The following is a 72,089-nucleotide window of genomic DNA, read 5'->3' as shown; positions in this document are numbered from 1 at the left end:
GAAGACATACAAGACCACTGATAATCTCCCTCGATCTGGGGCTCCACACAAGATCTCACCCCGTGGGGTCAAAATGATCACAAGAGCGGTGAGCAAAAATCCCAGAACCACACGGGGGGACCTAGTGAATGACCTGCAGAGAGCTGGGACCAAAGTAACAAAGCCTACCATCAGTAACACACTACGCCGCCAGGGACTCAAATCCTGCAGTGCCAGACGTGTCCCCCTGCTTAAGCCAGTACATGTCCAGGCCCGTCTGAAGTTTGCTAGAGTGCATTTGGATGATCCAGAAGAGGATTGGGAGAATGTCATATGGTCAGATGAAACCAATTTTTTTTGGTAAAAACTCAACTCGTCGTGTTTGGAGGACAAAGAATGCTGAGTTGCATCCAAAGAACACCATACCTACTGTGAAGCATGGGGGTGGAAACATCATGCTTTGGGGCTGTTTTTCTGCAAAGGGACCAGGACGACTGATCCGTGTAAAGGAAAGAATGAATGGGGCCATGTATTGTGAGATTTTGAGTGAAAACCTCCTTCCATCAGCAAGGGCATTGAAGATGAAACGTGGCTGGGTCTTTCAGCATGACAATGATCCCAAACACACCGCCCAGGCAACGAAGGAGTGGCTTCGTAAGTAGCATTTCAAGGTCCTGGAGTAGCCTAGCCAGTCTCCAGATCTCAACCCCATAGACAATCTTTGGAGGGAGTTGAAAGTCCGTGTTGCCCAGCGACAGCCCCAAAACATCACTGCTCTAGAGGAGATCTGCATGGAGGAATGGGCCAAAATACCAGCAACAGTGTGTGAAAACCTTGTGAAGACTTACAGAAAACGTTTGACCTGTGTCATTGCCAACAAAGGGTATATAACAAAGTATTGAGAAACTTTTGTTATTGACCAAATACTTATTTTCCACCATAATTTGCAAATAAATTCATAAAAAATCCTACAATGTGATTTTCTGGATTTTTTTATCTCATTTTGTCTGTCATAGTTGGGAGAACATGCACAATTGGTGGCTGACTAAATACTTTTTTCCCCCACTGTAGATCTCTTCAGTGAGGCAAAGCTATTTCAGAAATGCAGCTCAAGAAGCTCTTGATCCAGGCGTCCTTGAGCAGCGACAGGTCGCCATGGCGGGACATCGTGAGTGAGTGCAAGAGGGCGAACGGCGGCTGGCTGACCTGCATTTCAAATACAAACGGTGAGTGGTGGTAAGTAACCACGCAAGTCACCGAATTATTCAGCCATGGGTCAAGGGTAAAGTGAGTGACTCATAAACTATCCATCTTTATATCTCGTCTCTGGACTCCAGACAGGTGTTCGGATGTGATATTCACAGTTCTGACAGAGAGATAAAGAATGGAGAACGCTTCTAAAAGTGACTGTTTTTCAGCAGGCGTCTATTCTGATATAACCTCAATTTCCTGAGAAAGGATCCTGGCCTCTTGTTTCCTGGAATCACTAAGCTGTCACTGCAGTCTTCCATGTGAGTCTTCTAAAAAGGGAAGAATCTCTGAATCATTTGCAGTCATAGTGGCAGTGGTAGTCGTAATAGTTGTGGATACATTAGTGGTAGTAGAAGTAATAGTGGTGGCAGTAGTAGGAGTAATTGTCACTGGGGTCCCTGGTTGAAGCACCACTCTGATTGTAGAGAGAAAGTACTGCTCGTGTCCCTTGTGTTTGAATATACTTCTATTCTGCGTACAGCATCTATGAGCCAGCCCTAAACTCATTTCCCCCTCTTCAAAATGGAAGGTTGAGAACAACGCCTCCTTATGCCTTTCACTCAGGAACAATCTCCGGACTCTCAATGGCAGAGATGTTGTCACGGAAACCAGTCTGGCAGCCACTTTAGAACAGTCAACATGCGTGACAGCTAATTTCCTACCCTGAATTAGAAGTTAAAGCTACAGTCTTTGGTTGGTACATCCATTTCTGGATTTTTAAATTAATTAAATAGCCATTCATTCTCAAAGAATATGACTTATAAATGTCTAACAAGCTTAGTTGAACTGTCTTACTCCATCAGAACCCCAACTACATGCTTGCTTTAGCCAATTGTTTGCAAACAATATAATTGTAAACAAACAATCTATAGCTTCAAAACATGATTAAAACTATCAATTTGATCTCATGTATAGTCAGTCCCTGCATCCATAGCTCCATCTATGAATTTGAGAGTGTTTACATTTCTCCAGCCCCATCACTCAGTTCTTTAGCAAATAAAGTGTTGGGGCAGCCGTTTTGTTGTTGTTTGCATCCCGGATTGCCTCTTTAATAGAACTGCTAGCATTGACATGTGAATGGAGAAAGAGCAAGGCCATAACAGGCCGCTGACAAAGTGCTGGGACAGTCACATACATATCACTATATACCAGAGACAGAGAAAAATATTCAACACTGTAAATGTCTGGGCGGCAAAAACCTTACATGTCCATGTCTAACGTGATGGATATGTTTCCAGTAATTCAGCCTTAGCAATTATTATTTGAATCAAAGCTGGCCCACTACAGTCCCTGGGTACGTATTGGTTTAATGTCAAAAATTAAATGTAAACCATGTTCAGTCCTTAATGTCACAGAGATTCAAAAGGTTAACATCAAACACCAGGTCAGGAGGATTTCACAAGAGGAATATAGAATTCCCACTATATGGTTATTGGCAGGTATAGTCCTCTATTATGTAACAGACAGCTCTGGTAGTAGGCCTAAAGATAGGTTACAATGCACATATTCAAAAATATTCAAGAGGGATTCACTGACACAGAGGTATATAATTTATATGTTTATAGGTTACTCTCATGTGGAACATGACATTTAGCTGAACATGTAGCACATCATCTGGCCAGAAGCAGAAACAGCTCTAGCTGGATTACGGCTGTGGCTGATCTATTAAGGTATATGGTATGATTATCCATCCATGGCCAGTAACACAGAAATAAATGAGAGAGAGCGAGAGAGAGAGCTGGCGGAGTACCACATGCTCCCAGGCAGCCTGGGGACAATGATCGGACAGAGAGGGGACCGTGTGCTGTGACACCATTCCTGTGCATATTGTTAAATTCACTTCTTGATCTATTCCACTTATGAGTAGCCTAGTAGCGTTGGGACAGTAACAGAAAGGTCGCTGGTTTGAATCCCCGAGCCGACTAGGTGAAAAAGCTATCGATGTGCCCTTGAGCAAGGCACTGAACCCTAATTGCTCCTATAAGTCGCTCTGGATAAGACTGCCTTCTAAAATGTATATGTAATTTTGCGTGAGGTTATGTAGCACATTCAGAGAACAAGTCACCATGCAATACTCTCTCTCCCTCGCTCTCCCTTTTCCTCTGACCAGCCAACTCTTGTAGAGACACTCTCAATAGCAAATATCTCTCCCCTGACCCCGTTCTCTCTCTGTGTGTTGCATCTCAACCTGGATGTCTCCACATCAAACTGAAGAATGTGTGACCAGGTTTATAGTTTCAGTGAGGATAGATGGCAAACAGAATTTTACTCTCTGTATGTCTCTCCTCACCCGCTCTGTGTTTCTTCTTGTGTCTAGTCTAATTCATTAGTCCTCTCTATGTTTCTTCTTGTGTCTAGTCTAATTCATTAGTCCTCTCTATGTTTCTTCTTGTGTCTAGTCTAATTCATTAGTCCTCTCTGTGTCTCTTCTTGTGTCTGGTCTAATTCACTAGTCCTCTCTGTGTCTCTTTTGTGTCTAGATTAATTCATCAGTCCTCTCTGTGTTTCTTCTTGTGTCTGGTCTAATTAATTAGTCCTCTCTGTGTCTCTTCTTGTGTCTGGTCTAATCCATTAGTAACAACAGCTTATGCTGCTTTGACTATACATTATCTCACACACACCTGCTCTTTCCATGACATAGACTGACAAGGTGAATCCAGGTGAAAGCTATTATCCCTTATTGATGTCACTTGTTAAATTCACTTCAATCAGTGTAGATGAACGGGAGGAGACAGGTTAAAGAAGGAATTTTAAGCCTTGAGACAACTGAGACATGGATTGTGTATGTGTGCCATTCAGAGGGTGAATGTGCAAGACAAAATATTTAAGTGCCTTCGAACAGGGTATGGTAGTAGGTGCCAGGCACACAGGTTTGTTTCAAGAACTGCAACGCTGCTGGGTTTTTCACGTTCAGCAGTTTCCCGTGTGTATCAAGAATGGTCCACCACCCAAAGGACATCCACCCAACTTGACACAACTGTGGGAAGCATTGCAGTCAACATGGGCTAGCATCCCTGTGGAACTGTCACGATCGTCAGGGAGAGACCAAGGCGCAGCGTTGAATGCGAACATTATATTTATTATTATACTGATCACACGATCAAAACAACAGACGAAAAACGTGATGTCTACGGTTTGAACACAAACCAAATAAGAACAAGAAACCACAAACACAAAGTGAAAGACAGACAGTTAAATATGGCTCCCAATCAGAGACAAGCAGCTGACACTCGTTGCCTCTGATTGGGAGTCACTCAGGCCAACATAGAAATACAAACATAGAATTACACACCCTGGCTCAACATAACAGTGTCCGCAGAGCCAGGGCGTGACAGTACCCCCCCTTAAAGGCGCGGACTCCGACCGCGCCAACTAAATACCACAGGGGAGGGACCGGGTGGGCACTCCGCCTTGGCGGCGGATCCGGCTCCGGGCCTGATCCCCACTCCCTCTCCAACCCCCCAAAGTACCCCTGGTCCGGTCTGGCCCCGCTGGCCGGAGCTGGACTGCACACTGATGGAGCGGATTGCTCTAGCTCCGGCGTAACGCATCTGACCGGTGCCGGACCAGGCACCAGTGGAACAGGCACGGGCCGTGCCGGACCGACGACGCACACCACTGGCTTGGTGCGGGGAGCTTGGATGGGCCGGACTGGGCTGGCGACGCGCACCACAGACTTGGTGCGGAGAGCAGGAACGGGCTGGACAGGGCTGACGAAACGCACCACAGACTTGGTGCGGGGAGCAGGAATGGGCCGGACTGGGCTGGCGACGCGCACCACAGACTTGGTGCGGAGAGCAGGACCGGGCCGGACAGGGCTGACGAAACGCACCACTGACTTGGTGCGGGGAGCAGGAATGGACCGGACCGTACTGGGGACACACCACTGGCCCTACACCGGGATCTGGAACGGGCCGGACCGGACTGGCAACACACGCCAGTACCTCTCGCCGTGCCTCTACATCCTCCATCCCCTCTTCGACCAGTGGCCCCCGTAACCTGGCGGCCTCCTCTGGCAACCCGCTGGACCGCTCTATCGCGGCCTCCTGCTGGTCCGACGTCGTGAGCCCCCCCCTAAAAAATTTCTGGGAGTCTCTCTTCCCCGTGGGCCAGGCCTCGATAATTCTCGCCCAACTCTCGCTCTTCTGCTTCCAATCTCCGCCATTCAGCTCCTCATTCGGCTTGACCCAGTCGAAGCTCTGCCTCCACTGTTGCCAAGTCCACCCACTCTGCTCCTCACTAGGCTGCTTGGTCCAGTTCTGGTGGTTTCTTCTGTCACGATCGTCAGGGAGAGACCAAGGCGCAGCGTTGAATGCGAACATTATATTTATTATTATACTGATCACACGATCAAAACAACAGACGAAAAACGTGATGTCTACGGTTTGAACACAAACCAAATAAGAACAAGAAACCACAAATACAAAGTGAAAGACAGACAGTTAAATATGGCTCCGAATCAGAGACAACCAGCTGACACTCGTTGCCTCTGATTGGGAGTCACTCAGGCCAACATAGAAATACAAACATAGAATTACACACCCTGGCTCAACATAACAGTGTCCCCAGAGCCAGGGCGTGACAGGAACGCTTTCAACACCTTGTAGAGTCCATTCCCCGACAAATTGAGGCTGTTCTGAGGGAAAACTCAATATTAGGAAGGTGTTCCTAATATTTTGTATACTCAGTGTACACACACGTACTTCACAGTGGAATCAGGTAAGACATGCACCACACACAGATCATTGATACATCCATTTCATAATGTCCAGCCTTTGACTCGTCCCCTCCTCGTTGTTTGGTGTTAGCTGCCCCCCCCCGATGAGGGGCCTGCCCAGCTTCCAGTGGTCTCACCCCTCTGCTCCCTCTCTGTGCAGCACTTCAAATGGCGTGCAGCATTCAATTAGCTATGTCCCAGCTGACAGCCTTATCAAGGCTGACTCTTATCAGTCGGCATTTGCATGTATTTCTTAACAATGGGTAGAGAGCCTCTCCCCAGGGAGCTGGGCAGGCCCCCGTCGACTCACTCTTTGAACGTTCCAAGCCTATTGTCTTGGCTTGTTGGGTTTCAGCTGTGGTGCACAGCTGCCCCCTCAGGCAAAGTGGTGTAATGCACGCAGCATTTTAATGGGATTTCAACTCACAACGTGGTCTCAGGGCATTTTGTATTATTCTCTACATAAAACCAAGACACTCAACAATCAACATGATCAAGAAAATGGAGATGATTGTGGACTACAGGAAGAAGAGGACCGAGCACACCCCCATTCTCATCGACGGGGCTGTAGTGGAGCAGGTTGAGAGCTTCAAATTCCTTGGTGTCCACATCACCAACAAACTATCATGGTCCAAACACACCAAGACAGTCGTGAAGAGGGCACGGCAAAGCCTATTCCCCTCAGGAGACTGAAAAGATTTGGCATGGGTCCTCAGATCCTCAAAAAGTTATACAGCTGCACCATCGAGAGCATCCTGACTGGTTGCATCACTGCCTGGTATGGCAGCTGCTCGGCCTCCAACCACAAGGCACTACAGAGGGTAGTGCGTACGGCCCAGTACATCACTGGGGCCAAGCTTCCTGCCATCAAGGACCTCTATACCAGGCAGTGTCAGAGGAAGGCCCTAAAAATTGTCAAAGACTCCAGCCACCCTAGTCATAGACTGTTCTCTCTGCTACCGCACTGCAAGCGGTACCGGAGCGCCAAGTGTAGGTCCAAAAGGCTTCTTAACAGCTTCTACCCCCAAGCCATAAGACTCCTGAACAGCTAATCCTGGCTACCCGGACTATTTGCATTGCCCCACCCCCTTTTACGTTGCTGCTACTCTGTTTATTATCTATGCATAGTCACTTTAACTCTACCCACATGTACATATTACCTCAATTACCTCGACTAACCGGTCCCCCTTGCACATTGACTCTGTACCGGTACCCCGTGTATATAGCCTCCCTACTGTTATTTTATCTGTTTATTTGTTACTTATCTATTTTTTACTTAAAACTGCATTGTTGGTTAGGGCTTGTAAGTAAGCATTTCACTGTAAGGTCTACACCTGTTTTATTCGGCACATGTGGCAAATACAATTTTATATCATACTAAATGGAGTGTTGTTCATTTACATGCACAATAATATGAAATGCTCTGAGACCAGGTTGCATATTTGTCTTTATTTATTTTCCCTTTTGTTCTTCAACTATTTGCACATTACAACACTGTACATAGCCATATGACAAACTTTTGTTAGTGTAACGTTTACTGTTAATTTTATATTGTTTATTTCACTAGTTTATCTATTTCACTTGCTTTGGCATTGTAATCATGTTTCTCATGCCAATAAAGCCCTTTGCATTGAGAGAGACTGGGTGCCTGCAAGGGGTGGGCCCTGCGCACCTCCACAACAATACATTGGTAGGAAACATTTAAAAATACAGCGTCTCTGCCATCTAGTGGCAGAAAATAATAATTCACACAAAGACTGACTTGACATCGACCCACACACAGATCGAATCGCACTGAACTAAAATATAAACGCAACATGTAAAGTGTTGATCCCATGTTTCATGTGCTGAAATACAAAACGTTCCATATGCACAAAATGCTTATTTCTCTTAAATGTTGTGCACAAATTTGTTTACATTCCTGTTAGTGAGCATTTCTCCTTTGCCAAGATAATCCATCTACCTGACAGGTGTGGCATATCAAGAAGGTGATTAAAAAGCGTGATCATTTCACAGGTGCACATTGTGCTGGGGTCAATGAAAGGTCACTCTAAAATGTGCAGTTTTGTCACAACACAATGCCACAGATGTCTCAAGTCTTGAGGGAGCGTGCAATTGGCATGCTGACTGCAGGCATGTCCACCAGAGCTGTTGCCAGATAATTTAATGTTCATTTCTCTACCATAAGCTGCCTCCAACGAGTATTTGTCTGTAATAAAGCCCTTTTGTGGGGAAAAACTCACTCTGACTGGCTGGGGCTGGCTTATGGTAGAGAAATGAACGTTCAATTATCTGGCAACAGCTCTGGTGGACATTCCTGCAGTCAGCATGCCAATTGCACGCTGTCGTAGCCGGCCGCAACCGGGAGACCCATGGGGCGGCGCACAATTGGCCGTGCGTCGTCCAGGGTAGGGGAGGGAATGGCCGGCAGGGATGTAGCTCAGTTGGTAGAGCATGGCGTTTGCAACGCCAGGGTTGTGGGTTCGATTCCCACGGGGGGCCAGTATGAAAATAATGTTTAAAAAATAATGTATGCACTCACTAACTGTAAGTCGCTCTGGATAAGAGCTTCTGCTAAATGACTAAAATGTAAAAATGTAAATTTGGAAAGGCACACAACTGTCTATATAAGGTCCCACAGTTGACAGTGCATGTCAGAGCAAAAACCAAGCCATGAGGTCGAAGGAATTGTCCATAGAGCTTCGAGACAGGATTGTGTCGAGGTACAGATGTGGGGAACGGTACCAAAACATTTCTGCAGCATTGAAGGTCCCCAAGAACACAGTGGCCTCCATCATTCTTAAATGGAAGAAGTTTGGAACCACCAAGATTCTTCCTAGAGCTGGCCGCCTGGACAAACTGAGCAATCGGGAAAGAAGAGCCTTGGTCAGGGAGGTGATCAAGAACCTGAAGGTCACTCTGACAGAGCTCCAGAGTTCCTCTGTGGAGATGGGAGAACCTTGCAGAAGGACAACCATCTCTGCAGAACTCCACCAATCAGGCCTTTATGGTAGAGTGGCCAGGCGGAAGCCACTTCTCAGTAAAAGTCATGTGACAGCCCGCTTGGAGTTTGCCAAAAGGCACCTAAAGGACTCTCAGACCATGAGAAACAAGATTCTCTAGTCTGATGAAACCAAGATTGAACTCTTTGGCCTGAATGCCAAGCGTCACGTCTGGAGGAAATCTGGCATCATCCCTACGGTGAAGCATGGTGGTGGCAGCATTATGGTGTCGGGATGTTTTTCAGCGGCAGGGACTGAGAGACTAGTGAAGGTCTAGGGAAAGATGAATGGAGCAAAGTACAGAGAGATCCTTGATGAAAATCTGCTCTAGAGCGCTCAGGAACTCAGACTGGGGCGAATGTTCACGTACCAACAGGACAACGACCCTAAGCTCACACACAAGACAACACAGGAGTGGCTTCGGGACAAGTCTCTGAATGTCCTTGAGTAACCCAGCCAGAGCCCAGACTTGAACCCACTCAAACATCTCTGGAGAGACCTGAAAATAGATGTGCAGCGACGCTCCCCATTTAACCTGACAGAGCTTGAGAGGATCTGCAGAGAAGAATGGGAGAAACTCCCCAAATTCAGGTGTGCCAAGCTTGTAGCGTCATACCCAAGAAGACTCAAGGCTGTAATTGCTGCCAAAGGTGCTTCAACAAATTACTGAGTAAAGGGTCTGAATACTTATGTAAATTAAGCAAAATTGCTAACATTTCAAAAAACTGTATTTGCTTCGTCATTATGGGTATTGTGTGTAGATGAGGGGAAAAAACGATTTAATAGATTTTAGAATAAGGCTGTAACGTAACTGAATACGGTCTGAATACTTTACGAATGTACTGTACATTAACTACAGTGAGGGGAAAAAAGTATTTGATCCCCTGCTGATTTTGTACGTTTGCCCACTGACAAAGACATGATCAGTCTATAATTTTAATGGTAGGTTTATTTGAACAGTGAGAGACAGAATAACAACAAAAACATCCAGAAAAACGCATGTAAAAAATGTTCTAAATTGATTTGCATTTTAATGAGGGAAATAAGTATTTGACCCCTCTGCAAAACATGACTTAGTACTTGGTGGCAAAACCCTTGTTGACAATCACAGAGGTCAGACGTTTCTTGTAGTTGGAAACCAGGTTTGCACACATCTCAGGAGGGATTTTGTCCCACTCCTCTTTGCAGATCTTCTCCAAGTCATTAAGGTTTCGAGGCTGACGTTTGGCAACTCAAACCTTCAGCTCCCTCCACAGATTTTCTATGGGATTAAGGTCTGGAGACTGGCTAGGCCATTCTAGGACCTTAATGTGCTTATTTTTGAGCCGCTCCTTTGTCGCCTTGGCCGTGTGTTTTGGGTCGTTGTCATGCTGGAATACCCATCCACGACCCATTTTCAATGCCCTGGCTGAGGGAAGGAGGTTCTCACCCAAGATTTGACGGTACATGGCCCCGTCCATCGTCCCTTTGATGCAGTGAAGTTGTCCTGTCCCCTTAGCAGAAAAACACCCCCAAAGCATAATGTTTCCACCTCCATGTTTGACGGTGGGGATGGTGTTCTTGGGGTCATAGGCAGCATTCCTCCTCCTCCAAACACCGCGAGTTGAGTTGATGCCAAAGAGCTCGATTTTGGTCTCATCTGACCACAACACTTTCACCCAGTTCTCCTCTGAATCATTCAGATGTTCATTGGCAAACTTAGACGGGCATGTATATGTGCTTTCTTGAGCAGGGGGACCTTGCGGGCGCTGCAGGATTTAAGTCCTTCACGGCATAGTGTGTTACCAATTGTTTTCTTGGTGACTATGGTCCCAGCTGCCTTGAGATCATTGACAAGATCCTCCCGTGTAGTTCTGGGCTGATTCCTCACCGTTCTCATGATCATTGCAACTCCACGAGGTGAGATTTTGCATGGATCCCCAGGCCGAGGGAGATTGACAGTTATTTTGTATTTCTTCCATTTGCGAATAATCGCACCAACTGTTGTCACCTTCTCACTAAGCTGCTTGGCGATGGTCTTGTAGCCCATTCCAGCCTTGTGTAGGTCTACAATCTTGTCCCTGACATCCTTGGAGAGCTCTTTGGTCTTGGCCATGGTGGAGAGTTTGGAGTCTGTTTGATTGAGTGTGTGGACAGGTGTCTTTTATACAGAGAAACAAGTTCAAACAGGTGCAGTTAATACAGGTATTGAGTGGAGATCAGAGGGGCTTCTTAAAGAAAAACTAACAGGTCTGTGAGAGCCTGAATTCTTACTGGTTGGTAGGTGATCAAATACTTATGTCGTGCAATAAAATGCAAATTAATTACTTAAAAATCATACAATGTGATTTTCTGGATTTTTGTTTTAGATTCCGTCTCTCACAGTTGAAGTGTACCTATGATAAAAATTACAGACCTCTCCATGCTTTGTGAGTAGGAAAACCTGCAAAATCGGCAGTGTATCAAATACTTGTTCTCCCCACTGTGTATATATATATATATATATATATATATATATATATATACTCTACCTGTCAAAGGTTTGGAGACACCTACTCATTCAAGGATTTTTCTTTATTTTTACTATTTTTTACATCGTAGAATAATAGTGAATACATCAAAACTATGAAATAATACATATGCCAAGAGTGTGCAAAGCTGTCATCAAGGCAAAGGGTGGCTAATTGAAGAATCTCAAATATAAAATATATTTTGATTTGTTTAACCATTTTTTGTTTACTACATGATTCCATATGTGTTATTTCATAGTTTTGATATCTTCACTATTATTCTACAATGTAGAAAAAGCAAAAAAGAAAGAAAAACCCTTGAATGAGTAAGTGTGTCCAAACTTTTGACTGGTACTGTATATATATATATATATATGTATATATGATACAAATGTATGTGGACACCCCTTGAAATTAGTGGATTCTGCTATTTCAGCCACAACCGTTGCTGACAGGTGTATAAAATCGAGCATATATATATAGAGAGAGAGAGAGCGACAGAGAGAGACAGAGAGACAGGTGTGTGTTCTGTTCACATAATATAATTTAGAATATAGAATATACTTATCAAACATGACATTAAGACATTAAATATATCTATTTCTAAAGATTCCAAAATGGAGAAGTACAAAAACAGCTTCACAGTGGCTTCAATACAGCGCCCTCTGTCAGTCATCCAGGGTTCATACACATCATTGTCTAAGAAGGGCCTTCTATGGCGTCAAACTAAACATAAAATTCAACATCCCAATTAGGATCTGGCAAAAAATACTTGAATCAGTTATAGAACCCATTGCCTTTTATTGTTGTGAGGTCTCGGGTCTGCTCACCAACCAAGAATTCACAAAATTAGACAAAAATCAAATTGAGACTGCATGTAGAATTCTGAAAAAACATCCTCCGGGTACAACGTAAAACACCAAATAATGCATGCAGAGCAGAATTAGGACAATACCCGCTAATGATCAAAATACAGAAAAGAGCCGTTAAATTCTACAACCACCTAAAAGGAAGCGATTCCCAAACCTTCCATAACAATGCCATGACTTACAGAGAGCTTAACCTAGAGAAGAGACCCTTAAGTAAGCTGGTCCTGGGGCTCTGTTCAGAAACACAAACAAACCCAACAGAGCCCCAGGACAGCAACACAATCATGAGAAAACAAAAAGATAATTACTTGAAACACCAGAAAGAACTAACCAAAAAAAACAGAGCAAACTGGAATGCTATTTGGCTCTAAACAGAGAGTACACAGTGGCAGAGTACCTGACCACTGTGACTGACCCAAAATTAAGGAAAGCATTAACTGTGTACAGACTCAGTGAGCATAGCCTTGCTATTGAGAAAGGCAGCCAAAGGCAGACCTGGCTCTCAAGAGAAGACAGGCTATGTGCACACTGCCCACAAAATGAGGTGGAAACTGAGCTGTACTTCCTAACCTCCTGCCACTTCGTCATTATGGGGCATTGTGTGTAGATTGATGAGAATAAAACAATATTTAATGAATTTTGGAATAAGGCTGTAACGCAACAAAATGTGGAAAAAGTCAAGGGGTCTGAATACTTTCCGAATGCACTGTTGTACGTTTTGCAAAGTCGTAACATATTGTATGTTTTGCAAATTCGTAACATTATATGAATTGTAATTCATAACAAATCACACGAAATGGGTGATGTACAGCCACAATTTAATACATACTATACGAAAAAATGTCAACGACTCCAGCCACCCTAGTCATAGACTGTTCTCTCTGCTACCACACGGCAAGCAGTACTGGCGCGCCAAGTCTTGGTCCAAAAGGCTTCTTAACAGCTTCTACCCACAAGCCATAAGACTCCTGAACAGCTAATCCTGGCTACCCGGACTATTTGCATTGTACCCCCCACCCCACCCCCCACCCCACCCCCTTTTACGTTGATGCTACTCTGTTTATTATCTATGCATAGTCACTTTAACTCTACCCACATGTACATATTACCTCAATTACCTCGACTAACCGGTCCCCCTTGCACATTGACTCTGTACCGGTACCCCATGTATATAGCCTCCCTACTGTTATTTTATCTGTTTATTTGTTACTTATCTATTTTTTACTTAAGACTTTTTTTCTTTACTTAAAACTGCATTGTTGGTTAGGGCTTGTAAGGTCTACCTACAGCTGTTGTATTCGGCCCATGTGGCAAATAAAATTTGATATCATACTAAAAATGGAGTGTTGTGGATTTACATACACAATAATACGACATGCTCTGAGACCAGGTTGCATATTTATCTTTATTTAGTTTCCCTTTTGTACTTCAACTATTTGCACATTACAACACTGTACATAGGCATTTGACAAACTTTTGTGAGTGTAACGTTTACTGTTCATTTGATATTGTTTATTTCACTAGTTTATCTATTTCACTTGCTTTGGCATTGTAATCATGTTTCCCATGCCAATAAAGCACTTTGCATTGAGAGAGACTGGGTGCCTGCAAGGGGTGGGCCCTGCGCACCTCCACAACAATACATTGGTAGGATACATTTAAAAATACAGCGTCTCTGCCATCTAGTGGCAGAAAAAGATCATTCACACAAAGACTGACATAGACATCGACCCACACAGAACGACTCGCATGTACACTGAACAAAAATATAAACGCAACACGTAAAGTGTTGTTCCCATGTTTCATGAGCTGAAATACAAAACGTTCCATATACACAAAATGCTTATTTGTGTACAAATTTGTTTACATTCCTGTTAGTGAGCATTTCTCCTTTGCCAAGATAATCCATCCACCTACAGGTGTGGCATATCAAGGTGATTAAACAGCATGATCATTTCACAGGTGCACATTGAAAGGTCACTCTAAAACGTGCAGTTTTGTCACAACACAACGCCACAGATGTCTCAAGTCTTGAGCGTGCAATTGGCATGCTGACTGCAAGAATGTCCACCAGAGGTGTTGCCAAATAATTGAATGTTCATTTCTCTACCATAAACTGCCTCCAAATATTTGTCTGTAATAAAGCCCTTTTGTGGGGAAAAACTCACAAACTGGCTGGGGCTGGCTTCCCAGTGGGTGGGCCTATGGCTGCACCCCCATGTGAAATCCATAGATTAGGGCCTCATTTATTTTGACTGATTTCCGTATATGAACTGTAACTCTGACATTTTAGAAATTGTTGCATTCATATTTTTCTTCAGTATAGGCCTGTCTCAGACACCTTTCAAATCAAAGCTATTTACTTTTTAAATGATTATACATTTTACGAGGCAGTATTATAAACATTGTAAATTACATTTCACTTAAATGTAAATGCACAAAGGTGATCAGGCAAGTGAGGTCAATACACCACATCCTCAGTTACTCCTAGTTTTCCAAAGCCTTTAGTAGTTTAGAGAATGTCATTGTTTACGATTATCACACTATGAAAGATCACATCATCCGCGCCCACCTGGTTGAAAAAACCTTGTGACATACCAATTCTCTTTCCTCCCAGTGTGCACTTGTTCAATCCCTTCACTAATTTGAAAAGAAATATGGTGCTTTTAGAGGAAAGTAGTGAATGCTTATAGTTTACAAGTGTACACTTCAGGTGATATTAACACCACTCAATGTGTGAGCGGGCACCATGAATGTAATTTGCTACCAACCAGGATCAATTACACTCAGAAAGGTTTTACAACTGCACTCAGCATGTTTGTTTTGTTTTTCAAACCGGAAATTGACAAAGCACGCTGCGTTAACACAGGCAGCCAACTTCGCTTTTCGCTATTTGGTATTTTGACCAATCAGGTTAGCTCTGAAAAATCTGTGATTGATCAAAAGACCAATTAGTAGAAAAATAAATGTCAGAATTGGGCTGCCTGTGTAAACATCCATATATATCTAACAAATCTGTCAAATTACTTAAACCTCAAGTACTGGTACACAACAGGAGTGATCACTTGCAGCCGCCCTCGAGTTTATCCAGAGAGGTTTCAAAGCTCTACCACAATACTAGCAAGAAAACAATACTTTCAGCCAAACAATGTTTGAATTAGTTAACCATGGTATCAGCTTAATACAAGTGGCCATAACCTAAGAATTGGAACTCTAGATTGTACGGTCCACACTTTACGTAAACCCATGTGTGACATTGTGACTCAGGATAGACCGGTTGAATAACAATCTAACTCATTCCCGTGTCTGAGGGTTTAGTTTTTCCTTTCAATTAAAGACCTAGACAACCAGGTGAGGGGAGTTCCTTACTAATTAGTGACCTTAATTCATTAATGAAGTACAAGGGTGGCGTGAAAACCTCATTCCACTCACTCAGTGGAATGAGTGAGTGTAGATCAACAAAAAACAAGACAACTATGTAGGACTAAAGAAAACATTTATTTGCAATACTGCAACATCCCATGTTGGTTTCGCATCCCATGGGGAACCTTCAGCATCCAATGTAGTTAGTCCAGCTGTGTACATAAAAGAGGGTTAAGATTAATGTACTACAAAATGTTACTGTTAAATTGTTATTGTGGAAAACAATTAAATGTGGTAGCCTATGAATTATGAAATAAATAAAGTATTTAGCCAACTAATGTAACCCATCTTTGTTAAATCCCTTGTAGTGTGCATCTTTCCAAAGGATGAATGTGTTACATTCTTGTCACCCCTTATATTAGCATAAAGCATCGTTAGAATCAACAACTAGCCAACGGTGACTAACAGTTACATTTGCTAGAGTACAGTGCAAACAAATACTTGCCTTGACAAAGCCGATGTCATTCGCGTACTGCCTGAAGCACTGGCGGCACATGTTGAGCCCGTATTTACGGATCAGGCCGTGTCTGTTGGAGCATACCCGGCTGAAAAACATGACGAAAGTATTGGATAAACATGGCGAAGACGATTTAATAAAATTGTCCAGGATGTTCAAGCTCTTAAAAACTCACCCAGATATCTGGTTAGCCGCCATCAGTTTTCCCCATAGCCAATGTTAACTTCAAGCCGACTAAACTGGCTACTGTAGCTACTAACTAGTTGCTAATTATATAGGACAATAAGTTGTAGCAGTGGATAACCCGGCAACATTCAGATTGAGGGGTATATTGATGGCTCAAATAAATACATTTTTACTATAAATATATTACTAGAAATTGCTAACTTTAACGTGCGAGAAGAATGTGAGGGCCCTGCGTTAATGCACATCAGCCGCCATATTAGGTCGAGCGAAGCCTCCATGTGGTTCGAATTGTACAATAAGCATTTGGGGTCTGTGAAAACCTACCGAACTCTGAAATGGAATAAGAAATACTAAACAATATATTGAACAACACTGACCAGGATCGGGATCCCTGACCGAATTTTCTGGGGTGACTCCAGTAGAGGCTCTGATGTCCCATCTTGTCTCGTTCGAGTAGAATGTCGAAAAGGAAGGGAGACGGGTGCGCATGCGTAAATAAAACTCTGCTTCTTTCCGCCCACAATGCATAGCGGGAAACATCGCGTTGCGTGCATTGTTGTAGTACACCGCTAGAAGACGCTAACAACCTGCAGCAGCAACATCAACACATCAATCGCGCCATCTGGAGCGAATGCGGATTTAACCTGTACGTTCAGCATCTATTTTTCAATACTCAGACCCTTTGCTCAGTACTTTGTTGAAGCACCTTTGGCAGCGATTACAGCCTCGATTCTTCTTGGGTATGATGCTACAAGCTTGGCACACCTGTATTTGGGGAATTTCTCCCATTGTTCTCTGCAGATCCTCTCAAGCGCTGTCAGGTTGCTGCACAGCGATTTTACATTTTCAGGTGTCTCCAGAGATGTCCGATCAGGCTCTGGCTGGGCCACTCAAGGACATTCAAATCAAATAAAATAAAATGTTATTGGCCACATGCGCCGAATACAACAGGTGCAGACATTACAGTACATTTATTTTTAATAAAAAAGTAAAATAAAACAACAACAAAAAAGTGTTGAGAAAAAAAGAGCAGAAGTAAAATAAAATAACAGTAGGGAGGCTATATATACAGGGGGGTACCGGTGCAGAGTCAATGTGCGGGGGCACCGGCTAGTTGAGGTAGTTGAAGTAATATGTACATGTGGGTAGAGTTAAAGTGACTATGCATAAATCATTAACAGAGTAGCAGCAGCGTAAAAAGATGGGGTGGGGGGGCAGTGCAAATAGTCTGGGTAGCCATGATTAGCTGTTCAGGAGTCTTATGGATTGGGGGTAGAAGCTGTTGAGAAGTATTTTGGACCTAGACTTGGCACTCCGGTACCGCTTGCCGTGCGGTAGCAGAGAGAACAGTCTATGACTAGGGTGGCTGGAGTCTTTGACAATTTTGAGGGCCTTCCTCTGACACCGCCTGGTATAGTGGTCATGGATGACAGGAAGCTTGGCCCCAGTGATGTACTGGGCCGTACGCACTACCCTCTGTAGTGCCTTGCGGTCGGAGGCCGAATCTTTTCAGTCTCCTGAGGGGGAATAGGCTTTGTCGTGCCCTCTTCACGACTGTCTTAGTGTGTTTGGACCACGATAGTTCGTTGGTGATGTGGACAAGGAACTTGAAGCTCTCAACCTGTTCCACTACAGCCCCGTCGATGAGAATGGGGGCGTGCTCAGTCCTCTTTTTTTTCCTGCAGTCCACAATCATCTCCTTTGTCTTGGTCACGTTGAGGGAGAGGTTGTTATCCTGGCACCACACGGCCAGGTCTCTGACCTCCTCCCTATAGGCTGTCTCATCGTTGTCGGTGATCAGGCCTACCACTGTTGTGTCGTCGGCAAACTTAATAATGGTGTTGGAGTCGTGCCTGGCCATGCAGTCATGGGTGAACAGGGAGTACAGGAGGGGACTGAGCACGCACCCCTGAGGGGCCCCCGTGTTGAGGATCAGTGTGGCAGATGTGTTGTTACCTACCCTTACCACCTGGGGGCGGCCCGTCAGGAAGTCCAGGATCCAGTTACAGAGGGAGGTGTTTAGTCCCAGGATCCTTAGCTTAGTGATGAGCTTTGAGGGCACTATGGTGTTGAATGCTGAGCTGTAGTCAATGAATAGCATTCTCACGTAGGTGTTCCTCTTGTCCAGGTGGGAAAGGGCAGTGTGGAGTGCAATAGAGATTGCATCATCTGTGGACCTGTTGGAGCGGTATGCAAATTGGAGTGGGTCTACGGTTTCTGGGATAATGCTGTTAATGTGAGCCATGACCAGCCTTTCAAAGCACTTCATGGCTACAGACGTCAGTGCTACGGGTCGGTAGTCATTTAGGCAGGTTATCTTAGTGTCCTTGGGCACGGGGACTATGGTGGTCTGCTTGAAAAATGTTGGTATTACAGACTCAGTCAGGGACATGTTGAAAATGTCAGTGAAGACACTTGCCAGTTGGTCAGCACATGCTCGGAGTACACGTCCTGGTAATCCGTCTGGCCCTGCGGCCTTGTGAATGTTGACCTGCTTAAAAGTCTTACTCACATCGGCTACGGAGAGCGTGATCACATAGTCATCCGGAACAGCTGGTGCTCTCATGCATGCTTCAGTGTTGCTTGCCTCGAAGCGAGCATAGAAGTGGTTTAGCTCGTCTGGTAGGCTTGTGTCACTGGGAAGCTCGCGGCTGTGCTTCCCTTTGTAGTCTGTAATCGTTTTCAAGCCCTGCCACATCCGACGAGCGTCAGAGCCGGTGTAGTACGATTCAATCTTAGTCCTGTATTGACTCTTTGCCTGTTTGATGGTTCGTCGGAGGGCATAGGGGGATTTCTTATAAGCGTCCGGGTTAGAGTCCCGCTCCTTGAAAGCGGCAGCTCTACCCTTTAGCTCAGTGCGGATGTTTCCTGTAATCCATGGCTTCTGGTTGGGGTATGTACGTACCGTCACTGTGGGGACGACATCATCGATGCACTTATTGATGAAGCCAGTGACTGATGTGGTGTACTCCTCAATGCTATCTGAAGAATCCCGGAACATGTTCCAGTCTGTGCTAGCAAAACAGTCCTGTAGCTTAGCATCTGCGTCATCTGACCACTTTTTCATTAACCGAGTCACTGGTGCTTCCTGCTTTAGTTTTTGCTTATAAGCAGGAATCAGGAGGATAGAGTTATGGTCAGATTTGCCAAATGGAGGGCGAGGGAGAGCTTTGTATGCGTCTCTGTGTGTGGAGTAAAGGTGGTCTAGAGTTTTTTTTCCTCTGGTTGCACATTTAACATGCTGGTAGAAATTAGGTAGAACGGATTTTAGTTTCCCTGCATTAAAGTCCCCGGCCACTAGGAGCGCTGCCTCTGGATGAGCGTTTTCCTGTTGACTTATGGCCTTATACAGCTCATTCAGTGCAATCTTAATGCCAGCATTGGTTTGTGGTGGTAAATAGACAGCTATGAAAAATATAGATGAAAACTCAATTGGTAAATAGTGTGGTCTACAGCTTATCATAATATACTCTACCTCAGGCGAGCAAAACCCCGAGACTTCCTTAGTATTTGATTTTGTGCACCAGCTGTTGTTTACAAATATACACAGACCGCCACCCCTTGTCTTACCGGAGTCAGCCATTCTATCCTGCCGATGTAGCGTATAGCCCGCTAGCTGTATGTTATCCATGTCGTCGTTCAGCCACGACTCAGTGAAACATAAGATATTACAGTTTTTAATGTCCCGTTGGTAGGATAACCGTAGTCTTAGGTCATCCAATTTATTTTCCAATGATTGAAGATTGGCTAATAGGATTGATGGGAGCGGCAGTTTACTCGCTCGCCGTCGGATCCTTACAAGGCACCCCGACCTACGTCCACGATATCTCTGTCTCTTCCTAATGCGAATGACGGGGATTTGGGCCTTGTCGGGTGTCTGTAGGATATCATTCGCGGCCGCCTCGTTAAAGAAAAATGATTAGTCCAATACGAGGTGAGTAATCGCTGTCCTGATATCCAGAAGCTCATTTTGGTTATAAGAGGCGATGGCAGAAACATTATGTACAAAATAAATTACAAATAACGCGGAAAAACACACATAATAATACAATTGGTTAGACGGCTGTAAAACGGCAGCCATCTTCTCTGGCGCCATTTCGTTCCAAATGATTGAAGATTGGCTAATTCAGAGACGTCCCGAAGCCACTTCTGTGTCGTTTTGGCTGTGTGCTTAGGGTCGTTGTCCTGTTGGAAGGTAAACCGTCGACCAAGTCTGACATCCTGAGCGCTCTGGAGCAGGTTTTAATCAAGAATCTCTGTACTTTGCTCCGTTCATCTTTGCCTCGATCCTGATTAGTCTCCCAGTCCCTGCCGCTTGGTTTCATCAGACCAGAGAATATTGTTTCTCATGGTCTGAGAGACTAGAGCTCTGTTAGAGTGACCATTGTGTTCTTGGTCACCTCCCTGACCAAGGCCCTTCTCCCCAGATTGCTCAGTTTGGCCGGGCGGCCAGCTCTAGGAAGTCTTATTGGTTCCAAACTTCTTCCATTTAAGAATGATGGAGACCACTGTGTTCTTGAGGACCTTCAAGGCTGCAGAAATGTTTTGGTACCCTTCCCCAGATCTGTGCCTCAACACAATCCTGTCTCGGCGCTCTACGGACAATTCCTTCGACCTCATGGCTTGGTTTTGGCACTGACATGTACTGTCCACTGTGGGACCTTATATAGACAGGTGTGTGCCTTTCCAAATCATGTCCAATCAATTGTATTTACCACAGGTGGACTCCAATCAAGTTGTTGAAACATCTCAAGGATGATAAATGGAAACAGGATGCACCTGAGCTCAATTTCGAGTCTCATACCAAAGGATCTGAATATTTATGTAAATAAGGTATTTCTGTTTTTGATTTTTAATACATTTGCAAATATTTCTAGAAACCTGTTTGTCATTATGGGGTATTGTGTGTAGATTGCTGATGATAAAAAAAAAAATCCATTTTAGAATAAGGCTGTAAATAAATTCATTAGGCCTTAATCTATGGATTTCACATGACTTGGCAGGGGTGCTGCCGTGGGTGCCCACCCACTTGGGAGACTGGCCCACCCACTGGGGAGCGAGGCACAGCCAATCAGAATGACTTTTTCCCCACAAAATGGCTTTATTACAGACATAAATACTCCTCAGTTTCATCAGCTGTCTGGGTGGCTGGTCTCAGACGATCACTCAGGTAAAGAAGCTGGATGTGGAGGTCCTGGGCTGGCGTGGTTACACGTGGTCTGTGGTTGTGAGGCCGGTTGGACGTATTACCAAATTCTCTAAAATGACATTGGAGGCAGCTTCTGGTAGAGAAATGAACATTCAATTATCTGGCAACAGCTCTGGTGTACATTCCTGCAGTCAGCATGCCAATTGCACAGCTCCTTCAACTTGAGACATCTGTGGCATTGTGTTGTGTGACAAAACTGCACATTTTAGAGTGACCTTTTATTGACCCCAGCACAAGGTGCACCTGTGTAATGATCATGCTGTTTAATCACCTTCTTGATATACCACACCTGTCAGGTGGATGGATTATCTTGGCAAAGGAGAAACGCTCACTAACAGGGATGTAAACAAATTTGTGCACAAAATTTGAGACAAATAAGCTTTTTGTGCGTATGGAACATTTATTGGATCTTTTATTTCAGCTCATGAAACATGGGACCAACACGTTTATATTTTTTCAGTATAAGTGGTAAATTTGAAAAACTCTTCGTAAAAAAACTAAGCTGAAAACAGTAATGCCCCCTATCTTACTTTCATAACCTTTGATTGTGCAATAATTGGGCTTTCACACATCTTTCACCCCTGAGTCATTAATGCAAAATAGGTTCAGCATTTTGTCATTTTAACTACCATTTAATCCAGTAGCAAAAAATACAAGATGCACATTTCAAAACTGTTTTTTTAAAAGTGCTGAATAGAAAGAATAGTATATGGTAAACATCATTTTCCATACAGTATTTGACTATAACTTGACATGCAGAATTGTTTAAATAATTTGTATCCAATGGCAGGTTGTGAGCATGTTGACAAATATGTCAGTCTTACATTTCATTATCCTTATACAGTAAATATGTAGGACAAATCATCAGAAATAGGGGTGTTGTAAAGGAGTTGGCTACTGTAAAAAAGTAGCACGGTGTTGTACGGCATTTCTGCCCCATGCAACATTATACAAGATCAACTTTTCTACGTGACTTGTCAACTGATACAGTATCGGCTGTCTCGCTTGAAACTCATCAGATTGCAGTGTATCAATACATTTCAGATAATTAGTGGAATGTATTGTTATATACACTCACTGGTCAGTTTATTAGGTACACCAAGTACCGGGTCGGACCCCCCATTGCCTCCAGAACAGCCTGAATTCTTCGGGGTATTCTACAAGGTGTCGAAAACGTTCCACAGGGATGTTGGTCCATGCTGACGCATCACGCAGTTGCTGCAGATTGGACGGCGGTACATTCATGTTGCGAACAGCCCGTGCCATTGCATCCTAAAGATGCTCTATTAGGTTTAGGTCTGTGGACTGCGCAGGCCACTCAAGTAAACGGAACTCGCTGTCATGTTCAAGGCAATGCTTTTCCACTCCTTAACTGTCCAGTGTTGGTGATCGCATTTTTTTATTTTATTATTTATTTAACCTTTATTTACCCAGGTAAGCCAGTTGGGAACAAGTTCTCATTTACAACTGCGACCTGGCTAAGATAAAGCAAAGCAGTGTGATAAAAACAACAACACAGAGTTACATATGGGGTAAAACAAAACATAAAGTCAAAAATACAACAGAAAATATATATACAGTGTGTGCGAATGTAGTAAGTTATGGAGGTAAGGCAATAAATAGGCCATAGTGCAAAATAGTTACAATTTCATATTAACACTGGAATGATAGATGTGCAAAAGATGCTGTGCAAATAGAGATACTGGGGTGCAAATTAGCAAAATAAATAACAATATGGGGATGAGGTAGTTGGGTGGGCTAATTTCTGAATGGCTGTGTACAGGTGCAGTGATCGGTAAGCTGCTCTGACAACTGACGCTTAAAGTTAGTGAGGGAGATAAGAGTCTCCAGCTTCAGAGATTTTTGCAGTTCGTTCCAGTCATTGGCAGCAGAGAACTGGAAGGAATGGCGGCCAAAGGAGGTGTTGGCTTTGGGGATGACCAGTGAGATATACCTGCTGGAGCGCAGACTACGGGTGGGTGTTGCTATGGTGACCAGTGAGCTAAGATAAGACAGGGATTTGCCTAGCAGTGATTTATAGATGACCTGGAGCCAGTGGGTTTGGCGACGAATATGTAGTGAGGGCCAGCCAACAAGAGCGTACAGGTCACAATGGTGGGTAGTATATGGGGCATTGGTGACAAAACGTAAGGCACTGTGATAGACTACATCCAATTTGCTGAGTAGAGTGTTGGAGGCTATTTTGTAAATGACATCGCCGAAGTCAAGGATCGGTAGGATAGTCAGTTTTACGAGGGCATGTTTGGCAGCATGAGTGAAGTAGGCTTTGTTGTGAAATAGGAAGCCGATTCTAGATCTAAATTTTGATTGGAGATGCTTAATGTGAGTCTGGAAGGAGAGTTTACAGTCTAACCAGACACCTAGGTATTTGTAGTTGTCCACATACTCTAGATCAGACCCGCCGAGAGTAGTGATTCTAGTCGGGTGGGCGGGTGCCAGCAGCGTTCGGTTGAAGAGCATGCATTTCGTTTTACTAGTGTTTAAGAGCAGTTGGAGCCTACGGAAGGAGTGTTGAATGCCGTTGAAGCTCGTTTGGAGGTTTGTTAAGAAGAAGGGCCAGATGTATACATAATGGTGTTGTCCGCATAGAGGTGGATCTGAGCGTCACCAGCAGCAAGAGCGACATCATTGATATACACAGAGAATAGAGTCGGCCCGAGAATTGAACCCTGTGTCACCCCCATAGAGACTGACAGAGGTCCAGACAACAGGCCCTCCGATTTGACACATTGAACTCTATCTGAGAAGTAGTTGGTGAACCAGGCGAGGCAGTCATTTGAGAAACCAATGCTATTTAGTCTGCCAATAAGAATGCGGTGGTTGACAGAGTCGAAAGCCTTGGCCAGGTCGATGAAGACGGCTGCACAGTACTGTCTATTATCGATCGCGGTTATAATATCGTTTAAGACCTTGAGCGTGGCTGAGGTGCACCCATGACCAGCTCGGAAACCGGATTGCATAGCGGAGAAGGTATGGTGGGATTCGAAATGGTCGGTGATCTGTTTGTTTACTTGGCTTTCAAATACTTTCGAAAGGCAGGGTAGGATGGATATAGGTCTGTAACAGTTTGGATCTAGAGTGTCACCCCCTTTGAAGAGGGGGATGACCGCGGCAGCTTTTCAATCTCTAGGGATCTCAGACGTTACGAAAGAGAGGTTGAACAGGCTAGTAATAGGGGTTGCGAGTATTTCGGCAGCTAATTTTAGAAAGAAAGGGTCCAGATTGTCTAGCCCAGCTGATTTGTAGGGGTCCAGATTTTTCAGCTCTTTCAGAACATCAGCTGTCTGAATTTGTGTGAAGGAGAAGCGGGGGAGTCATGGGCAAGTTGCAGCGGAGGGTGCAGAGCTGGTGGCCGGGGTAGTGGTAGCCAGGTGGAAAGCATGGCCAGCCATAGCAAAATGCTTGTTGAAATTCTCGATTATTGTAGATTTATCGGTGGTGACAGTGTTTCCTAGCCTCAGTGCAGTGGGCAGTTGGGAGGAGGTGCTCTTATTCTCCATGGACTTTACAATGTCCCAAAACTGCTACAGGATGCAAATTTCTGTTTGAAAAAGCTAGCCTTTGCTTTCCTAACTGATTGTGTATATTGGTTCCTGACTTACCTGAAAAGTTGCATATCGCGGGGGCTGTTTGATGCTAATGCAGTACACCACAGGATGTTTTTGTGCTGGTCAAGGGCAGTCAAGTCTGAGTAGAACCAGGGGCTATATCTGTTCTTAGTTCTGAATTTTTTGAATGGGGCATGCTTATTTAAGATTGAGAGGAAAGCACTTTTAAAGAACAACCAGGCATCCTCTACTGACGGAATGAGGTCAATATCCATCCAGGATACCCGGGCCAGGTCAATTAGAAAGGCCTGCTCGCTAAAGTGTTTTAGGGAGCGTTTGACAGTGATGAGGGTGGTCGTTTGACCGCGGACCCGTTACGGACGCAAGCAATAAGGCAGTGATCGCTGAGATCCTGGTTGAAGACAGCGGAGGTGTATTTAGAGGGTACATTTGTCAGGATGATATCTTTGAGGGTGCCCATGTTTACGGATTTAGGGTTGTACCTGGTAGGTTTGTTGATAATTTGTGTGAGAATGAGGGCATCTAGTTTAGATTGTAGGTTGGCCGGGGTGTTAAGCATATCCCAGTTTAGGTCACCAAGCAGTACGAACTCTGAGGATAGATGGGGGGCAATCAGTTCACAAATGGTGTCCAGGGCACAGCTCGGGGCTGAGGGGGGTCTGTAGCAAGCGGCAACAGTGAAATACTTATTTCTGGAAAGGTGGATTTTTAGAAGTAGAATCTCAAACTGTTTGGGCGCAGACCTGGATAGTATGATACAGCTCTGCAGGCTATCTCTACAGTAGATTGCAACCCCACCCCTTTGGCAGTTCTATCGAGATGGAAAATGTTGTAGTTGGGGATGGACATTTCTGAATTTTTGGTGGCCTTCATCCAACATCAGGGTTGGATGAGTGTGCTAATGCAGTGAATAGCTCAAACTTAGGGAGGAGGCTTCTGATGTTATCGTGCAAGAAACCAAGGCTTTTATGGTTACAGAAGTCAACAAATGATAACGCCTGGGGAGTAGGAGTGATACTGGGGGCTACAGGCCCGGGTTAACCTCTACATCACCAGAGGAACAGAGGATGAGTAGAATAAGGATACGGCTAAAGGCTTTAAGAACTGGTCTTCTAGTGCGTTGGGTACAGAGAAAAAAAGGGGCAGATTTCCGGGCGTTGTAGAATAGATTCAGGGCATTATGTAAAAGACAAGGATATGGAAGGATATGAGTACAGTGGAGGTAAACCTGGGGCATGCCCACTGGGGCCGCTTCATCTAGTTTTTAGCGAATAGAAGTGGAAACCGGTGTGGTCGTCTGCTTCAATAGACTATCCTTGACAACGACCGACGAGTTGTGTGTTCCGAGGTGCCGTTTTGCACACCACTGTTGTTCTGCACCATTATTTGTCTGTTTGTGGCCGCCTGTTAGCTTGCACGATTCTTGCCCTTCTCTTTCGACCTCTCTCATCAACGAGCTGTTTTCGCCCACAGGACTTCTGCTAACTGGATGTTTTTTGCTTGTCGCACCATTGGTAAACCCTAGAGACACTGTCGTGCATGAAAAGACCAGGAGGGCGGCTGTTTCTGAGATACTGGATCCGGCGCGCCTGGCACCGACGATCATATCACGCTTAAAGTCGCTTAGGTCACTCGTTTTGCCCATTCTAACGTTCAATCGAACAGTAACTGAATGCCTCAATGCCTGTCTGCCTGCGCTTTATATAGCAAGCCATGGCCACGTTACTCACTGTCTGTAGGAGCGATCTATTTGAGTGAACGGGGTGGTGTACCTAATAAATTGGTTGGTGAGTGTATAACCCAGGTATTTCAGCAGTGCATTGTACACTACACAATTCAGCGGGTTTAGAGGCTAGTCAAAGACCCCTCACCTCCTCCCTCCCCGACACACTCGACCCGCTCCAATTCTCTTAACGCCCTGACAAATCCACGGACGACGCAATCGCCATTGTACTGCACACTGCCCTCTAAGCTCACCACAAAGCTCACGGCCCTGGGACTGAACTCCTCCCTATGCAACTGGGTCCTGGACTTCCTGACGGGCCACCCCTACGACTGCGTGGCCTCACACAGTTCCAACGCCATCATCAAGTTTGCTGAAGACACGACAGTAGTAGGCCTGATTACCAACAACAACGAGACAGCCTACAGGGAGGAGGTAGGCACTCTGACGGCTTGGTGCCAGGTAAACTACCTCTCCCTCAATGTCAGAAAAACAAAGGAGCTGATTGTGGACTTCAGGAGGAACCAGGCTGGGCACAACCCCATTCAGAAATTGAGCTTGTCCCCGAGGGCTCTCACAGTGATCTACAGGAGCACCATCGAGAGCATACTGTCGGGCTACATCACAGCCTGGTACTCCACCGCCGCAGACCGCAAGGCGCTACAGAGAGTGGTACGCTCAGAGGGTGGTACTGACTGCCTTCCAGGACACCTACAACACCAGGTGTCGCAGGAAGGCCAAGAAGATCATCAGGGACCCCAGCCTCCCGATCCATGGCCTGTTCTTCCCGTTTCCATCACTCAGGCGCGGGCAGTATAGGAGCATCATGGCAAAAACTGTAAGACTGGCCAATAGCTTCTACCCCAAGACCATCAAGCTGCTGAATTGCCACCAATAGTCAGCTACCTGCCCCCCCCCCCCCCCCCCCCCCCCCCCAACTTCCTGGTTCAGTAGTTAGTTATCAATTTTGAGCAGTTTGATTAAGTTATATAGTTAATTGTATTGTTAACAAATGACAAGAAAAGCATATCAAAAGTAAAGTGAATGTTGCATTTTGAAAAGCAGATACTAAGATTGAATATGTATCCAAATTGAGTGATTTGGTGTTATCAACAATTGACTTAGTGTATTGAAAATGTGCTTAGTTTTGAAACATGAGCCATTTTGATGATCTGATTTGATTTTAGTGCTTAGAGTTGTGAAAATGTACCACTTACTTGTGAAAATTGCACCAAAGTGATTTAAAAAAACGGTAAGAAATATAATTATACCAATAGTATGTCAATCAATAGCAAGTACCATATTTTATTTGTTTCATAGTGCAATTAGTATTTAATAAGAACAACAAATCCAACAGAACATACTGTGTACAACAACTACCAACACAGAAGTGTTCCAGTAAAAATCCTTTGGATACTTTCCCACTTTGAAATGTAAAGTAATGCCAGTAGGACCATCATTTATTTTTCATGATTTCTTGAATATCGAACAATAATGGCCTAAAGTTAGTCTAGTAGTGATATTCGTTTTGCCTGTCTTTTGTATAGAATATAATCAAGAATAATTTCATATACCGACAATAATATCTAACTGGTTTAGATGATTATCATAGTGGCCTATATAATTTTAAAAAAATAAAACAGATCAGAAGAAGCCTTTATTTATCTATTGTTCAAACAAACTACTAATTCTAAAGAAATATTATACCGACTACATGTAAGATCTCCATATTGTTACATTGTTTATAAGTTTATCTACAATTCAATGGTTCAGTTTAATGCAACATTGTAGCACACTAGCCTAATATATCAATTCATTTTTTTATGTATTGAGAGCCCCTCCGGAGTAATGCATTGTGGGAGACAAAGCTAGGCAGTGGTTCCGTATTTGGTACTTTGTGCCAACGTTAGCTAGCTTGCTAATGTGTTATTTCCCCCAGAAATTGGGAGCAGGTGAGAAGGGATGGAGGAGAATGAATACCTCGATTCATCGCACTGTTAATTTCGGCAGAGAAAGCTGCATAGCACGACTACTATTTTAGGTAACTATTCAAACGCATTTTTTTCCACACTATGAAGCTTATTGCGACAGTCTGTTTTGGCCAATGACTGAGGCGCGACTATGGAGTGCTTGCTTTTAAATATAATACGCTTGCTCCAGCTAACTATGATACACATTTAGCTTGCTAGCTAGCTAGCTACATGGCTAGTAGCTTCCATAACATCACTCGGTAAACAATGTTTAAGCTACTAAATATAGCTAGCTAACTAGTTGTGTATGTAACGCTACACGGCACGAATCTCGAGCGAAATGGGGTTGGTGCCGTGGTTTGATGTCGGTGTCCCCCGCACCAGCCTGGAGTCCAGGCGCTAACAAGACGATTGCTAGTGTAGGGAGAAGGAAGCTAGTTTAACTTACATTAACTAGATTTGGCTAGAGAACACCCATTTCCTTCTTGACCAACGGGGGCCATGGGAAGGAGGACATGTTATACGACCAAAATGTTTATTACATTAATGTTCAGAAACATAAGAAAACGGTCTAGTTTGAAATGATAGGCGGTGGCTAGTTTAGCTCTACATCTTGTTAACTGTGTGTGTATCGCGTCATGTAGTGAAAGTCAGCATAACAGGCGTGTAATGTACACTGTTAAGTACATAAGGACACCATAGGCTGTTAGCTACAGTCTATTTGAAGTGCATGTTTTGCAACAAAAAAAAATACATATTATTGCTGTGTTTTAGGCAAGGGAGTCTGTGATCCAGTGCGAAGGCTATTCAGCTTCCCATTTTGTGGATGTATTGATATGTGTATTGATTGTGACAGTGCCTCTGGGCAGTAGACAGGGATGAGCTAGTTCAACCAAGAAACGCTGCAAAGATAAGAGAATAGAGAACTAATCATAGAATGTTAAAGTGGAGCACAGGCTGGTATGGGAGGGCTAGTGTGTCTAAATTAAGAATCTAAATCGTGATGACTGGCTGCAGATACTTTGTGAAGATAGATAAAGTATTAGGCCTAAATTATGTATCTTACAGTTTGAGATTTAGGCTACTGGTTATGGGGAATGTTTTTGTCAGGGGCGTTGGCAGTGGTGCATTTTGTAGATGGGTTGTCACTTACAGTGCATTTGGAAAGTATTCAGACCCCTTACCTTTTTCCACATTTTGTTAAGTTACAGCCTTATTCTAAAAATGATTAAATAAAACATTTTCCTCATCAATCTACACACAATACCCCATAATGACAAAGCAAAAATGTACACTACCGGTCAAAAGTTTTAGAACACCTACTCATTCAATTTTTTTATTTTATTTTTTAAAACTATTTTCTACATTGTAGAATAATAGTGAATACTTCAAAACTATGAAATGACACATGGAATCATGTAGTAACCAAACAAGTGTTAAACAAATCAAAATATATTTTATATTTGAGATTCTTCTAATAGCCACCCTTTGCCTTGATGACAGCTTTGCACACGCTTGGCATTCTCTCAACCAGCTTCATGAGGTAGTCACCTGGAATGCATTTCAATTAACAGGTGTGCCTTGTTGAAAGTTAATTTGAGGATTTTCTTTCCTTCTTGATGAGTTTGAGCCAATCAGTTGTGTTGTGACAAGATAGGGGGGGTATACAGAAGATAGCCCTATTTGGTAAAAAACCATCAAGCGCTATGATGAAACTGGCTCTCATGAGGACTGCCACAGGAATGGAAGACCCAGAGTTACCTCTGCTGCAGAGGATAAGTTCATTAGTTACCAGCCTCAGAAATTGCAGCCCAAATAAATTATTCACAGACACATCTCAACATCAACTGTTCAGAGTAGACTGTGTGAATCAGGCCTTCATGGTGAAATTCCTGCAAAGAAACCACTACTATGGACATTAAAAACTGGTGGAAATGTGTCCTTTGGTCTGGAGTCGAAATTTGAGATTTTTGGTTCCAACCGCCGTGTCTTTGTGAGACGCGGTGTGGGTGAACAGATTATCTCTGCATGTGTATTTCCCACCGTAAAGCATGGAGGAGGTTTTATGGTGTGGGTGTGCTTTGCTGGTGACACTGTCAAGGCACACTTAAACAGCATGGCTACCACAGCATTCTGCAGCAATACGCTATCCCATCTGGTTTGGGCTTAGTGGGACTATCATTTTTTTTTCAAAAGGACAATGACCCAACACACTTCCAGGCTGTGTAAGGGCTATTTGACCAAGAAGGAGAGTGATGGAGTGCTGCATCAGATGACCTGGCCTCCACAATCCCCCGACCTCAACCCAATTGAGATGGTTTGGGATGAGTCGGATGTCAGAGTGAAGGAAAAGGAGCCAACAAGTGCTCAGCATATGTGGGAACTCCTTCAAGACTGTTGGAAAAGCATTCCAGGTGAAGCTGATTGAGAGAATGCCGAGAGTGTGCTAAGCTGTCATCAAGGCAATGGGTGGCTATTTGAAGAATCTCAAATATAAAATATATTTTGATTGGTTACTACATGATTCCAAATGTGTTATTTCATAGTTTTTATGTAGTTACAATGTAGAAAATAGTAAAAATAAAGAAAAACCCTTGAATGAGTAGGTGTTCTAAAACTTTTGACCGTTAGTGTATATATATATTTAAAAAAAACTAGAAATACCTTATTTACATAAGTATTCAGACCCTTTGCTATGAGACTTGAAATTGAGCTCCGGTGCATCCTGTTTCCATTGATCATCCTTGAGATGTTTCTCCAACTTGATTGGAGTCCATCATTCGATTTGATTTGATTTGATTCTTAAATGCAAGGAGTTTGGAACCACCAAGGCTCTTCCTAGAGCTGGCCGCCTGGCCAAACTGAGCAATCTGGGGAGAAGGGCCTTGTTCAGGGAGGTGACCAAGAACCTGATGGTCTCTCTGACAGAGCTGCAGAGTTCCTCTGTGGAGATGGGAGAACCTTCCAGATGGACACCCATCTCTGCACCACTCCACCAATCAGGCCTTTATGGTAGAGTGGCCAGACGGACGCCACTCCTCAGTAAAAGGCACATGACAGCCTGCTTGGAGTTTGTCAAAGGCACCTAAAGGACTCTCAGACCATGAGAAACAAGATTCTCTGGTCTGATGAAACCAAGATTTAAATCTTTGGCCTGAATGCCAAGCGTCACGTCTGGAGGAAACGTGGCACCATCCCTACGGTGAAACGTGGTGGCAGCATTATGCTGTGGGGATGTTTTTCACTGCTAGTCAGGATCGAGGGAAAAATGAACGGAGCAAAGTACAGAGAAATCCTTGATGAAAACATGCTCCAGTGCGCTCAGGACCTCAGACTGGGGCGAAGGTTCACCTTCCAACAGGACAACGACCCTAAGCACACAGCCAAGACAACGCATTAGTGGCTTCGGGACAAGTCTGAATGTCCTTGAGTAGCCCAGCCAGAGCCCGGACTTGAACCCGATCAAACATCTCAGGAGGGACCTGAAAATAGTAGTGCAGTGACGCGCCCCATCCAAGTTGACAGAGCTTGCGAGGATCTGCAGAGAAGAATGGGAGAAACAGGTGTGCCAAGCTTGTCGCGTCATACCCAAGAAGACTCAAGGCTGTAATCGCTGCCAAAGTGCTTCAATAAAGTATACGTATGTAAATGTGATATTTCATTTTTCTATTTTTAATACATTTGCAAAAATGTTTAAAAACCTGTTTTTGCTTTGTCATTATGGTCTATTGTGTGTAGATTGATGAGGGAAAATAACAATTTAATCAATTTTAGAATAAGGCTGTAACGTAACAAAATGTGGAAAAAGTCAAGGGGTTTGAATACTTTCAGAATGCACTGTATCAGCTCTTATCATAAAACAAGTTATGACTCCGTAACAGCAATTGTTTTATTATTGATGGTATGTATGCATGTTGCATTTAATAAATCAACCATGTTTAGTACAGACAATAAGAAATAGTACAATTGCTTTAATAATTTTCTCTTATTTTGTCTTCCAGTGGGTTCCATGCACACCGCTACCCTGCTGACTGTCAGAGACCAACATGCCTTATGGGACTCTCACCTGGCATCACTTACATTCCACAAAGACCCATGTCTACATTCCAAAAATGAGCACTAGCAGCAAGCAACAAGCGTTAGCAACCAACACAATTTGAAGCCGTTTTCTACCAAGCCTGCCTGCCTGCCTGCCTGCCTGCCTCCCCCAAGCACAGCAGTGCCATTAGAACTTGCAAACCTGCCTTTTTCAGTTTCTCTACAATCAACTCCTCTCTGTTCCCAAAGGGGGTGACTGCCTATCATGAGATTCCGAGTCTACAAGAGGAAGGTACAATACACGACGAGTCCCAAGTCATGTGTATGTGCTGCATGTTTCTGTACTGGGCATGTTTTAAATGGCACCAACAAAACAAATGTATTTGAAAACAGTAATAGACAATAAAACGTCATTTATTGTGACATATTTAGTTCTGCTGAAGAAGCAGGACCCACTGGATTAATTGAATGATTCAATAAGTTATTAACTAATGTAAACTCATATGAACTCTTACTTGGGGATCCATAATAAATACAAATAAATAATCTTACTGTATCTTTAAATCAAAAAAGAGAATAGAAATAACGATGCCAATGAGTCCAAAACCGGGCATGGGATATGATATGTATTTTATGTCCAGGTGGTGATACTGACACTGGTGGTGGTGGTGTGTGGCCTTGCCTTCTGGACCAGTGTGAAGCTGAAGAAGAGCAGTAGAGTGGTGGTCCCGAAAGAGGCTGAGGTGGCAAGGAGAAGCAGCAGTAGCCAGGTACAGGTACAGCCGCAGGCCACGTCTGCAGTCAGCCGGAGACCTATCGTACCACCCATCGCACCTGTAGCACCTGCCAACGAGACACACCCGAATAACCACCCCGAAAAGCACCTGGGGAAGGAGGTAAAACCGGAGGTGGACAACACCACCCTGGTCTACCGTGGCATTGTGTTCCAGCTCAACTTCGACCAGACAGTGAGACATGAGGAGAAGTTCAGGGCAGCGAGGAAGAAGGACGATCTGGTGGTGGTGGTCCAGGTGCACAACAGACCAGACTACCTGAGACTGCTGGTGGAGAGTCTGAGGAAGGCCAGGGGCGTGGAGAACATCCTGCTCATCTTCAGCCACGACTTCTGGTCCCCAGAGATCAACCAGGTGGTGGCCTCGGTGGACTTCTGCCAGGTCCTCCAGATCTTCTTTCCCTTCAGCATCCAGCTGTACCCCCAGGAGTTCCCGGGCCACGACCCCAGGGACTGCCCCAGAGACATTTCCAAGATAGACGCCTTAAAGCTGGACTGCATCAACGCAGAGTACCCCGACTCGTTCGGTCACTACCGCGAGGCCAAGTTCTCCCAGACCAAGCACCACTGGTGGTGGAAGCTGCACTTTGTGTGGGACAGGATCCGGGCCCTGAAGGACCACCGGGGTCTGGTGCTTCTCATTGAGGAGGACCACTTCCTCTCCCCGGACTTCCTCCACCTCCTCAAGCTGATGTCGATCCTGAAGAGGGAGAATTGCCCTGACTGTGACATCCTGTCTCTGGGGAGCTACGGCCACATTAGTTACGCAAGTAAAGCCAACAAGGTGGAGGTGAAAGCCTGGAAGTCCACCGAGCACAACATGGGCATGGCTCTGAGCAGGGAGACCTACCAGAAGCTTATCCAATGCACCGACGCCTTCTGCACCTATGACGACTACAACTGGGACTGGTCCCTGCAGCACCTGACCGTAACCTGCCTGCCCTCCTACTGGAAGGTCATGGTGAGCGAGGCGCCTCGGGTCTTCCACGCCGGGGACTGCGGGATGCACCACAAGAAGTCTGTGTGTATGCCGTCAAGCCAAAAGACCAAGATAGAGAACATCCTTCAGAGCAGCAGCCATCAGCTGTTCCCCAAGAACCTGCTGATTACTAAGAGACTTCCGGCTAACGGGGCAGGGGGGGTGGCGCCCCACGTGAAGAACGGGGGCTGGGGGGACATTAGGGACCATGAACTCTGCAAGAGCTACCTTCGATTACAGTGACCTTATTATAATTACTAGGACTATATTGTCACTATTCTCTTTTTGGCATCCTCTGAATTTAAGAAAAAGAAAGCCTTTTGAAAATAATCTTTATGGAATATTTCTTCATATTGCCTGTTTTATCGGACTCTTCCAAATAAAAAGTATGTTGGGTTTGGGCTTCTTTGTCACAAGTGTCTCTTTATGTATATCCAAAACATTGAGATAGAGAGATATATATATATATATATATATATATATATATATATATATGCATGCATGCATACATACATACATACATACATACATACATACATACAGTGAGGGGAAAAAGTATTTGATCCCCTGCTGATTTTGTACGTTTGGCCACTGACAAAGAAATGATCAGTCTATAATTTTAATGGAAGGTTTATTTGAACAGTGAGAGACAAAATAACAACAAAAAAATCCAGAAAAATGCATGTCAAGAATGTTATAAATTGATTTGCATTTTAATGAGGGAAATAAGTATTTGACCCCTCTGCAAAACATGACTTAGTACTTGGTGGCAAAACCCTTGTTGGCAATCACAGAGGTCAGACGTTTCTTGTAGTTGGCCACCAGGTTTGCACACATCTCTGGAGGGATTTTGTCCCACTCCTCTTTGCAAATCTTCTCCAAGTCATTAAGGTTTCGAGCCTGACGTTTGGCAACTCGAACCTTCAGCTCCCTCCACAGATTTTCTATGGGATTAAGGTCTAGAGACTGGCTAGGCCACTCCAGGACCGGCTAGGCCACTCATACACAAAAATGTATGCACTCATGACTGTAAGTCGCTTTGGATAAAAGCGTCTGCTAAATGGCATATTAATTAATTAATTAATTAATGTGCTTCTTCTTGAGCCACTCCTTTGTTGCCTTGGCTTTGTGTTTTGGGTCATTGTCATGCTGGAATACCCATCCACAACCCATTTTCAATATCCTGGCTGAGGGAAGTAGGTTCTCACCCAAGATTTGACGGTACATGGCCCTGTCCATCGTCCCTTTGATGCGGTGAAGTTGTCCTGTCCCCTTAGCAGAAAAACACCCCCAAAGCATAATGTTTCCACCTCCGTGTTTGACGGTGGGGATGGTGTTCTTGGGGTCATAGGCAACATTCCTCCTTCAAACACGGCGAGTTGAGTTGATGCCAAAGAGCTCGATTTTGGTCTCATCTGACCACCACTTTCACCCAGTTCTCCTCTGAATCATTCAGATGTTCATTGGCAAACTTTAGACGGGCATGTATATGTGCTTTCTTGAGCAGGGGGACCTTGCGGGCACTGCAGGATTTAAGTCCTTCACAGCGTAGTGTGTTACCAATTGTTTTCTTGGTGACTATGGTCCCAGCTGCCTTGAGATCATTGACAAGATCCTCCCGTGTAATTCTGGGCTGATTCCTCACCGTTCTCATGATCATTGCAACTCCACGAGGTGAGATCTTGCATGGAGCCCCAGGCCGAGGGAGATTGACAGTTCTTTTGTGTTTCTTCCATTTGCGAATAATCGCACCAACTGTTGTCACCTTCTCACCAAGCTGCTTGGCGATGGTCTTGTAGCCCATTCCAGCCTTGTGTAGGTCTATAATCTTGTCCCTGACATCCTTGGAGAGCTCTTTGGTCTTGGCCATGGTGGAGAGTTTGTAATCTGATTGATTGCTTCTGTGGACAGGTGTCTTTTATACAGGTAACAAACTGAGATTAGGAGCACTCCCTTTTAAGTGTGCTCCTAATCTCAGCTCGTTCCCTGTATAAAAGACACCTGGGAGCCTGAAATCTCTCTGATTGAGAGGGGGTCAAATACTTATTTCCCTCATTAAAATGCAAATCAATTTATAACATTTTTGACATGCGTTTTTCTGGATTTTTTTGTTGTTATTCTGTCTCTCACTGTTCAAATAAACCTTCCATTAAAATTATAGACTGATCATTTCTTTGTTAGTGGGCAAACGTACAAAATCAGCAGGGGATCAAATACTTTTTTCCCCTCACTGTATATCTCCTCCAAAAAGTTATACAGTATGTTATCTGATAAAATGACAATTGTTCAAGTATGTAATTATTTGCAGTCGTAATAGCTTTTACGAGCAAGAAAGACTCAAACTGTATATATGTGCATCATGTGTAAATTGGGTCCAGAATGAGAGGGGGTTGGGGACAGTCAAATCTAGTGAACTAGTGGAATTTGCGATCCCAGTGTGCATGCATAATTAATTTCTGAAAGTATTTTATCACATATTTGCTGAGATCAAAGCAGGTCCTCAGAGACACCTTGTCCCATTTACAGTATCTCATTTAGCTTCCATTCTCAACAGGTTTAACAATGTATCCTTCCTTCCCAAGTATCAAGACTCTATTAAGAGAGGTGCGCCTAGGAATGCTGATTGGAATCATAATATTACAGCATCAGGTTAATGCAGTGCTTAATGCATCATCCTCATATGTAAGTCACCAAGGTATTAAACCTCTCAATTTGGCACTTAACTGTTTGTCCCTGAAGTTACTCAAAGATGTACCTTTTAGTCAAAGGAAAGTCATCAGATCCTTTCATGACCATTTCCCTGCTCTCTGCCTTAATCTGAGTAAGATGCTCATGGGGAGGATACATATTTTCTTTGCATTCGATATATACTGTGTGTATATTTAAATATATATATACAGTGGGGAAAAAAAGTATTTAGTCAGCCACCAATTGTGCAAGTTCTCCCACTTAAAAAGATGAGAGAGGCCTGTAATTTTCATCATAGGTACACGTCAACTATGACAGACAAAATGAGGAAAAAAAAATCAAGAAAATCACATTGTAGTATTTTTTATGAATTTATTTGCAAATTATGGTAGAAAATAAGTATTTGGTCAATAACAAAAGTTTCTCAATACTTTGTTATATACCCTTTGTTGGCAATGACACAGGTCAAACGTTTTCTGTAAGTCTTCACAAGGTTTTCACACACTGTTGCTGGTATTTTGGCCCATTCCTCCATGCAGATCTCCTCTAGAGCAGTGATGTTTTGGGGCTGTTGCTGGGCAACACGGACTTTCAACTCCCTCCAAAGATTTTCTATGGGGTTGAGATCTGGAGACTGGCTAGGCCACTCCAGGACCTTGAAATGCTTCTTACGAAGCCACTCCTTCGTTGCCCGGGCGGTGTGTTTGGGATCATTGTCATGCTGAAAGACCCAGCCACGTTTCATCTTCAATGCCCTTGCTGATGGAAGGAGGTTTTCACTCAAAATCTCACGATACATGGCCCCATTCATTCTTTCCTTTACACGGATCAGTTGTCCTGGTCCCTTTGCAGAAAAACAGCCCCAAAGATGTTTCCACCCCCATGCTTCACAGTAGGTATGGTGTTCTTTGGATGCAACTCAGCATTCTTTGTCCTCCAAACACAACGAGTTGAGTTTTTACCCAAAAGTTATATTTTGGTTTCATCTGACCATATGACATTCTCCCAATCCTCTTCTGGATCATCCAAATGCACTCTAGCAAACTTCAGACGGGCCTGGACATGTACTGGCTTAAGCAGGGGGACACGTCTGGCACTGCAGGATTTGAGTCCCTGGCGGCATAGTGTTTTACTGATGGGAGGCTTTGTTACTTTGGTACCAGCTCTCTGCAGGTCATTCACTAGGTCCCCCCATGTGGTTCTGGGATTTTTGCTCACCGTTCTTGTGATCATTTTGACCCCACGGGGTGAGATCTTGCATGGAGCCCCAGATCGAGGGAGATTATCAGTGGTCTTGTATGTCTTCCATTTCCTAATAATTGCTCCCACAGTTGATTTCTTCAAACCAAGCTGCTTACCTATTGCAGATTCAGTCTTCCCAGCCTGGTGCAGGTCTACAATTTTGTTTCTGGTGTCCTTTGACAGCTCTTTGGTCTTGGCCATAGTGGAGTTTGGAGTGTGACTGTTTGAGGTTGTGGACAGGTGTCTTTTATACTGATAACAAGTTCAAACAGGTGCCATTAATACAGGTAACGAGTGGAGGACAGAGGAGCCTCTTAAAGAAGAAGTTACAGGTCTGTGAGAGCCAGAAATCTTGCTTGTTTGTAGGTGACCAAATACTTATTTTCCACCATAATTTGCAAATAAATTCATTAAAAATCATACAATGTGATTTTCTGCATTTTTTTTCCTCAATTTGTCTGTCATAGTTGACATGTACCTATGATGAAAATTACAGGCCTCTCTCATCTTTTTAAGTGGGAGAACTTGCACAATTGGTGGCTGACTAAAAACTTTTTTCCCCACTGTATATATTAAGAGACCACTGCAAAATTATCAATTTCTCTGGTTTTACTATTTATAGGTATGTGTTTGGGTAAAAATAACATTTTTGTTTTATTCTGTAAACTACTGACAACATTTCTCCCAAATTCCAAATAAAAATATTGTCATTTAGAGCATTTATTTGCAGAAAATGACAACTGGTCAAAATAACAAACAAAACATAACAAAAAATATGTAGTGTTGTCAGACCTCTAATAATGCAAAGAAAATAAGTTCATGTTAATTTTTAAACAACACAATACTAATGTTTTAACTTAGGAAGAGTTCAGAAATCAATATTTGGTGGAATAACCCTGATTTTCAATCACAGCTTTCATGCGTCTTGGCATGCTCTCCACCAGTCTTTCACATTGATGTTGGGTGAATTTATGCCTCTCCTGTCGCAAAAATTCAAGCAGCTCGGCTTTGTTTGATGGCTTGTGACCATCCATCTTCCTCTTGATCACATTCCAGAAGTTTTCAATGGGGTTCAGGTCTGGAAATTGGACTGGCCATGACAGGGTCTTGATCTGGTGGTCCTCCATCCACACCTTGATTGACCTGGCTGTGTGGCATGGCGCATAGTCCTGCTGGAAAAACCAATCCTCAGAGTTGGGGAACAATGTCAGAGCAAAAGGAAGCAAGTGTTCTTCCAGGACAACCTTGTACGTGGCTTGATTCATGCGTCCTTCACAAAGACAAATCTGCCCAATTCCAGCCTTGCTGAAGTACCCCCAGATCATCACCGATCCTCCACCAAATTTCACAGTGGGTGCGAGACACTGTTGCTTGTAGGCCTTTCCAGGTCTCCGTCTAACCATTAGACGACCAGGTGTTGGGCAAAGCTGAAAATTGGACTCTACGGTCCAATCCTTATGGTCTTTTGCAAACCTCAGCCTGGCTCTTCTTTGCTTCTCATTGATGAAGGGCTTTTTTCTAGCTTTGCACGAAGGAGCCCTGCCCCTAGGAGCCTGTTTCGAACCATCCTCGCCGTGCACTTCACCCCAGCTGCCATTTGCCATTCTTTTTGTAGGTCACTTGATGTCATCCTACGGTTGTTGAGTGACATTCGAATGAGTTGGCGGTCATCCCGGTCAGTAGAGTCGTTTTTGCCCTCTGCCAGTCTGTAGCTTTGTTGTCCCCAATGTCTGCTGCTTGACCTTGTTCTTATGAACTGCCGTCTTTGACATTTTAAGGATGGAAGCAACCTGATGCTCACTGTATCCCTTTGCCAGTAAAGCCAGAATTGAACCCTTCTTTTCCTCACTCAACTTTCCTTTTCAACTCTTGGCATGGTCAATAGTTATTTTTTTATTAATATTACTTTTGAGGTACTATTAGCACTGTTTTTGCCATCCAGCTGGTCCTATTGCAAGAGGATAGTGATGACCACTGCAGTGGTTTTTATACTTTTCCTCGTTAAATAAGATTTGGTTCAGGTGATCACCTAATCAGTACCTAATTCAGTAGAATGAGGTGTACCTGTGTTGGAATTCAACAGACACTGGAATGGAATGGCTGTCATACATGTAGAGATGCTGATTTAAGAAAATGTGCAGTGGTCTCTTAATTTTTTGTAGCTCAATTGGTAGAGCATGGCGTTTGTAACGCCAGGGTAGTGGGTTCGATCCCCGGGACCACCCATACGTAAAAATGTATGCACACATGACTGTAAGTCGCTTTGGATAAAAGCGTCTGCTAAATGGCATATTATATTATTATATTATTAACTCAACATTAGGAAGGTGTTCTTAATGTTTGTACACCCAGTGTATATAAAGAATCATATATATATACAGTACCACTCAAAAGTTTGGAAACACCTACTCATTCAAGGGTTTTTCTTTATTTTTACTATTTTCTACATTGTAGAATAATAGTGAAGACATCAAAACTATGAAATAACACATGGAATCATGTAGTAACCAAAAAAGTGTTAAACAAATCAAAATATATTTGAGATTTGAGATTCTTCAAATAGCCACCTTTTGCCTTGATGACAGCTTTGCACACTCTTGGCATTCTCTCAACCAGCTTCACCTGGAATGCTTTTCCAACAGTCTTGAAGGAGTTCCCACATATGCTGTGCTCTTGTTGGCTGCTTTTCCTTCACGCTGCCGTCCGACTCATCCCAAACCATCTCAATTGGGTTGAGGTCGGAAGATTGTGGATGCCAGGTCATCTGATGCAGCACTCCATCACTCTCCTTCTTGGTCAAATAGCCTTTACACAGCCTGGAGGTGTGTTGGGTCATTGCCCTTTTGAAAAACAAATGATAGTCCCACTAAGCTCAAACCAGATGGGATGGTGTATCGCTGCAGAATGCTGTGGTAGCCATGCTGTTTAAGTATGCCTTGAATTCTAAATAAATCACAGACAGTGTCACCAGCAAAGCACCCCCACACCATAACACCTCCTCCTCCATGCTTTATGGTGGGAACTACACATGCGGAGATCATCCGTTCACCCACACCGCGTCTCACAAAGACACAGCGGCTTGACCCCAAAATCTCAAATTTAGACTCCAGACCAAAGGACAAATGTCCACCTGTCTAATGTCCACCTGTCTAATGTTTGATCCTGGCGCCGACGAAGATGGCGGCCTCGCGACTAGCTCTTAGGAAACTTTGCAGTATTTTGTTTTTTTTATGTATAATTTTTTACATTATTAGCTCAGAAAGTGTTTTGCATCATTACATACAGCCGGGAAAAACTATTGGATATCAGAGCGGCGGTAACTCACCAGCATTACGACCAGGAATACGACTTTCCCGAAGCAGATCCTTTGTTTGCTCTCCCCAGGGCAACTGAACTGATTCCAGCGGCTGACCCAAAACATCGCCGGCGGAGGATAGGCACTCGGAGCGGCCAGCTGGTTCGACTTAGGAGGCGCGCACACCACCCATCACTTCCAAGTATCCTACTCGCTAATGTTCAATCTTAGGTTAACAAAGTCGACGAACTACGGCAAGTATTTCTTTCCAGAGAGACATCAAGGCCTGTAACATACTCGGTTTCACAGAAACATGGCTCTCTTGGGATATTCTGTCGAAATCGGTCCAGCCAGATGGGTTCTCAGTTCATCGCGCAGACAGAAATAAATATCACTCCGGGAAGCAGAAGGGCGGAGGTGTGTGTTTCATGATTAACGACTCATGGTGTAATTGTAGTAACATACAGGAACTCGAGTCCTCCTGTTCACCCAACCTAGAGTATCACAATCAAATGCCGACTGTATTATCTCCCAAGAGAATTTTCTTCGGTTATAGTCACGGCCGTGTATATCCCCCCTCAAGCCGATACCACGACGGCCCTCAAAGAACTTCACTGGACTTTATGCAAACTGGAAACCACATCCTGAGGTTGCATTTATTGTAGCCGGGGATTTTAACAAAGCAAATTTGAGGACTAGGCTGCCGAAGTTCTATCAACATATCGACTGTTGTACTCGCGCTGCTAAAACCCTCGACCATTGCTATTCAAACTTCCGGGATGGTTATAAGGCCCTCCCCCGCTCTCCTTTCGGCAAATCTGACCACGACTCCATTTTGCTTGTCCCTTCCTATAGGCAGAAACTCAAACAGGAAATTCCCGTGCTAAGGACTATTCAACGCTGGTCTGACCAATCGGAATGCACGCTTCAAGATTGTTTTGATCACGCGGACTGGGATATGTTCCGGGTAGCTTCCGAAAATAATTTAGACGAATCCACTGAAACAGTGACTGAGTTTATCAGGAAGTGTATAGGTGATGTTGTGCCCACTGTGACTATTAAAACCTACCCTAACCAGAAACCGTGGATAGATGGCAGCATTCGCGCAAATCTAAAAGCGCGAACCACCGCATTCAACCATGGCAAGGTGACTGGGAATATGGCAGAATACAAACAGTGTAGCTACTCACTCCGCAAGGCAATTAAACTGGCAAAACATTAGTATAGAGACAAAGTGGAGTCGCAATTCAACGGCTCAGACACGAGACGTATGTGGCAGGGTCTACAGACAATCACGGACTACAAAAAGAAAACCAGCCACGTCGCCGACAACGACGTCTCGCTTCCAGACAAGCTAAACACCTTCTTTGCCCGCTTTGAGGTTAACACAGTGCCACTGACGAGGCCCACTACCAAGGACTGTGGCCTCTCCTTCTCCATGGCCGACGTGATTAAGACATTTAAGCATGTTAACCCCCGCAAGGCTGCCGGCCCAGACGGCATCCCTAGCCGCGTCGTCAGAGCATGTTCAGACCAGCTGGCTGGTGTGTTTATGGACATATTCAATCTCTCCCTTTCCCAGTCTGCTGTTCCCACATGCTTCAAGATGGCCACCATTGTTCCTGTACCCAAGAAAGCAAAGGTAACTAAACTAAATGACTATCGCCCTGTAGCACTCACCTCTGTCATCATGAAGTGCTTTGAGAGACTAGTCAAGGATCATATCACCTCTACCTTACCTGTCACCCTAGACCCACTTCAATTTGCTTACCGCCCCAACAGATCCACAGACGATGCAATCGCCATCACACTGTACACTGCCCTATCCCATCTGGACAAGAGGAATACCTATGTAAGAATGCTGTTCATTGACTATAGCTCAGCATTCAACACCATAGTACCCTCCAAGCTCATCATTAAGCTCGAGGCCCTCGTTCTGAACCCCGCCCTGTGCAACTGGGTCCTGGACTTCTTGACTGGCCGCCCCCCAGGTGGTGAAGGTAGGAAACAACATCTCTACTTCGCTGATCATCAACACTGGGGCCCCACAAGGGTGCGTGCTCAGCCCCCTCCTGTACTCCCTGTTCACCCATGACTGCGTGGCCAAGCACGCCTCCAACTCAATCATCAAGTTTGCAGATGACACAACAGTAGTAGGTTTGATTACCAACAATGACGAGACCGCCTACAGGGAGGAGGTGAGGGCTCTGGGAGTGTGGTGCCAGGAAAATAACCTCTCACTCAACATCAACAAAACAAAGGAGATGATTGTGTACTTCAGGAAACAGCAGAGGGTGCACCCCCCTATCCACATCGGCAGGACCGCAGTGGAGAAGGTGGAAAGCTTCAAGTTCCTTGGCGTACACATCACCGACAAACTGAAATGGTCCACCCACGCAGACAGTGTGGTGAAGAAGGCGCAACAGAGCCTCTTCAACCTCAGGAGGCTGAAGAAATTTGGCTTAGCACCTAAAACCCTCACAAACCTTTACAGATGCACAATTGAGAGCATCCTGTCAGGCTGTATCACCGCCTAGTACGGCAACTGCACCGCCCACAGCCGCAGGGCTCTCCAGAGGGTGGTGCGTTCTGCTGAACGAATTAACGGGGACAAACTACCCGCCCTCCAAGACACATGCAACACCCGATGTCACAGGAAGGCCAAAAAGATAATCAAGGACATCAACCACCTGAGCCACTGCCTGTTCACCCCGCTATCATCCAGAAGGCGAGGTCAGTACAGGTGCATCAAAGCTGGGACCGAGAGAATGAAAAACAACTTCTATCTCAAGGCCATCAGACTGTTAAATAGCCATCACTAGCACATTAGAGGCTGCTGCTGCCTATTGAAATCACTGGCCACTTTATGAAATGGAACACTAGTCACTTTAATAATGTTTACATATCTTGCACTACTCATCTCATATGTATATACTGCATTCTAGTCTATAATATTCTACTGTATCTTAGTCCATGCAGCTCTGTCATTGCTTGTCCATATATGTATATATTCTTAAATCCCATTCCTTACTAGTTTTGTGTGTATTGGGTATATGTTGTGAAATGGTTAGATATTACTGCACTGTCGGAGCTAGAAGCACAAGCATTTCGCTACACCCGCTATAACATCTGCTAAACACGTGTATGTGACGAATACAATTTGATTTGATTTGCTCATGTTTCTTGGCCCAAGCAGGTCTCTTCTTATTATTGGTGTCCTTTAGTAGTGGTTTCTTTGCAGCAATTCGACAATGAAGGCCTGATTCACACAGTCCCCTCTGAACAGTTGATGTTGAAATGTGTCTGTTAGTTGAACCATGTGAAGCATTTATTTGGGCTGCAATTTCTGAGGCTGGTAACTCTAATGAACTTATCCTCTGCAGCAGAGGTAACTCTGGGTCTTCCATTCCTGTGGCGGTCCTCATGAGAGACGGTTTCATCATAGCGCTTGATGGTTTTTGCGACTGCACTTGACGAAACTTTCAAAATTCTTTAAATGTTCCGTATTGACTGAACTTCATGTCTTCAAGTAATATCGGACTGTCGTTTCTCTTTGCTTATTTGAGCTGTTCTTGCCATAATATGGACTTGTTCTTTTACCAAATAGTGGTATCTTCTGTGTACCCCCCCTACCTTGTCACAACACAACTGATTGGCTCAAACGCATTAAGATGGAAATAAATTCCACAAATTAACTTTTAAGAAGGCACACCTGTTAATTAAAATGCATTCCAGGTGACTACCTCATGAAGCTGGTTGAGAAAATGCCAAGAGTATGCAAAGCTGTCATCAAGGCAAAGGGTGGCTGTTTGAAGAATCTCAAATTTAAAATATATATTGATTTGTTTAACACTTTTTTGGTTACTAGATGATTCCATATGTGTTATTTCATAGTTTTGATGTCTTCACTATTATTCTACAATGTAGAAAATAGTTCAAATAAAGAAAAACCCTTGAATGAATAGGTATGTCCAAACTTTTGACTGGTAGTGTATATATATAATCAAAGTGACTATTTAAATTCATGGTTTAATATATGGATGACTCCCAGACAACATTCACCGCATTGAAATGAATTATAAATTCCTGGTGTTGGTGCTGTAGCAGAGTACATTTACATTTGAAGTGCTTAGGATGCAGCTCTCTATTGACAGTTTCCTCTATGCCAAGCTAGCTTGGTGGCTTCTCTGAGGCTGCATTGATTTCCCTTCCCTTACTCTCTAAAGCAATGGTTTAAAGCTAGGCCTGCCTGCCTGAGCACTGTATACAAGATCTATGTGGGATAACTGCAGAGCGAAGGCCGACTCAGTTCCTCATCTCCATAAGTGTAAATCTACTAGTCTAAGGACACATAATACTTACTTTCAATCTGTTGTTTATTTACCTTTGTCAAGCAGATTGGTATCTAATAAACTCACAGGTTTTACATATTTTACCAATATACCAATAATTATTGATGGTCTACTCTGCACCCCTCACGTCTTGTATGATACAAGTTATATCAGTATTGAAGAGTCTGTAAATGCTGTATATTTTTTCACAACCCAACCAACCCCATCAGCAAGATTTTGGCAAGGACTATTCAAGGAAGGAATATTTGAGGACAGATTAGAACTCAATGTAGTGTGTTTATGTGCAAAACAAAGGGTTGATTTAATTCCTAATCTGGTGTGGCCTTGTGTAAAAGCATGTGACAGTGCCCTGTGTTGCTGGGGTGTCATGTGACCTATGAATGGTGCATAGTGTAAGATGATACAACATCTGTGTCTAAGGAAACCTTTTGGGGAAGCCTGCTCAGAATATGAGATCTCTAGAAGGAGTACCCTATCTCCTCACCCAAACACACAGCAAGTGTGTCTGCTTAATATAAGGAGTATGGCAGGTCAAATCATTACTGGGTGTGCTCCATACAGTACCACACAGGAAAGGTAGACTAAAACATCCAATGTGCAGGCCTGGTCTTGTGTAGTCTATTTTAGGCAGGAGTAGACCTGTGTTTTATCTTTCCACCAGCCCAAACCATCAGGGCTCTGGTGAGAGTGTATGCTTATTAATGATTGATAGCTATTGCACACAGTGCAGGGTAAACACAACGCCAGGTCAATGCAGAGGCACACACTAAGGGAGCAACATCACGGAGAGAGAGGGGTGAGTAATGCTGAAGCACATTGCCAAACGAATCAATTGCCATAGAGTCTTTCAATCAACTGGATCCCAAGACCTGTATATCTTTCTATATCCATAACACATATTTAGCTTTATTATTATGCGTTCAACCCTGTGACATTATTTATGCCTAATGTGGTGCAAAATCACTGTGAACCCTACTGTAGATATGAGTATTTTTGTTAATGAATTTTCAACCCAGATTGTTTAACCTGATTACTAATAGTTGATTCAGAATAATCTATTACCAGATAAGCCACTATGAATTAGAAATAGAAAGCAAAGTTATTGGATAAGTGGATTGTCCTCCTCTCTCTCTGCTTGTGTCAGATCAGGCCTTCATAAGAAGATGCTGGCACTTGGATAGATGTTCTCTTTATAGTAAAATAGCTTATTGGGTTCATGTGAGACAGTTACGAGGCTCCAATCTGGAATTACACTGGCTCAGCGCAACGCAACATTGATTTGTGTAGCCCTGGGGAGGGAGGCAGAGAGAGGAGGGAGGCAGGGAGGAAAGCAGGATCTCAGGGAGGGAGAGGTGGTGCATAGAGAAACGCTTCACTGTGATGAGTGATTTTCCTGAGAGGACGCAGTGGGCTCAAATCCCTGACATGCCTCTCTCTCTCTCTCTCTCTATCTCTACACCTCTCTCTCTCTCTCTCTCTCTCTCATCCTTCCCCTCCCACTCTTTCACACTCTCTTTCTCTTCAGACAGCTGACTAACTTGTTGCCAATCTTCTAGTGACCACCAACTGAAGACCAGAATATTATTTTGTGGACATGAAATTGTGCATGTGTGGATGTATGCATAATAAAATAACCTTTGTTTGACAAATAATTTCACTGTCTTTAGTCTCTATCCTTATTATGGGGTTTTTGAGAAGTCTTGTATTGACTGGAATATACTGTATGGGTATTTGTAATCAGAATGTTCAGAATTAAGTCGAGACAAATTGTTATAATTCAGTAGCCCATAGGCTATTACAAATTGTATAGACGTTTATTTATACGATTTTACATTTCAAAATATGTGTAATAACTTAATCTGCTGTCCAATGAAAAACGATCTATACTGTGAATTCGGAAGGAGTGGGACACCATATAAACTGGGACAGCTTAATCCTGACACTTTGATTTCAATGGTCTGACAAGAGAAAAATCTAAACTGTTGTTCCTAAGCACTTGCAGAGAAACCACATGATCAAAATCACATCACTTCATTGGTGTGGCATCATAGACGGTGGCAGAGCAAGCTTCAAACAGGAAGCTCACCCCTCGAAGCTCAAGGTTTGATGTTAAGGTCATAAAACTGTCATAAATAATGCACTGTGACAAATTTTGATGTACACTGAACAAAACTATAAATGCAACATGTAAAGTGTTGGTCCCATGTTTCATGAGCTGAAATAAAAGATCCCAGAAATGTTCCATACGCACAAAAAGCTTATTTCTCTCAAATTTTGTGCACAAATGTGTTTACATCCCTGTTAGTGAGCATTTCTCCTTTGCCAAGATAATCCATTCACCTGACAGGTGTGGTATATCAATAAGCTGATTAAACAGCATGATCATTACCTTATGCTGGGGACAATAAAATGCGCAGTTTTGTGACACAACACAATGCCACAGATGTCTCAAGTTTTGAGGGAGCGTGTAATTGGCATGCTGACTACAGGAATGTCCACCAAAGCTGTTGCCAGAGAATGAAATGTTAATTTCTCTACCATAAGCCGCCTCCAATGTTGTTTTAGAGAATTTGGCAGGACGTCCAACCGGCCTCACAACCGCAGACCACGTGTAACCACGCCAGCCCAGGACCTCCACATCCGGCTTCTTCACCTGCGGGATCGTCTGAGACCAGCCACCCGGACAGCTGATGAAACTGTGTTTCTACACAAACTGTCAGAAACAGTCTCAGGGAAGCTCATCTGCATGCTCGTCGTCCTCACCACGGTCGATGGCCACTGGCATGCTGGATAAGTGTGCTCTTCACGGATGAATCCCGGTTTCAACTGTACCGGGCAGATGGCGTTGTGTGGGCGAGCGGTTTGCTGATGTCAACGTTGTGAACAGAGTGCCCCATGGTGGCGGTGGGGTTATGGTATGGGCAAGGATAAGCTATGGACAACGAACACAATTGCATTTTATCGATGGCAATTTAAATGCACAGAGATACCGTGATGAGATCCTGAGGCCCACCGTCGTGCCATTCATCCGCCGCCATCACCTCATGTTTCAGCATGATAATGCACGACCCAATACACAATTCATGGAAGTTGAAAATGTCCCAGTTCTTCCATGGCCTGCATACTCACTAGACATCACCCATTGAGCATGGTTGGAATGCTCTGGATCGACGTGTACGACAATGTGTTCCAGTTCCCACCAATATCCAGCAACTTCTCACAGCTATTGAAGAGTAATGGGACAACATTCCACAGGCCACAATCAACAGCCTGATCAACTCTTTGAGAAGCAGGCATGTGCATGAGGCAATTGTGTTCACACCAGATACTAACTGGTTTACTGATCCATGCCCCTACTTTTTTTTTTAAGGTGTCTGTGACCAACAGATATTCCTAGTCATGTGAAATCCATCGATTAGGGCCTAATGAATTTATTTCAATTGACTGATTTCCTTATATGAACTGTAACTCAGTAAAATATTTGTAATTGTTGTATGTTGCGTTTATGTTTTTGTTCAGTGTAAAAATGCATATTACGTTCTGGTGCATCAAAATACATAGTTGTCAGTATTATGTTTACATTTTGTAATGCAACCATAGCTAGCTAAAGTAGGACAGAAAGGAGTAGCTAAAGTGGGACAGTCTTATAGACTTTTCCAATGGAGGAAACAGGTCCAGTTTACATTAGGTACCCGTGTACTTAGGTTAGGCAGGGATCTGGTTCTTGTAATAATACAAGGTTTTCCAAACTCGGTCCTCTGGACCCTTATTTATTTTCAGAATAAATATTCTGCTTCATTATGGCAACTGCTTCTTAGTAGAACAAAAAGCAAAGACGATCAATATGGACCTATCTCACATTTGAGAATGTATACTGCCTCCTACTGAAGAATAGAGTAAATTACTGAAGAAAACCCCAATAAGTAATATCAAAATGAAACATTCAGTTCGGATTTATTTCCATTTTATTAAGTATGTCACTTTAGTCAATATCATTTTAAACAAGAGTAATGCTGGAAATAATAGTCATGAGTTTATCTGCATAGAAAAAATGTTTGGCAAAGAAGCTGCTATTATCCTAAAAGAAAACATAAAACCAGTGTTCTACCTTATCCATCTAGTAATCATCTTAGTGGCCTGTGTGGTCCAGCGGTCCACTTGTATACAGTGCATTCGGAAAGTTTTTCCACATTTTGTTACGTTACAGCCTTATTCTAAAATTAAATAAATAAATACAAATCCTCATCAATCTACACACAATACCCCATAATAATGAAGCAAAAATAGGTTTCTAGAATGTTTTGCACATTTATTTAAAAAACAAAACAGAAATACCTTATTTACATAAGTATTCAGACCCCTTGTTATGAGACTCGAAATTGAGCTCAGGTTCATCCTGTTTCCATTGATCATCCTTGAGATGTTTCTACAACTTGGTTGGAGTCCACCTGTGGTAAATTAAATTGATTGGACATGATTTAGAAAGCCACACACCTGTCTATATAAGGTCCCACAGTTGACAGTACATGTCAGAGCAAAGACCAAGCCATGAGGTCGAAGGAATTGTCCGTAGAGCTCCGAGACAGGATTGTGTCAAGGCACAGATCTGGGGAAGGGTACCAAAAAAATTCTGCAGCATTGAAGATCCCCAAGAAGACAGTGGCCTCCATCATTCTTAAATGGAAGAAGTTTGGAACCACCAAGACTCTTCTTAGAGCTGGCCGCCAGGCCAAACTGAGCAATCGGGGAAGAAGGGCCTTGTTCAGGGAGGTGACCAAGAACCCGATGGTCACTCTGACAGAGCTCCATAGTTCCTCTGTGGAGATTAGAGAACCTTCCAGAAGGACAATCATCTCTGCAGCACTCCACCAATCAGGCCTTTATGTAAGAGTGGCCAGACGGATGCCACTGCTCAGTAAAAGGCACATGACAGTCTGCTTGGAGTTTGCCAAAAGGCACCTAACGGACTCAGACCATGAGAAACAAGATTCTCTGGTCTGATGAAACCAAGATTGAACTCTTTGAGTTGAATGCCAAGCGTCACATCTGGAGGAAACCTGGCACCATCTCTATGGTGAAGCATGGTGGTGGCAGCATCATGCTGTGGGGATGTTTTTCAGCGGCAGGGACTGGGATACTAGTCAGGATCGAAGGAAAATGAACAGAGCAAAGTACAGAGAGATCCTTGATGAAAACCTGCTCCAGAGCGCTCAGGACCTCAGACTGGGGCGAAGGTTCACCTTCCAACAGGACAACGACCTTAAGCACACAGCCAAGACAACGCAGGAGTGGCTTCCGGACAAGTCCATGAATGTCCTTGAGTGGCCTAGCCAGAGCCCGGACTTGAACCTGATCAAACATCTCTGGAGAGACCTGAAAATATCTGTGAAGCGACGCTCCCCATCCAACCTGACAGAGCTTGAGAGGATCTGCAGAGAAGAATGGGAGAAACTCCCCAAATACAGGTTTGCCAAGCTTTTAGTGTCATACCCAAGTAGACTCGAGGCTGTAATCGCTGCCAAATGTGCTTCAACAAAGTACTGAGTAAAGGGTCTGAACACTTATGTAAATGTGATATTTCTTTGCAAAAATGTTTAAATACCTTTTTTACTTTGTCATTATGAGTATTGTGTGTAGATTGATGAGGGGGAAAAAAACGATTTAATCCATTTAGAATAAGGCTGTAAAGTAACAAAATGTGTAAAAGGTCAAGGGGTCTGAATACTTTCCGAATGCACTGTACAGCCTAGGCTACCAGAGTCAGCATGAGTTGAATCTGAAGCATGCTCTTCTGACTCTCAAACTCTTCCACTTTTCCAGTCTCCTATCTCATTGGTCTATATGAATGAAATACACACATCTTAAAGCGGCAATCAGTAGCTGAAACAGTAACAAAGCATACTCCACGCCATAGTTTTGCTAAAAAGCTGAGGGATGGGGCTGGAGAAATGTAACCACTCTCAAATTCATAGACAGAGCTATGGATGCAAGGACTGGCCATCCATGATATCAAAATGATAGTTTTAACCATGTTTTGCGGCTATACAGTGTGTTTGTTTACATTTAATTTGTTTACAAACATTGGAGTAAAACAAGTGTATATTTTGGGTTCTGATGGGGTATGACAGTTGAACTAAACTCATGAGGCATTTATACGTTTTATTTTTCAAGAATCAATGGCTAAACATCATTAATTTATAAGTCCAGAAATGGATGTAACTAGTGCAGATTGCCCCTTTTAATAGCACGAAAACCCCTGTTCCTAGAACCAAATCGGGTCTGGTATTAGGGTGTGAAAGAGTGATTGCAGTCCTCATGTTGATGTCTTGGCTCCCTGAGGTTTGCTGACAGTGGAGTAAAGGGGGCTGGGATCAGCAGGGTTCGCTGGCTCTCTCCCTCTGCCAGAAGAGGGCATAACTGAGGCATATGTCACTGCATCTTCACCCTGGGCCTACAGACACACACACACACACACACACACACACACACACACACACACACATCACAACAAAGGAAAGGCTTTAAACAGTGAATAGGAGGGAGAGCAATACCTTTACAATATGTTCAGTATAGCTTCACTTACATCAACTCTCTGAGGGGGATTTTGATTGAAGTGGTCAATGGAAGCATAGGTGATTCTGTCAGCAGGTTGACTCTACAAGTGTCAAAATTGTTATTGAAACATGTATCATTTAAACTGGACATTAGTCTCAATACATGATAACAACTGGGTGAAATCATGTTTCATATTAACCATGTTTCAAATTCCATTAATATATTGAGGAACTGACCCTTTCATCATTGGTTGGTGGGGTGGAGTGGTTTACTGCATTCAGACCCTTCATAAATTAGTAACAATGGTAATGGATTCAAAACAATAGAATTACAGAGCAAACTCTTAGTTAATTTCCTACAACAATAGTATAATACACTAACTGTGTTTATTAAGCCACAGCGCATCAATTACATGTCTTTGTTACTCACAATGCTGTTATCATTCGGCACTTGATTCTCTGCAAAGAACCCCCCCAAAAACATAAGAAGAATTTCAATGGCTGGCTCCATCTATTACTGTGTTATTAATGAACTCCATTAAACTCAAAGAAAGATCAAAGACAAATGTACAGTAAGTCCTTACTTTCTCTCCTTCTGCGTACTATGATGACGGCAGCAATGACACACACCACTGCTACCACAGCCACTCCTACAGCCACCGTGAAGATGAGGATCTGATAATCTGAGAGGACCAGAGAGGGGAGCAGGGTTTAGTGGGGTACCTGAGAGCAGGGCCGGCTCTAGCCTGTTGGGGGCCCTAAGCGAGATTTGGTTGGGGAAGAAACATTTACGTTTTAAAGTAAATGTCTTCCAATTCTACACATTTTGCCGTGGGGGTGTTGCAGTTTTAAAGGCCCAGTGCAGTCCAAAACGTGATTTTCCTGTGTTTTATAAAGATATACACTACCGGTCAAAAGTTTTAGAACACCTACTCAAGGGTTTTTCTTTATTTTTACTATTTTCTACATTATAACTACATCAAAACTATGAAATAACACAAATGGAATCATGTAGTAACCTAAAAAAGTGTTCAACAAATCAAAATATATTTTATATTTGAGATTCTTCAAATAGCCACCCTTTGCCTTGATGACAGCTTTGCACACTCTTGGCATTCTCTCAACCAGCTTCATGAGGTAGTCACCTGGAATGCATTTCAATTAACAGGTGTGCCTTCTTAAAAGTTAATTTGTGGAATTTATTTCCTTCTTAATGCTTCTTAAGATAGCCCTATTTGGTAAAAAAAACAAGTCCATATCATGGCAAGAACAGCTCAAATAAGCAAAGAGAAACAACAGTCCATCATTACTTTAAGACATGAAGGTCAGTCAATACGGAACATTTCAAGAACTTTTAAAGTTTCTTCAATTGCAGTCGTAAAAACCATCAAGCGCTATGATGAAACTGGCTCTCATGAGGACCGCCACAGGAAAGGAAGACCCAGAGTTACCTCTGCTGCAGAGGATAAGTTCATTAGAGTTACCAGCCTCAGAAATTGCAGCCCAAATAAATGCTTCACAGTGTTCAAGTAACAGACACATCTCAAAATCAACTGTTCAGAGGAGACTGCGTGAATCAGGCCTTCATGGTTGAATTGCTGCAAAGAAAACACTACTAAAGGACACCAATAAGAACAAGAGACTTGATTGAGCCAAGAAACGCAAGAAATGGATATTAGACTGGTGGAAATCTGTCCTTTGGTCTGATGAGTCAAAATTTGAGATTTTTGGTTACAACCGCTGTGTCTTTGTGAGACGCAGAGTAGGTGAATGGATTATCTCCGCATGTGTAGTTCCCACCGTGAAGCATGGAGGAGGAGGTGTGATGGTGTCGGGGTGCTTTGCTGGTGACACTGTTTGTGATTTATTTAGAATTCAAGGCACACTTTTATTTATTTTTTATTTAACCTTTATTTAACCAGGTAAGCCAGTTGAGAACAAGTTCTCATTTACAACTGCGACCTGGCCAAGATAAAGCATAGTAGTGCGATAAAAACAACAACACAGAGTTACATATGGGGTAAAAAAAACATAAAGTCAAAAAAAATACAACAGAAAATATATATACAGTGTGTGCAAATGTAGCAAGTTATGGAGGTAAGGCAATAAATAGGCTATAGTGCAAAATAATTACAAACTTAACCAGCATGGCTACCACAGCATTCTGCAGCGATACGCCATCCCATCTGGTTTGCGCTTACATTTTAGCAATTTAGCAGACACTCTTATCCAGAGCCACTTAGTTAGTGAGTGCATACATTGTTTTTTTCATTTTTGTTTTCATACTGGCCCCCCGTGGGAAATGAACCCACAACCCTGGCATTGCCACGCCATGCTCTACCAACTGAGCTACACAGGGCCTATAAATTCGTTTTTCAACAGGACAAATACCCAACACACTCCAGGCTGTGTAAGGGCTATTTGACCAAGAAGGAGAGTGATGGAGTGCTGCATCAGATGACCTGGCCTCCACAATCACCCGACCTCAACCCAATTGAGATTGTTTGGGATGAATTGGACTACAGAGTGAAGGAAAAGCAGCCAACAAGTGCTCAGCATATGTGGGAACTCCTTCAAGACTGTTGGAAAAGCATTCCAGGTGAAGCTGGTTGAGAGAATGCCAAGAGTGTAAAAAGCTGTCATCAAGGCAAAAGGTGGCTATTTGAAGAATCTCAAATATAAAATATATTTTGATTTGTTTAACACTTTTTTGGTTACTACATGATTCCATATGTGTTATTTAATAGTTTTGATGTCTTCACTATCATTCTATAATGTAAAATAGTAAAAATAAAGAAAAAACCCTTGAATGAGTAGGTGTTTCCAAACTTGTGGCTAGTACTGTATATATATATTATGAAACCGCCTGAAATTTCAGCCTGTTTTGGTGGGATGGAGTTTTAGCCCTCCATGGTGACATCCCCATGAGGTAACATAGTTAATAGGAAAGAGAGTTCCAAACCTCTCTGACAATAATAGCAATTCTTCAGTTTGCCCCTCCCCACTCCCAGACAGTCCTAGCAAAATTATTGCTTGAGAAATTGCTCTTTGCTAAGAAGCTATTTTTTTTCTTTAATTTAAAACAATCACAGTAAGGTACATAATTGTTAACCAGAAATGATTTGATATTGAGATAAAAACGACTGCATTTATCACCTTTTATAACAAACTTCAGTCCGTTTTACTGTAAATGTTCTGCAATTCTATCCATTTTGCCATGGGGTGGAGAGACAGTTTTTTTAGCTACAATTCTACACATTTTGTATTGACTTATGTCATCTTCATATAATATATTGGTGAGAATGACTAACAAAATCAGAGGGGGACTCGTGAAGGTCAGGGCTCCTGGGCACGTGCCGGTCGGTATTCAGCCATGATTACTACTAGACTAACTACCAATCTAAAAATTGTTGGCTGACATGGATAATTGAGTCACTGTCAGTGACTGACTTAACAAGAGAAAAACTGCTGATGCACAAACAAATTTCGAAATTGCAGCTGGTGTATTGTACTAATTTTACTCTCAATAGTAAGTTGAGACCCCGACTGAGTTCCAGAAAGGGCCGGTGGCCCTACGTGACCACTTACATGTATGTCGCTTATGCCCTGCCTGAGAGGACCAGAGAGGGGAGGAGGGTCTGGTTATGGGGGACCAGTGAGGAGACAGGGTCTGGTTTCATGGGGGAGAACCAGACAGGACCAGAGAAGGGATGGGGGTCTGGTTTAGTTGAGGAGAACCAGAGAATTGTTTACTCGCACGTAATTTAGCAGAAAAGACATCCGCGTTACCCAGACAAGCAGAAATTCACACAGGAAGACAGAAATGGGAAGTAGTGAGGCGGAAGGTAGCCTAGCGGTTAAGAGCGTTGGGTCAGTAACCGAAAGGTTGCTGACAAGACTTGTCTTGCAGTAGAGGCTGTACTCCCTAACCTGAGTACCAGTCTCTTTAGCTAATCCACTCCCTGTACTCAATGTCATGTGCCAAAGAGACTGGCCTTTCTGTCATCTTCAAATATGAACATTCTCTCATTAATTTGCTTGAGGAGAACAGAGGATTTGATCCTGATTCTATCGCCCTCACAGCTATCCTCCAATCACAACAATTATGCAAATATTGGAACTCGATCACTTTTTTCCTCCACAGAACACAGTTGGTATCCGGTTGCTAAGCAACTGATTTTTGTTTGTCCAGATGAAACCTGTCAAAACTCTCGAACTAAAATACATACTGTAATTACCACAAAACCACAAAACATCTTAGTTTTGACTTTAAGCCTCAAAATACAACTTGACTAGCAAACAGGTAAATGTTTGTTTTTGACTGGTTATAAATTCTAATTATATTTTCGAGGCTCCACATGTTGTCATGGAAAATATTAATGTCATTTCTAACAACCCATGAGCAACTCTGCTGTAACTCCAGCACACATCCACCTCATTTTCTAACGTTGCTATGGGCACTGCCAAACAACTGAAGTGATGGATTCGACTTCCGCTTTACTTCACTACTGCAGCGAACTGGTGGCAAACTTGCCAGAGTAAATTATTTGAAAGAGTCCATTTATAAAAGTCAAGTAAACAAGTATGAGTGTAATTCTATATTTATTTCATTCAAGTTCTCTAACGTTAGCTAGACTTACTGTTAGGCTAGTTCTGTTGTGATAATAACTTTAGTTGTGTTGTGTCAGAGTTAAGGCCTGGGCCATTCACCAAGTCAATAACTACAGTATACAGTGGGGGAAAAAAGTATTTAGTGAGCCACCAATTGTGCAAGTTCTCCCACTTAAAAAGATGAGAGAGGCCTGTAATTTTCATCATAGGTACACGTCAACTATGACAGACAAAATGAGAAAATAAAATCCAGAAAATCACATTGTAGGATTTTTTATGAATTTATTTGCAAATTATGGTGGAAAATAAGTATTTGGTCAATAACAAAAGTTTCTCAATACTTTGTTATATACCCTTTGTTGGCAATGACACAGGTCAAACGTTTTCTGTAAGTCTTCACAAGGTTTTCACACACTGTTGCTGGTATTTTGGCCCATTCCTCCATGCAGATCTCCTCTAGAGCAGTGATGTTTTGGGGCTGTCGCTGGGCAACACGGACTTTCAACTCCCTCCAAAGATTTTCTATGGGGTTGAGATCTGGAGACTGGCTAGGCCACTCCAGGACCTTGAAATGCTTCTTACGAAGCCACTCCTTCGTTGCCCGGGCGGTGTGTTTGGGATCATTGTCATGCTGAAAGACCCAGCCACATTTCATCTTCAATGCCCTTGCTGATGGAAGGAGGTTTTCACTCAAAATCTCACGATACATGGCCCCATTCATTCTTTCCTTTACACGGATCAGTCGTCCTGGTCCCTTTGCAGAAAAACAGCCCCAAAGCATGATGTTTCCACCCCCATGCTTCACAGTAGGTATGGTGTTCTTTGGATGCAACTCAGCATTCTTTGTCCTCCAAACACGACGAGTTGAGTTTTTACCAAAAAGTTTTATTTTGGTTTCATCTGACCATATGACATTCTCCCAATCCTCTTCTGGATCATCCAAATGCACTCTAGCAAACTTCAGACGGGCCTGGACATGTACTGGCTTAAGCAGGGGGACACGTCTGGCACTGCAGGATTTGAGTCCCTGGCGGCGTAGTGTGTTACTGATGGTAGGCTTTGTTACCTTGGTCCCAGCTCTCTGCAGGTCATTCACTAGGTCCCCCCGTGTGGTTCTGGGATTTTTGCTCACCGTTCTTGTGATCATTTTGACCCCACGGGGTGAGCTCTTGCGTGGAGCCCCAGATCGAGGGAGATTATCAGTGGTCTTGTATGTCTTCCATTTCCTAATAATTGCTCCCACTGTTGATTTCTTCAAACCAAGCTGCTTACCTATTGCAGATTCAGTCTTCCCAGCCTGGTGCAGGTCTACAATTTTGTTTCTGGTGTCCTTTGACAGCTCTTTGGTCTTGGCCATAGTGGAGTTTGGAGTGTGACTGTTTGAGGTTGTGGACAGGTGTATTTTATACTGCTAACAAGTTCAAACAGGTGACATTAATTCAGGTAACGAGTGGAGGACAGAGGAGCCTTTTAAAGAAGAAGTTACAGGTCTGTGAGAGCCAGAAATCTTGCTTGTTTGTAGGTGACCAAATACTTATTTTCCACCATAATTAGCAAATAAAATCATTAAAAATCATTTTCTCAATTTGTCTGTCATAGCTGATGTGTACCTATGATGAAAATTACAGGCCTCTCATCTTTTTAAGTGGGAGAACTTGCACAATTGGTGCCTGATCACGCTCTCCGTAGCCGATGTGAGTAAGACTTTTAAGCAGGTCAACATTCACAAGGCCGCAGGGCCAGACGGATTACCAGGACGTGTACTCCGAGCATGTGCTGACCAACTGGCAAGTGTCTTCACTGACATTTTCAACATGTCCCTGACTGAGTCTGTAATACCAACATGTTTCAAGCAGACCACCATAGTCCCCGTGCCCAAGGACTCTAAGATAACCTGCCTAAATGACTACCGACCCGTAGCACTGACGTCTGTAGCCATGAAGTGCTTTGAAAGGCTGGTCATGGCTCACATCAACAGCATTATCCCAGAAACCCTAGACCCACTCCAATTTGCATATCGCCCCAACAGATCCACAGATGATGCAATCTCTATTGCACTCCACACTGCCCTTTCCCACCTGGACAAGAGCAACACCTACGTGAGAATGCTATTCATTGACTACAGCTCAGCATTCAACACCATAGTGCCCTCTAAGCTCATCACTAAGCTAAGGATCCTGGGACTAAACACCTCCCTCTGCAACTGGATCCTGGACTTCCTGACGGGCCGCCCCCAGGTGGTAAGGGTAGGTAACAACACATCTGCCACACTGATCCTCAACACGGGGGCCCCTCAGGGGTGCGTGCTCAGTCCCCTCCTGTACTCTCTGTTCACCCATGACTGCATGGCCAGGCACGACTCCAACACCATCATTAAGTTTGCCGACGACACAACAGTGGTAGGCCTGATCACCGACAACGATGAGACAGCCTATAGGGAGGAGGTCAGAGACCTGGCCGTGTGGTGCCAGGACAACAACCTCTCCCTCAACGTGACCAAGACAAAGGAGATGATTGTGGACTACAGGAAAAAAAAGAGGACTGAGCACGCCCCCATTCTCATCGACGGGGCTGTAGTGGAACAGGTTGAGAGCTTCAAGTTCCTTGGTGTCCACATCACCAACGAACTATCATGGTCCAAACACACCAAGACAGTCGTGAAGAGGGCACGACAAAGCCTATCCCCCCTCAGGAGACTGAAAAGATTTGGCATGGGTCCTCAGATCCTCAAAAAATTCTACAGCTGCACCATCGAGAGCATCCTGACTGGTTGCATCACCGCCTGGTATGGCAACTGCTTGGCCTCCGACCGCAAGGCACTACAGAGGGTAGTGCGTACGGCCCAGTACATCACTGGGGCCAAGCTTCCTGCCATCCAGGACCTCTATACCAGGCGGTGTCAGAGGAAGGCCCTCAAAATTGTCAAAGACTCCAGCCACCCTAGTCATAGACTGTTCTCTCTGCTACCGCACGGCAAGCGGTACTGGAGTGCCAAGTCTAGGTCCAAAAGACTTCTCAACATCTTCTACCCCCAAGCCATAAGACTCCTGAACAGCTAATCATGGCTACCCGGACTATTTGCACTGCCCCCCCACCCCATCCTTTTTACGCTGCTGCTACTCTGTTAATTATTTCTGCATAGTCACTTTAACTCTACCCACATGTACATATTACTTCAACTAACTCAACTAGCCGGTGCCCCCGCACATTGACTCTGCACCGGTACCCCCCTGTATATATAGCCTCCCTACTGTTATTTTATTTTACTTCTGCTCTTTTTTTTCTCAACACTTTTTTTGTTGTTGTTTTATTTTTACTTTTTTTGTAAAAAATAAATGCACTGTTGGTTAAGGGCTGTAAGTAAGCATTTCACTGTAATGTCTGCACCTGTTGTATTCGGCGCATGTGGCCAATCAAATTTGATTTGATTTGATTTGACGAAATACTTTTTTTCCCCACTGTATGTCTGTCCTGTGCAACTACTTGCAATGCGTCAGTGCAACAATGTTATCATAACTGTCCAAAAGTGATCACACCAATGCTCTTTCTCTCCTCAACTTTCCCCGATATGCATTTTCTATGCTTTTGGCCTGTTTTACATTCAGTAGTTAACAAGAGCAAGCCTGCTTCTTTCCCTGAATAGGCAATTAGGCATAGTATAACAAATAATCAAAATATATGTCCTATAGCTTTTGTAGCCTATAGCTTTTCCTGGGATTTCACAAGAAGAGGAATGGCCTATTCTGGAGAGGCTTGAGTAGCCTATTGCCTGTTGTGCACAAAAACAGATGCAAGAGAGAGGCTAGTGATGTGTATCCGAAGTAAAAAGCTATATATTAGCTAGATATTAGGCCATTCATTAGCTAAATATTAGGACTATAGGCTAAATATTTACCTGTCCAAGTGCAAGAGAAATGAATTAACAGATTATGAAATGGCAGCTCTTCTGTCCAAAAGATTGGCCGTTTCGTAGGCGTAGGCGAAGGCGTGAACGTATTCAAGTAAGTAAGTAAATACATTTTGAATAAAAAAATAATGTTTTTTTATTATTAGCTAGCAGGCCACTGTCTGTAGGCTAATGAGATGCTTGTTAGCTAGCTAGCTAGCCAACTTTACATACTATAGCTAAGTGAAGTACTGTATCATCAGCTAGTTACCTTCATATTAGCTATATCTTGATGTAGAGAGATAATAGTCAGGGCTGTCTAATTGTAATAAAATGAAGCCTGTTTCTTTGTGATGTCTGTCTTCAGATATGGAGAGCTGCAAAAGCCTGTCTGCAGATGAAGAGGTCCCAGTGAATGTCCCAAGAGACTGCTGGCAGATCCTTGTATGCCATGGTTTGTACGTGTACTTATGTTAGCTAATGTTTTATAAAACAATATAGTTAAAAGTCACACACAATGTAGGCTACAAACATATTACAACTGTAGCAGGCCAATCCTTCTCCTGGAGGTATGCTGTGTGTGCAGGCTTCTGTTCCAGCCCAGCACTAACACACCTGATTCAACTTATCAAACCTAATGAGTTGATAATAATGTGTATTATTGCTGGGATGGAATAGAAGTCTGCTCACCCCGTAGATCAGAGAGTATGGACTTTTTTGTTCACCTGAAATTATGCTTACTGAGATGTCTAACATTTACAAACAAGTTCGATTATTTGTACATTTTTTTATTATATTTTGATTCATTCAATGTTGATTCATTGAAGTGAAGTGTTTAAACTTGTTTTAATTGTTAACTTAAAACTTTATTCAAGATGAACTAGTGTCAATGTTCATTCATCACAGATAACCTTTTTGTCCAGTTGTGAGCTCTCCAATCGGTTATATTTGATTGTCACTGTCTCAGGATATCAGCCATGTGAACCCATTTTGCAGCTTATCATAATGGCATGCATCACCAATGCAGCCAGAAGCATACAGTATGATGGCATAACTGGCCTATTGTGCATGTGCAATCAATGTGCCCCTTGTCATTGTACATCTGAAGCAGAGAATAGCTAAACTCACACATAATTTGCATATTGATGAGCTAGCTGTATGTTCTCAATTGAAAATGATACCAGTAGATATTGTATAAGCCAGATTTTCTACATTATTTTTCTGACATGAAAATTGTTTAGTGCAAATGCAACCCTTGTATTCTAGGTACAGTACTGTACATAAAAATAAGGAGCTGGCCATTTGTAGGCTATTTAAAAATGTCAAAAAGGAAATTACTGTGGTGTGGGGAGCTTTGTAATTCTCCCTCGTTTATTTGATTATAGAACACAGAGACAAAATCTGAAGGTCAATGGCTTGGAGGGGGATTGCAGAGATGTTGGTGTTGATGGTGGGTAAAGATTTGCACGACAATGTTTGCAAGTCAAAGCCACAATTTCCTTTACCCAAAGTACCCATTCATGTGCATGTAGGCCTATGCATTTTACAGGAAGTGAGCTACACTATATATACAAAAGTATGTGGACACCCCTTCAAATTAGTGGATTTGGCTATGTCAGCCACACCCGTTGCTGACAGGTATATAAAATCGAGCACACAGCCATTCAATCTGCAAAGAAAAACATTGGCATTAGAATGGCCTTACTGTAGAGCTCAGTGACTTTCAACGTGGCACCGTCATAGGATGCCACCTTTCCAACAAGTCAGTTCGTCAAATGTCTGCCCTGCTAGAGTTGCCCCGGTCAAATGTAAGTGCTGTTATTGTAAAGTGGAAATGTCTAGGAGCAACAACGGCTCAGCCATGAAGTGGTAGGCCACACAAGCTCACAGAAAAGGACCGCCGAGTGCTGAAGTGCGTAGCGTGTACATATCGTCTGTCCTCGGTTGCAACACTCACTACCGAGTTCCAAACTGCATCTGTAAGCAACATCAGCACAATAACTGTTCGTTGGGAGCATCATGAAATGGTTTTCCATGGCAGAGCAGCCGCACACAAGCCTAAGATCACCATGCGCAATGCCAAGCGCCGACTAGAATGGTGTAAAGCTCGCTGCCATTGGACTCTGGAGCAATGGAAACTCGTTCTCTTAATGCAAATATCATGGTACAGCTATATGGACACTCAATCACTATGGTATTTTTAATTGGTAAATTTACAAACATATATTATGATAAATAGATTTAAAACTTGTATCTCATTATGGTAAGTGGTGAAATAAGTATAGCCAGGTATAACTGTAATGGCTTTGCAAATCTGCCTAGAAGGTCAGCATCCCGGAGTCGCCTCTTCACTGTTAACGTTGAGACTGGTGTTTTGCGGGTACTATTTCATGAAGCTGCCAGTTGAGGACCAGTGAGGCGTCTGTTTCTCAAACTAGACACTCTAATGTATTTGTCCACTTGCTGAGTTGTGCACCGGGGCCTCCCACTCCTCTTTCTATTCTGGTTAGAGCCAGTTTGCGCTGTTCTGTGAAGGGAGTAGTACACAGCGTTGTACGAGATCTTCCGTTTTTGGCAATTTCTTGCATGGAATAGCCTTCATTTCTCAGAACAAGAATAGACTGATGAGTTTCAGAAGAAAGCTATTTGTTTCTGGCCATTTTGATCCTGTAATTGAACCCACGATTGCTGATGCTCCAGATACTCAACTAGTCTCAAGAAGGCCAGTTTTATTGCTTCTTTAATCAGCACAACAGTTTTCAGCTGTGCTAACATAATTGCAAAATGGTTTTCTAATTATCAATTAGCCTTTTAAAATGATAAACTTGGATTAGCAAACACAACGTGCCATTGGAACACAGGACTGATGGTTGCTGATAATGGGCCTCTGTACGCCTATGTAGATATTCCATAAAAAATCTGCCGTTTCCAGCTACAATAGCCATTTACAACATTAACAATGTCTACACCATATTTCGGATCAATTTGATGTTATTTTAATGGACAAAAAAATTGCTTTTCTTTCGAAAACAAGGACTTTTCTAAGTGACCCTAAACTTTTGAACGGTAGTGTACGTATATGTATTTATATGTATGTATGTGTACATGTATGTGTATGTACGTATACAGTGAGGGAAAAAAGTATTTGATCCCCTGCTGATTTTGTACGTTTGCCCACTGACAAATAAATAATCAGTCTTTAATTTTAATGGTAGGTTTAAAAAAAAAGTATTTAGTCAGACACCAATTGTGCAAGTTCTCCCACTTACAAAGATGAGAGAGGCCTGTAATTTTCATCATAGGTACACGTCAACTATGACAGACAAATTGAGAAAAAGAAATCCAGAAAATCACATTGTAGGATTTTTTATGAATTTATTTGCAAATTATGGTGGAAAATAAGTATTTGGTCACCTACAAACAAGCAAGATTTCTGGCTCTCTTCTTCTTTAAGAGGCTCCTCTGTCCTCCACTCGTTACCTGTATTAATGGCACCTGTTTGAACTTGTTATCAGTATAAAAGACACCTGTCCACAACCTCAAACAGTCACACTCCAAACTCCACTATGGCCAAGACCAAAGAGCTGTCAAAGGACACCAGAAACAAAATTGTAGACCTGCACCAGGCTGGGAAGACTGAATCTGCAATAGGTAAGCAGCTTGGTTTGAAGAAATCAACTGTGGGAGCAATTATTAGGAAATGGAAGACATACAAGACCACTGATAATCTCCCTCGATCTGGGGCTCCACGCAAGATCTCACCCCGTGGGGTCAAAATGATCACAAGAACGTGAGCAAAAATCCCAGAACCACACGGGGGGACCTAGTGAATGACCTGCAGAGAGCTGGGACCAAAGTAACAAAGCCTACCATCAGTAACACACTACGCCGCCAGGGACTCAAATTCTGCAGTGCAAGACGTGTCCCCCTGCTTAAGCCAGTACATGTCCAGGCCCATCTGACGTTTGCTAGAGTGCATTTGGATGATCCAGAAGATGATTGGGAGAATGTCATATGGTCAGATGAAACCAAAATAGAACTTTTTGGTAAAAACTCAACTGGTCGTGTTTGGAGGACAAAGAATGCTGAGTTGCATCCAAAGAACACCATACCTACTGTGAAGCATGGGGGTGGAAACATCATGCTTTGGGGCTGTTTTTCTGCAAAGGGACCAGGACGACTGATCCGTGTAAAGGAAAGAATGAATGGGGCCATGTATCGTGAGATTTTGAGTGAAAACCTCCTTCCATCAGCAAGGGCATTGAAGATGAAACGTGGCTGGGTCTTTCAGCATGACAATGATCCCAAACACACCGCCCGGGCAACGAAGGAGTGGCTTCGTAAGAAGCATTTCAAGGTCCTGGAGTGGCCTAGCCAGTCTCCAGATCTCAACCCCATAGAAAATCTTTGGAGGGAGTTGAAAGTCCGTGTTGCCCAGCTACAGCCCCAAAACATCACTGCTCTAGAGGAGATCTGCATGGAGGAATGGGCCAAAATACCAGCAACAGTGTGTGAAAACCTTGTGAAGACTTACAGAAAATGTTTGACCTGTGTCATTGCCAACAAAGGGTATATAACAAAGTATTGAGAAACTTTTGTTATTGACCAAATACTTATTTTCCACCATAATTTGCAAATAAATTCATTAAAAATCCTACAATGTGATTTTCTGGATTTTCTTTTCTCATTTTGTCTGTCATAGTTGACGTGTACCTATGATGAAAATTACAGGCCCCTCTCATCTTTTTAAGTGGGAGAACTTGCACAATTGGTGGCTGACTAAATACTTTTTTGCCCACTGACAAATAAATAATCAGTCTATAATTTTAATGGTAGGTTTATTTGAACAGTGAGAGACAGAATAACAACAAAAATATCCATAAAAATGCATGTAAAAAAATGTATAAATTAATTTGCATTTTAATGAGGGAAATAAGTATTTGACCCCCTCTCAATCAGAAAGATTTCTGGCTCCCAGGTGTCTTTTATACAGGTAACGAGCTGAGATTAGGAGCACACTCTTAAAGGGAGTGCTCCTAATCTCAGTTTGTTACCTGTATAAAAGACACCTGTCCACAGAAGCAATCAATCAATCAGATTCCAAACTCTCCACCATGGCCAAGACCAAAGAACTCTCCAAGGATGTCAGGGACAAGATTGTAGACCTACACAAGGCTGGAATGGGCTACAAGACCATCGCCAAGCAGCTTGGTGAGAAGGTGACAACAGTTGGTGCGATTATTCGCAAATGGAAGAAACACAAAATAACTGTCAAACTCCCTCGGCCTGGGGCTCCATGCAAGATCTCAACTCGTGGAGTTGCAATGATCATGAGAACGGAGGATCTTGTCAATGATCTCAAGGAAGCTGGGACCATAGTCACCAAGAAAACAATTGGTAACACACTACGCTGTGAAGGACTGAAATCCTGCAGTGCCGTCTGAAGTTTGCCAATGAACATCTGAATGATTCAGAGGAGAACTGGGTGAAAGTGTTGTGGTCAGATGAGACCAAAATCGAGCTCTTTGGCATCAACTCAACTCGCCGTGTTTGGAGGAGGAGGAATGCTGCCTATGACCCCAAGAACACCATCCCCACCGTCAAACATGGAGGTGGAAACATTATGCTTTGGGGGTGTTTTTCTGCTAAGGGGACAGGACAACTTCTTCGCATCAAAGGGATGATGGATGTAGCCATGTACCGTCAAATCTTGGGTGAGAACCTCCTTCCCTCAGCCAGGGCATTGAAAATGAGTCGTGGATGGGTATTCCAGCATGACAATGACCCAAAACACACGGCCAAGGCAACAAAGGACTGGCTCAAGAAGAAGCACATTAAGGTCCTGGAGTGGCCTAGCCAGTCTCCAGACCTTAATCCCATAGAAAATCTGTGGAGGGAGCTGAATGTTCGAGTTGCCAAACGTCAGCCTCGAAACCTTAATGACTTGGAGAAGATCTGCAAAGAGGAGTGGAACAAAATCCCTCCTGAGATGTGTGAAAACCTGGTGGCCAACTACAAGAAACGTCTGACCTCTGTGATTGCCAACAAGGGTTTTGCCACCAAGTACTAAGTTACGTTTTGCAGAGGGGTCAAATACTTATTTCCCTCATTAAAATGCAAATCAATTTATAACATTTTTGACATGCGTTTTTCTGGATTTTTTTGTTCTTATTCTGTCTCTAACTGTTCAAATAAACCTACCATTAAAATTATAGACTGATCATGTCTTTGTCAGTGGGCAAACGTACAAAATCAGCAGGGGATCAAATACTTTTTTCCCCTCACTGTATGTATATATATATATATATATATATGTTTGCGAGAAAAAAAACATATGAGGGATTGGAAGTGATGCAGACAATTACATTTATGGAAGTTACAATCTATCTGCAACATTAAAGTTGATCACACGCTTCACCATCTGGCAGTCCAATGGACGAATCTGGTTTTGGTGGACGCCAGGAGAACGCTACCTGCCCCAATGTATAGTGCCAACAGTAAAGTTTGGTGGAGGAAGCCACAAATGGTGGCTTTGATCACTGTTTTGAGGTTTAGGTTGCTTGATGTTCATAGCTAGCTAGCAGCACAAGCAAAAATGGTTGTGCAAATTTCTCTTCACCCACCATCAACACCAACAATCCTCCTCCATGCCATTGACTTCATTATTTTGTCTCTGTATTCCAGCAAAGCAAAATCATATATAATTGGAAAACCAGACACAACAATAATTGGCTTTCCTCCATCTCTTTTGGTTGTGCTTGTCTGGAACTAACGACAGGCGGAACTTTTTCAAGCAAACATCTGCTCCTCACCTGATTGGTTAACCGCAGTGGTGGTCGCGTGCAATTTGCATGAAGTAGAGTGGAGCTGTCTTTTTTTATCGCTCTACTAACAGGGTTCGCACCGCTCACCTTCCCACAATCCCTTGTGAATTGCTCGGCGTGCTCCAGTTGAAATGTAATGGGAGAATTCGGAAGCGGTGGAAACCCTACGCGGCCACCTACGGTGGCAGATTGACGAGGGCGGCATTTTCTGAGCTAAACTGACCAAGACGCCTCCAACAACAACATATAAATCCTCACATATTTCTGCCCCAAAACAATGACAATTTCTCTCAACCAGTGGCATATGGGCTTTTTAGGTAAGCATTGATGCCGCCCTGTGAGAAGCAGGGGCGCAAAATATTTTGTTTGTCTATTCCCAGCGCGTCTCTCCAGGGTGCGGTTGGAGAGCCGCTTCGCTGCGGCGCTCCACCAAGGTTCCGTCAAAAAAATATCTAACATAAATCATGTAGCAGATATAGCATATGGTAGAAAGAGTGTGGCCTTTTCTATAGCCTACAGGATGGAGATAAAGGTATGACAATGTAATGAGACTGACACGTTTTACATCATGCAGGTTTCTCTGATCAAATAGCCTAACCTAAATGGCGCCCAATCAAATAAAGAATGCACTGTCCGGTTAACAAACAACATATCCTAAAAAGAGGACAGGTCAAAGTACAATGGACAATATGGAATGGACAATCACAACTGTTGTCCAGGAGTTTCACCCCATTGTCATGATCAGTGGTTTCAAGTTTGTATGCTTAATTTTTGACAAGCTGATCATAGCGAAAAATAAAATACTTCTGCATTTCCAGCTGTGTTCACACATTGCAAACAGGCTCATGATAACTCCTGATAAAGTTGGGTAGCTGATATTCAGAGCTTAAATTGACAAATTGATTAGTCAGAGGAATCAGGACTAATAAAGCCAATGCAATGGCCTGTTTTACAAAGGGTGGGCCTACCACATGGATGGGCATGCCTAAAATTCCAATGAGGGCCGACATGGTAGGCTACACCCCAGTAAGCACGAGACTACCTCTTCTGGACATCTTTTTCCGGTCCTTCCCAGACCGGACAACTTTTTTGGGTGTTTTACAAAAGGTAGACTTACCACATAGGCATTCATATAATTCAATTTAAGGTAACGCTGTGAGCTACACCTCAGTAAGCACGGACCGACGCCCACGCTTTTTGCAAATCTTTTTTTGGTACAGTCCGGACAGGCCTTGATTTCCACTTCCATGGACATTGGTTTTTGGTCCGGACCAAATCTGAACCAATCATAGACGTCTATGTTTGGTTCAGATTTTGTCCGGTCTGGACCAGCCTTGATTATGTCTTTTCAACTTTCATTCAGAACCAAAAATTAGCCTGATTTCAATATCCGGAAAATACATATTTTAAACGTCTGGAATATACGTGTTTTCAACATTAGAAAAATAAGTATTTTCAACTTTCATTCAGAACCGAAAATGAACCTGATTTCAACGTCCGGAAAATCCGTATTTTTCAACATCCAGAAAATATGCCTTTTCAACGTTCTGGAAAATATGTATTTGAAATGTACGGAATATACGTATTTTCACCTTTCATTCAGAACCTAAATTGAACTTAACTTCAACGTCTGGAAAATATGTCTTTTAAATGGCATTTTTCTTACTGGGATTATTCCAGTTTTTCAGGGGCAGCATTTTTTGGTCTTGCATGAATGGCAAGGACCTGCCCTGTTTCCTCCAGGCTGCACTCTGTGGTTCCCAAGCACACAAACCTCCACTATTTACTACATTTACCAGACACTCTTATCCAGAGCAACTTACAGTAGTGAGTGCATACATTTTCATATTTGTTCCTACTGGTCCCCCGTGGGAATCGAACCCACAACCCTGGCATTGCAAGTGCAAGTGCCATGCTCTACCAACTGAGCCACACATACTAGGCCTACGTTTTTAGACAAGAAAATAATTGGGCTACAACAACACAGTGCAATGAGGAATGTATTATTGTTATCAAGTGAATATACTATTATTGTCAATAGGCTGTAAACTGCAGTGATGTATAGGTTAATTTGAATAACCACTCACACATCCTGTTTTGTTTCATGATGAAATAATTGCATAGGCCAACAGTGTAGACTTGATGATGCAACTATTTTGATCAGTTTGGGTCTATTCTCGACAGTTTAGAAGGTCCAGAAAGGTACATTAGCAGGCCACTCATATGATGTAGGCCTATTTTGTCAGGATGTAGCCCGGTGTTAAGATAGGCCTACTATAGGAAAATATGAGCTTCTCCTTTCCAACTCTCTGCCCGTTAATGCTGTATGTATCCTTTTTTACATTCAGCAAACAGAAGCAAGCGTAAATCTCTCCTCCTATACACTATTAGTAGGCTAAATAAATATGTCTGAATAAGTGTCCAACAAGCTTTTGTAGTCTGGCTTTTCCTGGGACCGTGGCAGCGGAGAGGCCAGGTGTGTAATTGCACTACAGAAAAATGAAGACAGACACGATTGAGATGTAGCCTATAGCCAAAATTTGAAGGGTATGCATATTAGCGCATAATTAATAAACTAAACGTTAGACTCATACTGCAGTGAATATATCCTGTCAATTTACACAGTGAAATAATAAAAAAAGTTGATCAGATACACTATGTGGGCTACGGAGGCTGCGCTGAGTGCACTCCCTCCCAATCCCTGGGTATGCAGTTGGAAAAGCTACCCTATTGTTTCAGTTTTTTAGGGACAATAAATGTATCCTACCTAGGCTACAACAACACAATGTAATGAAGAATGTTATTGTTTTCAAGTGAGCACAAAACTGTAGGCTATAAACTGCAGTCAATAGCCTATGTTGTTTGACTAAACGGTCAAAAGCCTGGCGTTTTGAATGCATATTATTGCGAAATTACTGCATCTAGCCTGCCTGATTGGGCCACCATTTGGATCAGGTATGTTTTTTTTTACAAGGTCCATGCACATTAGCATGGTAATATCACAGATAGAACCATCTTTGGTAATGTGGTGTATTTTGTCATGATGTATAAGCTCACAGAAACATGCTAATAAAGGGATTTCTAGTGGCAGGCATGTGAATTATGATAATGCACAAGCGCAGAGGAAGTTGTATCCAGAGTGGATAGAGCCCCACCACTATAATAATATTTGGTTCCACAGTGGACATGATATAATACCCATACAACCTTGCAGTCAAACATGGAAATTGTTTGAATCTTTTATTCACCATTCATTTTTTCACATAGGGGATTATAGAACCATTTCAAACAAGGTCTGTGTTTCACGTAGGCTTTCCCTGGGGTGATGTTTTGATAACCTTGTAAATCTCTCTCGGACAAGGTGACTTTTATAAATATATTCGGCTCTATTTACTCTCAGATTGTAAGGATAAACGTGTATGCGGTGAACGAAGTCAAGCGCAGGACACCGAGAGACTGGCAGATGTACTTTACTAATAAACGTAATGAAAAGTACAAAACAACAAAACCTCCAAAACAGGGAGGAACAATAATCGCAATACACAGTCCTGCCGAAAACAAACGGAGAACAATCACACACAACAAACGAATGACAGACAGGGGTTATAAAGAGAAACCATCAACACTAATGGGAAACAGGTGTACACAAAGCAGACCAATCTAGATGATTGCTGAAACCTAGATCGGTGGTAGCTAGTACTCCGGGGACGACGAACGGCGAAGCCTGCCCGAGCAAGGAGGAGGAGCAGCCTCGGCTAAATCTGTGACACAGATTCGAAAATGCTAATTAGCATCAACGTAGACATCATGCAAGACTACATGAGGTGATGGCGGCAGATGCATGGCACAACCATTTTTTGAGTCAATAAGTATTCCACACCTTTGCTATGGCAAGCCTAAATAAGTTCAGGAGTAAAAATGTGCAAGTCACATAAGTTGCATGGACTCACTCTGTGTGCAAT

At 43.2% G+C, this 72,089-nt stretch overlaps 2 protein-coding genes and 1 long non-coding RNA gene across 3 annotated transcripts; 1 reads left to right on the top strand and 2 right to left on the bottom strand.

The window, feature by feature from the left end:
- Nucleotides 1-15,786: 15,786 nt before the first annotated feature.
- On the bottom strand, nt 15,787-16,853 carry LOC311106528 (small ribosomal subunit protein uS14-like). The gene is made up of 3 exons (XM_084148891.1): nt 16,751-16,853; nt 16,176-16,275; nt 15,787-15,882 (listed from the first exon to the last, which is right to left on the bottom strand). The coding sequence occupies exons 1-3, from the start codon at nt 16,810-16,812 to the stop codon at nt 15,874-15,876; spliced, it is 171 nt and encodes a 56-aa protein (XP_084005017.1). The 5' UTR covers nt 16,813-16,853; the 3' UTR covers nt 15,787-15,873.
- Nucleotides 16,854-28,743: 11,890 nt separating this feature from the next.
- On the top strand, nt 28,744-35,077 carry LOC311106527 (alpha-1,6-mannosyl-glycoprotein 2-beta-N-acetylglucosaminyltransferase-like). Its single transcript, XM_084148890.1, has 3 exons — nt 28,744-28,936; nt 32,867-33,195; nt 33,545-35,077. The coding sequence occupies exons 2-3, from the start codon at nt 33,169-33,171 to the stop codon at nt 34,916-34,918; spliced, it is 1,401 nt and encodes a 466-aa protein (XP_084005016.1). The 5' UTR covers nt 28,744-28,936; nt 32,867-33,168; the 3' UTR covers nt 34,919-35,077.
- A 15,124-nt stretch (nt 35,078-50,201) lies between these two features.
- LOC311106529 lies at nt 50,202-53,489 on the bottom strand. Its single transcript, XR_014610335.1, has 5 exons — nt 53,391-53,489; nt 53,237-53,265; nt 53,044-53,091; nt 52,836-52,907; nt 50,202-52,703 (listed from the first exon to the last, which is right to left on the bottom strand). It is a non-coding gene; the product is annotated as an uncharacterized lncRNA (long non-coding RNA).
- Between the last annotated feature and the right edge of the window lie 18,600 nt (nt 53,490-72,089).

Source organism: Coregonus lavaretus, assembly GCF_964263955.1.
Source record: "Coregonus lavaretus genome assembly, chromosome: 31".
Taxonomy (NCBI): Eukaryota; Metazoa; Chordata; class Actinopteri; order Salmoniformes; family Salmonidae; genus Coregonus; species Coregonus lavaretus.
This window is presented reverse-complemented; position numbering and strand designations above follow the sequence as displayed.

Bases quoted from the DNA above. Each gene is read 5' to 3' on its own strand.
- LOC311106528 (XM_084148891.1), bottom strand. From the start codon at position 16,812: ATGGGACATCAGAGCCTCTACTGGAGTCACCCCAGAAAATTCGGTCAG. The intron at 16,276-16,750 runs GTCAGTGTTGTT...CATGTTTTTCAG, and splicing joins GGTCAGGGATCCCGATCCTG to CCGGGTATGCTCCAACAGAC.
- LOC311106527 (XM_084148890.1), top strand. From the start codon at position 33,169: ATGAGATTCCGAGTCTACAAGAGGAAG. The intron at 33,196-33,544 runs GTACAATACACG...TTTTATGTCCAG, and splicing joins TCCGAGTCTACAAGAGGAAG to GTGGTGATACTGACACTGGT.